At 39.8% G+C, this 69,718-nt stretch overlaps 6 protein-coding genes and 2 long non-coding RNA genes across 10 annotated transcripts; 1 reads left to right on the forward strand and 7 right to left on the reverse strand.

The window, feature by feature from the left end:
• Positions 1 to 3,953: 3,953 nt before the first annotated feature.
• On the reverse strand, positions 3,954 to 7,953 carry LOC102233796 (probable G-protein coupled receptor 21). Its single transcript, XM_023343235.1, has one exon. The coding sequence runs from the start codon at positions 7,396 to 7,398 to the stop codon at positions 6,337 to 6,339; it is 1,062 nt and encodes a 353-aa protein (XP_023199003.1). The 5' UTR covers positions 7,399 to 7,953; the 3' UTR covers positions 3,954 to 6,336.
• Positions 7,954 to 11,768: 3,815 nt separating this feature from the next.
• LOC102233539 (P2X purinoceptor 4) lies at positions 11,769 to 18,231 on the reverse strand. Its single transcript, XM_005812518.2, has 13 exons — positions 17,978 to 18,231; positions 17,124 to 17,271; positions 16,973 to 17,044; positions 16,670 to 16,742; positions 16,191 to 16,287; positions 15,535 to 15,615; positions 15,185 to 15,320; positions 14,313 to 14,449; positions 14,100 to 14,190; positions 13,457 to 13,522; positions 13,142 to 13,246; positions 12,962 to 13,069; positions 11,769 to 12,389 (listed from the first exon to the last, which is right to left on the reverse strand). Exons 1-13 carry the CDS (start codon positions 18,229 to 18,231, stop codon positions 11,889 to 11,891), a joined length of 1,869 nt encoding a protein of 622 aa, XP_005812575.2. The 3' UTR covers positions 11,769 to 11,888.
• A 1,312-nt stretch (positions 18,232 to 19,543) lies between these two features.
• Positions 19,544 to 21,514, reverse strand: LOC111610313 (glutathione S-transferase theta-1-like). The gene is made up of 2 exons (XM_023343877.1): positions 21,311 to 21,514; positions 19,544 to 19,893 (listed from the first exon to the last, which is right to left on the reverse strand). The coding sequence occupies exons 1-2, from the start codon at positions 21,497 to 21,499 to the stop codon at positions 19,690 to 19,692; spliced, it is 393 nt and encodes a 130-aa protein (XP_023199645.1). The 5' UTR covers positions 21,500 to 21,514; the 3' UTR covers positions 19,544 to 19,689.
• A 599-nt stretch (positions 21,515 to 22,113) lies between these two features.
• On the reverse strand, positions 22,114 to 26,532 carry LOC102232758 (glutathione S-transferase theta-3-like). Its single transcript, XM_005812515.3, has 5 exons — positions 26,370 to 26,532; positions 25,830 to 25,917; positions 24,265 to 24,415; positions 23,554 to 23,730; positions 22,114 to 22,463 (listed from the first exon to the last, which is right to left on the reverse strand). Exons 1-5 carry the CDS (start codon positions 26,473 to 26,475, stop codon positions 22,260 to 22,262), a joined length of 726 nt encoding a protein of 241 aa, XP_005812572.1. The 5' UTR covers positions 26,476 to 26,532; the 3' UTR covers positions 22,114 to 22,259.
• A 93-nt stretch (positions 26,533 to 26,625) lies between these two features.
• Positions 26,626 to 36,537, reverse strand: LOC102233280 (cilia- and flagella-associated protein 157-like). 3 transcript variants are annotated; one of them, XR_002753595.1, is made up of 9 exons: positions 36,243 to 36,537; positions 34,250 to 34,521; positions 33,018 to 33,171; positions 32,698 to 32,944; positions 32,018 to 32,118; positions 30,740 to 30,890; positions 29,010 to 29,167; positions 28,257 to 28,382; positions 26,626 to 26,983 (listed from the first exon to the last, which is right to left on the reverse strand). XR_002753595.1 is itself a non-coding variant. In XM_023343876.1 (9 exons), exons 1-8 carry the CDS (start codon positions 36,323 to 36,325, stop codon positions 28,340 to 28,342), a joined length of 1,209 nt encoding a protein of 402 aa, XP_023199644.1. In that variant the 5' UTR covers positions 36,326 to 36,537; the 3' UTR covers positions 27,650 to 28,221; positions 28,305 to 28,339. The 3 variants fall into 3 exon arrangements, 2 of the variants coding, with proteins under 2 accessions (XP_023199644.1, XP_023199643.1); XM_023343876.1 differs by lacking the exon at positions 26,626 to 26,983 and adding an exon at positions 27,650 to 28,221 and having other exon boundaries at positions 28,305 to 28,382; XM_023343875.1 differs by lacking the exon at positions 26,626 to 26,983 and having other exon boundaries at positions 27,650 to 28,382.
• Positions 29,134 to 30,733, forward strand: LOC111610314. Its single transcript, XR_002753596.1, has 4 exons — positions 29,134 to 29,220; positions 29,966 to 30,036; positions 30,293 to 30,461; positions 30,635 to 30,733. It is a non-coding gene; the product is annotated as an uncharacterized LOC111610314 (long non-coding RNA).
• Positions 36,538 to 37,533: 996 nt separating the features above from the next.
• On the reverse strand, positions 37,534 to 39,186 carry LOC106700066 (nuclear factor 7, brain-like). The gene has a single exon (XM_023343998.1). It carries the CDS (start codon positions 39,090 to 39,092, stop codon positions 37,668 to 37,670), a length of 1,425 nt encoding a protein of 474 aa, XP_023199766.1. The 5' UTR covers positions 39,093 to 39,186; the 3' UTR covers positions 37,534 to 37,667.
• A 1,993-nt stretch (positions 39,187 to 41,179) lies between these two features.
• Positions 41,180 to 46,230, reverse strand: LOC111610267. The gene is made up of 3 exons (XR_002753558.1): positions 46,043 to 46,230; positions 44,123 to 44,185; positions 41,180 to 41,236 (listed from the first exon to the last, which is right to left on the reverse strand). It is a non-coding gene; the product is annotated as an uncharacterized LOC111610267 (long non-coding RNA).
• Positions 46,231 to 69,718: the final 23,488 nt, after the last annotated feature.

Below are 69,718 nucleotides of genomic sequence, written 5' to 3' on the forward strand. Positions count from 1 at the left end.
GATCCACCTCTGGAAAAACTCTCAATTCTCACATTTCACTTCTAGGAATACTTTGTGATTTGATGTTTTTTCCTTTCATCGTTCCTACATGAGCTCATTCATTCATTCATTCATTCATTCATTCATTCATTCATTCATTCATTCATTCATTCATTCATTCTGCTGTCATCACAGGACAGATTAATGCAGTTTAACCCAGAATCCTCGGTTGTTCCTGGAAAGCCGCCATGTTTGATGAGAATCAGGCGTCTGATTGGAGAAGCACAACCTTCAGACTCACGTTGGGCGACGGTTTCCCTTCAAACTGCGACTCAGACAATATTTAGATGCTTTAATGTCTCCGAGACTCAAACACGTTCAGTTTCCCTAAAACAGTTTGTTGAACGTTAACTCGGTTCAGATAAAGCCTAAGCCTCAGTGTCTCCTGCAGCGGCGCCGGATAAAGTCCGGCTCCAGTCGGACCAACATCCGTCTGGTTTCTCTGTTTCTGTTGGACCGATTCACTGCAGACATCCCAACACGTTTTAGAAAGCCGTAACATCCATCACCAGCTTTTATCTTCATGCCAGCAGATATTTGGCGCCTCCAACACCGAAATGTGATAAAAACACAAAGTTTTAAGCTAAAAATAATAATAATAATAAATCTCCCCTCCCCCCCGTCTCCCTCCTGCTGCTCTCGGTTCTGGCCCAAATTTGGTGCCGTCGACCTCTGAAAAGGCATTTCCTCCTGACTGACAGCATCTTGATTTTCCCACAGGAAAATAAAAACATAAACTCTGACATAACATGTTTTTAGACGAAGGGATCAGGGCTCCCTGGGACCCTCTGGTGCTGAACCGACTGAACCGACTGAACCGACTCTGCCTGATGGGGAAACGAAAAATGAAAACATGAAATGACAAAGTGAAAACACAGATCAGTCAACAACTGACCGGACAGTTTGACGAGTGGCATCACCGAAACCACAACACAATAAATATGCTGATGTTTCATTTAAAGGAACTCAGTGTTTCTGCTGTTTTGCAGTTTTCTGGAAGTTTGTTCCAGATTTGTGGTGCATAGAAGCTGAAAGCTGCTTTTTTTGTGCTTGGTTCTGGTTCTGGAGGCAGAGCAGAACCAGAACCAGCAGATCATTCATCCATTCAGTGATTTATAAACTACCAGCAGTAGTTTAAGGTTTGTTCTCTCAGTGAAGGCCTGTAGAACTGGGTGATGTTTTCTATCTTCCTGGTTTTAGTCAGAACTCCAGCAGCAGCGTTCTGGATCACCTGCAGCTGCAGGATTGATTTTTCTAAATGTGTGGATGAGTTTCTCTTCAGTCCTTTAATCCTGGAAATGTTCTTCCGGTGACAGAAGGCCGACTCTGTGGCCAATCGGACCGGAAACGCTCCAAAAGCAGGAAGTGAACTACAGCGCAGAGCGTTTTCAGTTGAAAGAAAAAGAACAAAAACAAATCCAGAACATGACTTCTTCATTTGCTCAACTGGATGAATTTAGTGTTTTTGGGTTCTGCCTGAAGCCACAGAAACAAACCGAGCGTCGGTTTCCCTCATCACTTCCTTCGCTGGAGTTTCCTCTGATGAACAGATTCCTTTCATTCCTCAGCAGCATCATGTGAGGCGGCGGAAACGATCGCCTGGCAATGAAACTACAGTCATGTGACCCGAAGAAAACACTGTAAACACAGAGAGAATCAACACTGTAAAAACATTTGGTTTGACTTGAATCAGTAAAGTTTCATACGGTTAACTATTAATGAGCCATGTGTGTTTTTAATTAATTCATAAAAGGTCAACAAAACAAATTTAAGGAAAAACACTAAAAGCATCTTTAAAGCTGAATGTAATAATCCAGTCTGATGTGTTTCCAACGGGTTTTTTCCAACATAAAAAATTAAAACGGCTTTAAGGTTTTTATTTTTTTTATTACCTAAAATGAATCCAGAAACATCAACAAACAGAACAATCAAGTTTTAATCACACACAATATTTACAGTAAACTTCTGTTTGGTTCTCCTCATGCTGAGAACCAAACAGCTCAGAGATTGAAGCCCTTTGTCTGGATTATTAATCTGCTATAAACTGTGGATTATTGCACAAACTCCAAAAGATGGCAGGATTGTAAAAACTGTACATTTTATCTGTGTTGCTACAGCAAATGAAAATGTATCAGATACATTTAAATAATTCATTTTCACAGCAGAAGAAGGAAGATTAACGGATTCTGTCCGTTTTCTGAATATGTAGATAAATAATCTGAATAAATATTCGGCAATAAAGCAATAAAAAGAAGTTTAAATATTAAATTAATTTGTATTTTTGACAAATAGTCATACAGAAAATTCTGAGTGCAACTTTTGAAAAGTTATTGTTTGTGTTTTTGACAGTGAACAGAAATATTTCTGACTGGAAAAAATACTAAATAAATTAAACTGAATCAACAGACAGAGAAAAACAGTCATAAGAACAGAATCAATTCATTTAGGTTCAGACAAAAACCAGGAAATAACACAAAACAGAGCAAAACAGATCAGAACAGAACAGATCAGATCAGATCAGAACAGAACGGATCACATCAGAACCGATCAGATCAGATCAAAACAGAACCGATCAGAACCGATCAGTCCGACACGTCAACTGTGAGATAAACTCAGAGTTTTCATTAAACCCAGAATAAAAACCATTAATAAAATTAAATAAAACATTTAAAATGTTGCAGCGTTACTGATGAAGCTGCAACACTTTAAAAAACCTGCTGAGTTTTAATGAAACATAGAAACTAAACAATTTTAACTATTTTCTCTTTTTTCATATCTGCTTGTTTTTACTTCTGAATCAGCCGGAAATAAATGAACTGCAGACAAGAAAAAACTGATTTCTGTGGTTCTGAAGCTTTTTACACAATAATCTACAACCTGCAACATTTTTTTTTAAAGTTTCTGAATATTTACCTTTAAATCATTATATGGAAGACCCAGAGGAACAAAACTACATTTTGCTGTTTCTCTTACAAAAGAAATAATTAAATCATGCTCTTAATTTTTTTTAAATTGCACATCTATAAAATTTTCTATAAAATGTGATTTTAAAATGATTTCAGATTTTTCTAAACACTTCATGAGTTTCTGAAACGGGTTTTGTTTCCTTCGATCGACTGCAGAGTCAAATTCAATAACTGAAGTGAAATCTGTTTTCAACAAGTTTCCAATTAACTCAATCAATGAATCCAATTAACTTTAATGTTTCTGCAGCAATAAATCATGAAACGCGTCATTTCAGTTCACTTCCAACAAGGAGACGTCCTGTTACAACGGCTGCTGAAAAAACAACAAATAAATGTGATTAGTTGTTCCTTCCTGCTGCTTGAGCTCATCAAGAAAATACTGAAGCATCATTTTTCAGGAGACATTTTCCTTCATTTAAATCGTTTTTAATTTTAGTTTATTCATCAAAACTAAAAATAGTTTGAGTTTTTTCTGCTTTTCGGCATTTTTCTCATAAATGAGACGCAGTTCATGCAAACCGAAGGTTTTTACAGAGACTTTGTTGAAGGAAGACCTCAGAGAGGAAAGTTAAAGTTTAAACATTTAAAGCTCTTTAAATGCAATAAAACTGGAAGATTTTTATGGAAAATTCACAAAAACAAACAGAAGTTTCTTTAAATCAACTCTTCCTGTTAATAAAATAACACAAAATGTGTCTCAGATTAATAAAAATAGATGAAGCTTCAACTTTAAAACAGTTTGTGGTTTAAATTTCTCTCACATAAAACCCACAATAAGATGGAAAACCTTTAATAAAAACCTTTAATAAAAACCTTTAATTAAAACCTTTAATAAAAACCTTTAATTAAAACCTTTAATAAAAACCTTTAATTAAAACCTTTAATAAAACCTTTAATTAAAACCTTTAATAAAAACATTTAATAAAAACCTTTAATTAAAACCTTCACATTCACTTTTCAGTTTATTTTATTTCATTTCCCCGTTTTTTTTTTCTTCTGGTCTTTGAGCAAAAACTTCAAAATCAGAAGCAGAAACTCAGAATTTCATGTTTAATGGTTTTAAAACCAGACTTTATGATTATCTGATGATGTTTAAAATATTTTAATGATTTTCTGCTTTATTAAACCGTTTCAGGCACAAAAATGAAACGGTTTATTAAATTATGGGTCATGTTTCAGTACTAAGCTTTAATAAGTGAAGATTTTAATCTCATTTCCATTTAGAGAAATCCCAGATAAAATATTAGAATTTGATGAAAAGAATGAAAGAACGCTGCTGCCCCTCCCCCTCCTGTTGCTACAAACTGTTAGCCGCCGAGCTAAAGGAGCTAAACTGGTTTTCCTGTTTGGAAGAATCAAACTTTGCTGTTCAGTTTCATTTCTTGGTGCCACTCATGCTATTAAACTTCAAAGTACAAGAAATATTTTATTACAATATTCATACTATTTTTGACAAAAAGACAAATCAGGTTTTTACAGTGTAAATATCCTTTTTTGCCCCAGATTGAGATATGTTGACCTCCAGGAGGTCAAACAGACGCATCTTCTGTTAATGAGACGCGTTTGAGGAAAACAGGATCAATTATCACCTTTACACAATATAAATGTTACAATGTGAAACGTTTTGCTATGAGGTGATTTATGCTGTAATAAAGTGATAATATATGGTACAAATCTGAAAAACGCATTTCTAGAATAATAATGTTAGTTATAAACTAATGTTTCTCCATTTTTCTTGGCTCTTCCATTTATTTCTGGTTGTAAAAACTCAGATCTTCTGGAAAAGCAGCATCTCTTTATTTTGTTCTACATTTTAAAGTTGTAAAAAGTTACAGGAAGCTGCCAGAGTTAAAGTCTGAGCGGTAAAATGGAGCCGGATCGAGACTTCGGTCCGTTTGGAAACAGCAGGACGACAGAGAAACGTAAACGTAGCTGCTGTTCATGATGCTAAAGTTCAACTGGATCAGCTCAAAACCTCATTATTTAAATTATCTGCTGGTTTTTTACTCTAAATTTAACCTGAAAACCTGAAACTGAAGTCAAAGTTAATCCAGGAACCTCAAAATATGAGAAACTGGTTTCAGATCAGTTTTATGAGTGAATCAAATGACATTAAAGATGCAACACTTTTTGTTTTTGTAGCAAAATAACTAGTTAGATACATTATTACAGCCACAATAGTCAAAATTAGAGCAATATATAATCTAAAATTAGCCACAACAGTAATAATTCTTTCATTTTTTTTGTTTTAAAATGTTTAGTTTTAAATATTGGTTTTAATATAAAGGTACAGTTACTGTCAGACTCTCCATAATGCTGAGAGAGAAGCACATCAAACCTTTAAGAAGAGAAAATTATGAAAAAGAGAAAAAAAATCTCGGATCGTATCAGGAGGAAGTTTCTGCTTCAAACAGCAGCAAACAGAAACGCCTCAGATTCAGATTCATCTTCTGATGAAATAAATAAACCGTCTGTCTCCTTATTGGGCGTTCAGCAGGCGGCAGGTGGAAAAACGCCGCAGGTCAGAGAACTGAGCTGATTCATAAATCAACATTTTCCATGAATCCAGGCTGAACAAACACTCAGCTTCAGCCGCTGAGCTTCCTGAGATCAGATCAGATCAGAAGGAGATTTTCACACAGATCCTCCACATCTGAGCGGCCGTCGCCTCCACCTCCACACCTCCATCCCTGGAACCATCAGTCCATCCCATCACTTCATCACAGCTTTGGAAAATAGGGATTTTTTTCCACCAATGAAATCCTGGCGTCTCCAGATCTCAGGGCGGCCATCTTGTTGTGTTTTGCAGCTCCTATTTACTTGGACTTTGAATTCAGGTTAACTAACAAAATATAACAGTCAGGCTAAAAAATTATTATCTTTTACAAAAATAAAGTCGTATGACAACAAAGTTGAAAAACTGCCAAAATAAACTTTAATATCAACAGAAGACGGTTAAAATATTAGGAGAATGAAACAGTAAGTTTATCAAAAATCCAACATAAAAAATAAAAAAAATAATTATCCAAGTTTTTTTGGATGAAAATGAGGCAATAAACTGTTTCGCTTTTTGCATTTGCTGGATCTGACTGCAGGTTGAACTTTACTTTCCTTTTATGTCTTTTTACACTTTTTACGTGTTTATTCGATTCTCTGAATTCACACATTGACCTTTTTCATGCAGTTTGGGGTCAAACTTTGTTCCTCCACTGAGTTTCATTCACTTGATCTCAGAAGGACCAGCAGGCATCAGCTCGGACGCCTCTCTGCGGTCCTGCAGACGCCAAACAGACGCTCTGAAACACCTCCGCCAATCCGCGGCTGCAGAGCGTCAGACGTGGCACCGCGTGTCGGTGCGCAGGCTGCCGGGGGGCGGGGCCTTCCTGCCGTCTGCGCAGCCGAGGCAGGAAGGCAGCAGCGGCTGCAGCAGACTGCCCAGGCCTCTTCGGAAGACGCTGTTGGAGAGGCTGTAGATGAGGCAGTTGCAGAAGCTGTTGCTGATCGCCAGCCACGTGGTGAGAAACGACGCCACAGTGTGGCGGTACAGCCCGGCGCTCTCCAGCAGGAAGTAGAGGATGTAGGGCATCCAGAGCACGTAGAAGACGCTGGTGATGCGGAACAGCACCATGGCGTAGCGCTTGTCCGTGCAGCCGTCGCAGCGCTCGCCCCCGGTGGGCGTGGCCTGCGCGCCGAAGCGGGCGTGGCGCTGGCTGATCTCCCGGATGTGCTGCCGGCAGATCCGGAAGATGCTCCCGTACGTGAAGCAGACGGTGAGCGCCGCCGGCGCGTACAGCAGCGCCACGATGAAGGTGCTGAACGTCGGGTTGGTCCGCCACGACTCGGCGCACCACTGAAAGACGTCGCCATGGTAACCGGGCTTCCCCCAGCCCAGGAAGGACGGCAGGAAGACGAGGGCGGAGTAAACCCAGATGAGGACTATGCACGCCCGCAGCCGGCACGGCGTCACCAGCGTGGCGTAGGACAGCGGGCGGGTGATGGCGACGTAGCGGTCCACGCTGATGCACGCCAGCGACGCCATGGAGACGCTCTTCAGCACAGAAACGGCGTAGCCAAAGGCTTTGCAGGCGAGCTGCTGGTTGAGGCCCGGGAGGCAGCGCAGCAGGGACAGAGACGGCACCAGGCAGCTGACGCCCACCAGCAGGTCGGCGCACGCCATGGTCTGGATGAAGTGTCCGGTGCTGTGGTGGTGCAGCAGCGGCGCGCAGTGGAAGACAAAGATCACCAGCAGGTTCCCGGCGATGATGAGCACAGCGAGGAAGAGGATGATGGCCGCCTCCAGCAGGCAGGTGTCCAGGCGGTGGGAGTAACCCACCGCTCCCAGCAGGCAGAACAAAGGAGAGCCGCTCTGGTTCGGATTGGAGGAGGAGTTCATGTTGGGTCGGGTTCAGCGCCACACAGCGGTCATCCCATCTTTAAACTCCGTTCCTTTAAATCCTCAAAATGTTTGTCTGGTTTGCTGCTCAGAAAACCAAGCCGGATCATTGTCCTTCAGTCAGCGCGGCCCCCCCTCAGCCCGGCCCGGCCGCGCAGCAGCGGTTCCCCTCAGACGCAGGCATAACGCAGCCGGACTGCGCTGCTGCTGCTGCAGGCGGGGAGACAATAAGGAGGAAGAGTGATGCTGCAGAGCAACTCCTCTTCCTCTCATCACCCCGCGCTCAGATCCTAACCCTGAGCTTTGCTCGCCGCACACAGACGTCCAGACGCCGCCGCCTTCCTTCATCTGCTGCCGGGAAATGGAAACACTCCAAACACGTTGAGCTTTTCCTCAAACCAAAAGAAAGACGGCCGGGGTTCCGGCTGCAGGGTCCCGCATGGAGGATGGATGGACCCACAATGCCTCTCTCCTCTCCTCCCCCTGCTTCTTATCTTCCTCTTCATCCCTCCTCCTTCCTCCTCACAGACATTTCCCTCCTCCTCCTCTCTCCATGGTTTCCTGCTTTCTTAGAGAAATGCTTGCAGTGATTCCAGGTCTGTGTTAAAGCTAATGAACATGTTAGGATGGGTCACTGGGCTCTGAAACATCTTCATTACATTTTTCTTAGATGATGAGATTTTGGTCTCAGTTCTGTATTTTCAGCTGTTTTAGGGCGTCCTGTCACTTTAAATCCTGCTGCTGGCCCCAAACTCAACGTTTACTCTGACATGTGAAAATGGCTGCAAACAAATTCGTAATTACACAACTGTACTTCTTTGAAAAGCAGAAGTGGAGCCTCCTGCACAACCAATAAAAATGCAGCAAGTGATTTCTGGATCGTTTTCTTTTCCAGCAGCCATTGTGCAGCAGTAAAACCAGCTGACCAAACCTGCTGGAGCTCTCCTTGCATTGCTAGGCAACAGGCTGGGCTTCGCTGGGGTTGCTAGGTAACATGCAGTGCCAGCTGATGTATGATTTTATATTCTGAAGGTTTTTAAACGGCTCTTTTTCCAGACATTAGCTGAACTGTAACTTCATGGAGACGGAAGGTTTCAGACCCTCAGCCTGCAGACTGACGTCCACAGGAGGAGAAACACGAGGAGCTGCAACAAACTGAGACAAACTGAGACAAACTGTCTCCATAACAACATGTCAACAATGAAGCCGCTTCACAACAGACGTTTCTGTCCTGGTTGACGGAGATTTCAAGGGTCACCAGTCAGATGTTTGGCTGTTTTATTGTCTCAACTTTTTGTTTCTCCTTTGTTCTTCCAGGTTAAAGGTCATTGATGCCACGTCTGCTCAGCTTTCTGTGGCTCAGCAGCGTTTTGTGTTTTGTGATCAGACATCATGATGGTTTCACCTCCACCAGATCCTCCTCAGCTTGGAGGTGGACAGGAGAATCACTGTGTGACTGGACAGTGGATCATGTGACGCTCAGCCTGCTGCTGACCGAAGCTCAGAGCCGCCGGACACAAACACACAAACAAACACACATACACAAACACACACCTTAAACCAGCAGATGTTGGGAAATTGCAGCTCTACCTTCTTGCTGTGTTTTTAACCAGGTTGTTGCCAGGAACAAACTTCCCCAAACGAACAGTTTCCATGTGGAAATCAAAGGGAACGTCACCGAGTTCAGCAGCTCCTGGCTGGTAAAACTCCTGAGTCACAGCACAGCGCCTCCCTGCTGAGGGAGAAACATCCAGAATCAGCAAGATGCTCCTCATTCCTCCAGGCCACCAGGGGGAGTCTTGAGTAGTTACCTGTGTAACTATGCTGCTGTTCTATAATATTGTAAAAGACTTTAGTATAACACATTTTCTTTCTTCCTCCAGTCTTCTTCTGAACCTGCTTTCAAATCATGACATCCAGTTTGGTTTGGTTGTCGACTCCCCCTAGTGGTCTGGAGGACTTCTGCTCTGTGGATCAAGTTTGCTGCATTTCATATGTTGTTTTTGATATTTGCAGAATTTTAGTTTTGGTTCCCGTTTTATTTTATTGTTTTCTTTTCTGTTGTTTTTGTTTTGAAGTTTACATCACTCATCTGTTTTCTGAGTGATGGTTTGTCCACACAGCAAACATCCTGCAGAGTTAAGGATCAACTCTTTACTCCACATTTTAGTGAAAAACAAAAAGAAGTTGATACTGCAGCCATTTCACCATGTAGCTCTTCATGCTCTGTGCAGCAGAAAAGAATCAGACGTTGGTTTGACTTCCTCTCTGCTGCAGAGGCAGGAACAGGCTGCGTCCTCCTGCAGTGCTGAGCTTCAGCTGACGGTTTGTTCAGTCATTTATTAGTTGTGCAGACATGAACCAAATCTTAATTGACTGTGGCACCAGGAACTGCCCCCCCCCCCCAACCATGTGAACATGTGCTTAAAGTTTATTCAATTCCTCTGGGAGCTCCTTCAGGTCACACTGTTACTGTTTTTCTAAAAACAGAACAGAGGAAAACCCAGAAGAATTTATGCATGAAAGAAATAAACTGACGTTTTATAACCCAGTCAGTGATGCTCCGACTGGAAGAAACCAGATTTTACTGATTTTAGCCTCAAACTGAACCTGGAGATCTGAGTATATAATCTAAAAATATTTTAAATGAGACTCTTCTGGTGATTAACGCAGCGTTAAAGAGTCACTGGCTGTCAGATGCTCCAGTAACTGACTGTAACATTTCACTCTATCACACCACTGACGCCCTCTGGTGGCCAGTCTGGAAACTCCAGTCTCTTGTTTCCGTTCTTTTCTTTCAGCAGAATCAGCTTTTTTCAACAAATTATTTAAAATATTTATTTTAACTTAAAATATTTAAATATTTAGTCTGATCTCAGTCTCAATTTAAAGGTGGAAATAATAATATGAGCAGATCTGAATACATTTGCAGAAAAAACACTTTACAAAAAAGTGTTTTCAGTACAAAAACAGTTTAAACAAAAATAGAGACGAGATTTCTGGGAGTTTTTTTCATTCTAACAACAAAAGAATAAAATCACACAAACAGCTTCCAGGATCTTTGAGCCAAAGAGAAGGAATCCACTGAGTTAGTTAATTTAATCATGAATTAGAGGTTTTCTGATCATGAACCGGCACAAGAACTATTAAATCCACATTTCTGTTTTTAGATGAATCTCTCCAGTCGGTTAAACGTTGTTCTCAAACCTGCTTCAAATGAAAAGATCGTCATTTTATCACCAGAAAGGCAATAATTTTAGACTTTATTCAGTTCATCAGTTCATCATGGTGTTAATGAATAAATCCAGAGTGAAAATGGGAATAAGAAGGAAGCAGATCAGAAATCATCACCTGCAGCTTCAGCCTGAATTATCGCTGCAGCAGCAGAAGAGCAGAGATGTGAATAAAAAATGTGTGAATTCAGATTTTATCCTGCAAGTATAAAATAATCCTGTGCATATTAGTTCATAAACTTCCTTGTTTGTGTCACTGACAGTGAAAAACATGTTTGATCTGAGAAACCAGTGATTTATTCAGCGACAGGAGATGAAAGGTGTAAATTAGTTTTAATTTAAACTCTGAAAAGTGCAGACAAGAGAAAAAAGTGATGATTGAAGTGGGAACAAATCCTGATGACTTCAGGTGGAGCAGCAGGTTTAAGACAAACGGCAAGAAAAGACACAAAAAAAGGTTTTAATTCATCCAAATACGGTTAAACGTGTCTGAAACTTTGTGCACCATTTTCTACACTAAAGCTCAAAAATGAATGAAGGTCAGAAATATGTTTAATCTGCTATATGAGCTATAACATAAAAATTAAACATGAGTTTATGTATGTTTTCAGATACAACAGATAAAAAATGACTAAATTACTAAAATGTAATAATCATATTTAAATAAATAAAATCTCCCTTTCAGAGACTTGAGAGGTTTTCATGTTAGTTTTAAAAGCACATCTAAGTTTTTTATTTTTATTTTTTTAGTTTAGTAGAAATAAAAACTCAGTTTAAACTAAGAGATTTGAAACAGGAAAAATATTCTGGATTAGTTTTGCTTTAGTATAGTTATCAGTTTTAAATAAATAAAATCATGATAAATAAGATTTTATTTTCTTGTATGAATATCTTGAGTTTATTTTTATTGCAGGAGTATTTTATGCTGATTTATGATTAAATGTGAAAATCAGCTGGAATCAAAACCAAAGATCCAGATTAAAACTGATCAATTGTCTCATTATTTAATTTCCCTTTTTGATCAATAAAATATGTTTTAAATTGAATTAAATTGACACAAAGTGAATAAAGTCCAGAAAGCAGCTAAACTGGAAGAACCAGAACCAGAACCAGAAACCCAGGAAAAACCAGACAATATTAGAGAAAATTATTTATTTGCTTTATCAAGTTTTTCACCAAACTGAACAAACTTTACACATTTCTTCTTTTTAGTATCTCGGTAACAAAAAGCTGTTAGTAGCAGGAGGAGTCTGAGTTTCAGAGCTCCCCGTTGTTTTGGGTCGGAACAGAGACGGTTCTGATGGGCGTGAAGCCGCTGTAACGTCCGTCCGGACTCGGATATTCCTCCCTGATCCTCCGCACGCAGCAGCGGGGGATGACAGGGTGGGAGTCATCAGGGGGAAGCCCGAACCTCCAGCTGATGAACTGCCTGTAGGCGCAGTGACGCAGGGCGGCGGGCTGCGCCCCGCCAGCAGGGGGAGCCAGAGGGTCCTGGTAGAGCAGGACGGCCTGCAGCAGTGAGCGGTCCAACACCAGCCGCCTGAACGGAGGAGACGAGGCGATGCAGGCGCCGTCGCTCCGCCTGCAGCACAGCTCCTCCTGGGGGAGGGCAGAGGAAGTGCAGCAGCCGCATTTACACCAGCCTGGCTGGCGCCGTTTGGGGTCAGGGGTCAGGTTCTGGTCCTGGGGAGGCCCAGCGTCCGCGCCGACGTCCGGCTGCAGGAGACAGAGAGCGGCTCTCAGGTGTCCCGAGTTTTCCTGAGGGGACAGAAAAGCCTGCAGCTTCAGGAATAAAACTCAGATTATGAATTATGAGACATTTTAGTGTCACAGGTTTGGGTTGAACCCGGCCGGCCCAGCGAGAGTCCAACTGTTACTGGGAACACTCTCCTGAACATATCTGAGCATAAAAGGTTTACCAGTGCTGCACGGCTCAATGAGCCACAATGAACCGGAGCAAAGTTCATTCCTCTGCTCCGGTTCTACAGACGTAGAAAAACTAAAACGTTTTTTAGAAAAGCAGCTGAGAACCAGAACCAGCTGTGCTTTACTGCTGCAATGACTCTGATGGAAAAACCTTCAATACACAATAAGTACAAATGGTTCTGATGTTTTAACATAATCGTGGTTTGAGTCTATTTTGGTTTTTGGATCTTTGTATTTTATTTTCTAATCACCATCAAATTCAGCTGAAAATGATTGAAGTTAAACGTGTTAAAGGAATCACAGTGTGAACAGTGGAAAACCTAAAACTGCAGTAGCTTCATGTTGAAGTGGTTCTTGCAGGCCTGGACCGGTTCCGCTCCGGTTTCTTACTGAACCAGCTTTACCTTGCGCGGCAGAACTGAGATGGGTTTTATGTTTTGGAGACTCTTCTTGCGCGACCTCTTGACCAGCCGGAGCTTCGCTTCATCGACGTACGACACGCAGAGGATGCTCTGCAACACAGTCAGAGGAGTGATGACCTCATACCGATCGCTTCCCCAAACACCGCCGGGTCGCATCCTCACCTGCTGCGCGTCCCGGACCGACTCCACCTTCCTCTCAGAGTAGTTCTGTCCGACGTCTGCAGAATAGCAGCTGGTTTCCAGCAGCCAGTCGAGCAACACCGTGGTCTGGAGAAAATGACTGGTTTTATACCAGAACCGCTGGACATCAACTCAAAACTGATGTCTACAAAAGCATTGAGCCTATAGTGACATCTAGTGGTAGGGAAATTCATGACAAGCCTTTCTCTAGTCAGTGAACATAAACGGACTGCAGCTCCGTCCACGTCAGTCTGAAATGTTTTCACGGTGGATGTGTGACGGTGAGCCGCTCCTCACCAGAGCGTAGTACGACAGCGTCGACCCGATGTAGATGATGAGCTGAATGAAGCTGAACTTCCCCGCCTGAAACACAAACCAAACATTTAGTTTTTATCTCCAGAACATCAACCAAACATTCAGAAACACGGAGGCCAGGAGTTCCTCAGGGTGGAAATAATTCTCCAATTCTTTCATCAATAAAACACCTGAGCCTAAATGTTGCCACCAATCAGAATAGAGCAAGAAAACTTCTTGTGTCAGGTAATTGTATTGAGTGATAGAGGGGTGTCCAAACATTTTGGGTCCAAACATTTTGAGGATCAAAAATGTTACGTTGAACAACAAGGAGGAATCAGAGCCGCCATCTAGAATGAAACATTAATGAACCTCGGGTACATTAGAAACTACAAAATAAATGTCTGACAGCAGAAAGAGGAAAAGCTGATCATCATGACTGATAACCTCCACGGTACGGAGAAACGTGGGGATATTAAGAAAGTTGGACTGAAAGATGAGGGAGAGGAATCAGTTGGATCAGTGTCATAAAATTATGAATCTTTAATCTCCTCCTAAGTTTGGTTTGTTTAATTCTTCCCATTTTTGGCGTTGGCGTTGGTGTTGGAACTTTAAGTCAAAGGTCAGAAGAGAAGAGGAGACCAACCTGTCCGAACACCATGACATCGAATCTGATCCCGAAGGCTTTGTAGAGCGTTCGCTCCTCCACGCCGTTCACCACGTTGTACTTCGCAAACCTGAGACGACGAGAACAAGTTTAGGTTTTTACATCAGATCGATTCAGACCGATCCTCCTAATCATTCAAACTCTTTATTCTTATGGTTTCCATGGCGACTCTGATGACCTGATGACCTTCACCTGAAGTTGAGTCCGGGGTAAAGCGTCTTGTTGCTCTCTCTCTCATCCAGCCGTCTGAAGGAGTACCTGGGCAGGCAGCGCTGCATCAGCCGGTCCAGGTTGCAGTCCCATTTGATCTGAATGCCGATGACGCCCCCCTGTGGCCAACAGGGGAAATAACGGTTAACCACTAGGACTCCTACACATTTCTAATTTAATATTTTTAATATTTGCTGTTGGTTTTCAGGCTTTTCTGCATGAAGCAAACATATTTTACCCCCAGCCCAGACCATCACACTACCTCCACCATGCTTCACTGTTGATATGATGTTACTATTTGGAGAGATTGTCACTACTTTTACTTTGGGAGGTTAAAGCGTTTTGAGTTGATGTTGAATCTTTTTTTCTCATTTTTAGAACAAAATTCTTAATTTCAAACATGAAAATGTTTTTTTGACAAAAAAGTTAAACAATAAAAACCTTTTGTGTCAAAGCAAAACCTAATTTTTACAAACTAACGACAGTTAAATGAACACAATTAGCATAAAATGAGTTAATAAACATTCACCTCCTGCAAGTCAGTTTTTAAAAGGTCTTCAGTCCTTATTTATAGAAACAGGTGGGAGAAATGCTTCTTCTACAATAAGTTAATAAAACCCATTTTAGTAGAGAGGAAAATGAGAAAACATCATGAACCCTTAAACATTTGCTGCTATTCGCCTCACAAACTGAAGATCGCTGCTTCCTGTTTTTATTTTTATAATCAGTTTCATTTCTCTCAGGAGAAGCAAAGGTCCAAACAGAAAAATCTTCCTGCTGCCAGCCTGCGTTCAGCCGGTCGGATGAAACCCGTTCTGCAGAGCAGAGTGGAGGTTCCTGCAGGGCGTCTCTACCTCCACGGCCATGTCGGAGAACTTCTCCCCGGCCTCTCGCACCAGGTCTCCCAGTCGGAAGATGGGGCAGAGCGAGTCGTTGCCTCTGTGGCAGCTCCTCAGGTAGGCGTCGTTCATCTGAGGGAGGATGTTCCGACTGCCAAACGGATCCAGAGTCAGAGACCTCAGTCAGGAAACGCTGCAGGCGGCTGGATTTAACCAACCGTACATTTCTTTATTCCTAGTAAATGGCCTTGAGAAAACATTTGCTGTGCATAATCTGAATCTAAAATCACATTAAAAGGCTCAGAGAAACTCCTGCAGCGTCTGATGGGTCTGAAAATTGAAAAAGTTTCTGAAAAAATTCTCACCGGATGAAGTTGAAGGCTGGAAATCTGATGTTGTTCTTGATGAGGACGGTGAAGTTTTCAGCTGCTGCCAGCAGAGCAGGTCTGAAAGAAAAATGTTTATTATCACATAAAAATCTGTGTAAAGTCCTCAGTCATCTTACGCTAAATCAGTTCCTGATCAACAGTTCCTAAGAATTTCTGAAGTTTTTCAAAAAGAAATTCAGTTGATAGAAAAACCTCTTTAAAAAACTTTGTTGATAAAAAGTTTTGGATCTGGGATGAGGTGTTGTTTAGTGAAATTGGTTTATTTCACAAAACTGCAACAGAAATACTTTTTTTGCATCACATGATCAACAACCGGATGTTACTACTGGCGGAAATGAAGAAGATGATGACAGGAAGTAGTTGTAAAATGATGGCGTGAAATGATTTTTATAACTTATCATGTGAACAAACTTATTCATGTGTTATTTCAAAATCATTTCCTACCTAAAAGAAACAGTGCAATTGTGATATTATATATTTTTACATTACCGTAATTCAGTGTTTGTAAAGGAAACACAGATTGTGCAACTGAACGGAGGTTCTCAACAGAAGATAAAAATACAAGATAAACACAGAAGAATAATTTTTTATTATAAAATAACTATGAGAAACATAAATAGAAACTCAGTGACCTTGGAGGGCTTGTCTGGGTTTCAATCGGACACCAAGCAGAAACTTCACAGGTTTTCTTCATCACATCAAACTTGACGCAGGATCCCGTCTGAATCCCTGCAGGAGGAAAACGGTCCTGAGTTTGTTACAGCAGAAAGATTCCTGCAGCGGAGCTGAAACAAACCGCAGAGCTGCAGCTGCAACCGGTGCGTTAATACAGATTCTGGGTGTTTCGTGATTTAACTGAAGCAGCTGCAGCCGGCATGCAGGCGAGTGATTCACATGGAAGAGCAACACTGAGAGGCTTCTGCAGCCGGCCAGTGAAACCAGTTTAAACTTCTGCAGCCGTTCAGTGAAACCAGTTTAAACTTCTGCAGCCGTTCAGTGAAACCAGTTTAAACGTCTGCAGCCGTTCAGTGAAACCAGTTTAGACTTCTGCAGCCGTTCAGTGAAACCAGTTTAAACTTCTGCAGCCGCCCAGTGAAACCAGTGGGTTTACCGTGACTCTGCTGGTCCCAGGCTCCTTCCTCACAGTCCTGATCGGAGCGACACAGACGACCTTTAGAGGGAACCTGGGAGACAAACAGGCAGAACCTTTAGTCCAATTTTATTGTGGTGCAAAACACTTTAATCTCACAACCTGAGTGGAGTCTGGACTGAAAGTTTTAATTTTTTCTCTGTATTTTTCCACTGTAATGTGATGGTTTTTTGTTTGGAAATAGTTTTTTGTTTTCTTCATGTAAAATGTTTCCAGTCAAAAATAACAGAAAACAAAAACATTGCAAGTTAATATTTAAAGCACCTCTGCACATTTTCCCTGCTTCTGATTCTTCGTCATAATAACGTTGGTCACCACAAAGAAGGAGTTTCTGTCCTAAAAAGAGAAGAAGAAACGACTTTCAGTCTTTTTCTCAGCAATATTTATATTTTTGGACAGATGATGAATCTCCCACCTGCGGGGAGCCGCTGTAGTCGACGGCGTCCCACACCACCTGCCCGACTCCCGGCAGGCGAGTCTGAGCCACACCCTTCACCTTGGTGGTGACGGAGCTCACAACCAGATCAAACTCCTGGTACTTCCTGTTCCACAGCATCATGATGCTGAGAAAACAAAGTAAAAACACATTTTAATCAAGCTCAATATTAAAGTTTATGCCAGGAAAACCGGAATAAAATAGTTTGTTTGGAAAAAACTTCTTAAAATATGGCATCATGACTGAAGTTTGCAAAAATACATTTGAATTAAGTTGAGGAAAACAGAGATGATCATCGACCCCACCATGTCTGAAGAAACCCAAACGAACCAAAAATCTCAGACCTTTAAGCCACTTTCTGTTTATTTTTATTAACTTTTAAATTTATCAGCTGTAAAAACTGAAAACAGTCTCTATCAATAAACTCCCTAAATTCAAAACTTACTTTTAATTGTGATTTTATGTCTAAATTGTATTTAAAAATTCATTTTGCTGAATTTAATACATTTTAAATTGCATTTTTTAGCTGTTATTGCAGATTAGTTGCATTAATAATTTGCTGAGTTTCTGCATCTTTTTCCATGAATTCAGCTTCAAATGTCTGCAGAAAAACTATTAGTTCAAATTTACTGCAGGGAAAAAAGAGACGCTACAAAACGACCCGATTCTTTTTTATTAAGGTTTTTAAAAACTAAATTCAGAACAAGTGCAGCAGATCAGGAGTTAATGGGTCGGTTTCAGAACCGTTCAGCAGTGAAGTGGAATAACGGAACCAGTGAAAGTGCGGCAGCTCCCTGCAGGAAGATGCGTGGGTGTGAAATATTTCCTCTCACCAGATAAACAGCAGGATCGCCCCGTTCAGGCTCCATTTGAGCGAACCGAGCCGGACGCTCTGGATCCGGACCAGCTTGTTGGTTTGGTACTGACAGAGGCCGAGCGGGTCGCAGCAAGGCATGCCGAGAGGAGAGTCGGAGAATCGGCTGGAGTTCGGCAGGAGGAACCTCGGAGTGACTCGTCTTCCTGTGTGGACCGGGTCACATGTCCAGCTGCGGATCCTCACAGCTGCTGCGGCGCCTTTAAACCACATTCTGATCAAATCAACCCAATACAATAATTATTTATAATACTTCTGAAAAATAGTTTAACTAAAATATTAAATATGGTGAAATATTTTATTCACAGTTTGAAATAATTAATTACCAAGAAAGAGATAAACTTTTAATTATATATTTTTTAATTTAGATAATGTTTCCGGTTTTCTGTAAATTCATAATTTTGTATCTGTCATTTCAACTGTTGTTTCCTATTCTCCTCCGCACCGATTTTAATGGCCACCAGATGGCGGCATTGCACCGATTTTAATGGCCACTAGATGGCGGCATTGCACCGATTTTAATGGCCACTAGATGGCGGCATTGCACCGATTTTAATGGCCACTAGATGGCGGCATTGCACCGATTTTAATGGCCACCAGATGGCGGCATTGCACCGATTTTAATGTCCACCAGATGGCGGTATTGCACCGATTTTAATGGCCACCAGATGGCGGTATTGCCCAGATTTTTAACTAACTTCGTGCTGTTCAGCACCTGGAATCAGATGCATGTTAGAAAACGTCTAAAGACCCAAAAACAGAGTTTTTAAACGAAACACAAGATTAAAGCAGCATTTTAAATTAATTTAGTGTTTAAAAATAATGTTAAGCGTTATGTTCTAGTTAAGTACCAAGACTGCGGTTTTAAACATAAAATAAACTGAAGGATTAAGAACAAATTATTTATTTTTAATTGTAGAAACTTTCATAGCTTTCAGATTATGATCATCTAGAACTAAAGCAGATAAAGTAGGAGATGATACGAATTATGTCTTGTATGCTGATCTGGATAAAATGGACAAGTTTATTTTTTTTAAAGTCTGGCGTCTTGGATGGAGAGCAAAAAATTACGAAGATAATAAAATGTGTCTAAAATTTTGCACATTTCTTCTCATATGTCAAGGCAACGTTTTAGTTGCTTTGACATATGTTTATTGAGTTTTTTGCTGCAGGTAACAGAACCGTCTCCTTTCAGGTCCAAAGATCCGATGAAACTGATTCTGTCTTCACACATCAACATTTTGAAGTGCAAACTGAATCCCCATACAGAGGTTCTTATTTGCAGCAGAACAGGAAGAAAAAGTGACCAACAAAGACAGAAATTCATGGTTGCACACAAAGACGTCCTCTGTAGCTCCTGCAGGATTCACTGAGCTGCAAACAGACGACAGACAGAGCAGCGTCCAGAAATCCATCATTCTCAGCAAACATCTGAACATATCGCTGGTTAAGGAATAATGTGCCTAACAGTAAGTTGTACTGAACTCCTGTCGTCTGCTAAAAAATAAAACATTTTGTAAATCAGTTCATATTGTTCCTGTTTTTATTGAACAGTTCTTAGTTCCAGTTTTAATCCCTTCTCTAACTGGATGATGGTTCAGTTCTTTCAGATTAAACGTTTGGAGGCGTTCTGCTGAAACAACCAAACATCAGATTTTTATTTCCATTTTCTCAGCGGAAATACTTGAGGAACATTGGTTTGAGTTTCTGGAGCTCGGTGTTGTTGGTCTGCATCTTCTGCTGCAGGCCGCTGGAGTTCAGCAGCGCCTCGTGGGCCTGGTCGAACAGTTTCACTCCCAGCTCCTTCTTCACTCGTTCCCTCCAGGCCGTCAGCTCCGGCCGGCCCTGGAACGGATCCACTCCGACTCCCAGAGGCTGAAAACATCAGCATGACGGCTCAGAACAGGAATCATCACATTCATTCATCACTTAAACCGGAAATTAAAAATCTCTTCAATGCATTGAAACCATTTCCACAGCCGCCTCTGATCATTACTGGACATTTATCGCCTCATTTATTACTGTCATAATAAAAATGTTAAAGTTAAGGCTGACTGGTATATGAGCATCAACACCAGATGAATAAATAGTCATTTTTTAACATGTTGGTTCAGACAGATATTAATTAGTAATGTTTATTTCTTCTTGCTGTTTCTGGAGGAGAATTTTGTTAAATTCTGGTTAAATTTGTGGTAAAAGTTTTTGACGCTGAAGAGGCGACGAAGTGCAAACCGCTTCAATACAATAACTAAATGTTACACATCAGGTGCCATTTAAAAGCAGAGGAGCTTCTAATGTGATCCAAACAGAAATGTAAGTTTCTAAATAATGAAATGCTGCAGCGTCTCTTCTGCCTTTCTGACAGAACGAAGCCGCCGTCCTTCAGAACCGGAGCTTTCTTCACCAGGTTGAGTTTTTCAGACTCCTCAGAGTTCTGCTGCCCTGACGTAAAAACACAAACCAAATGACAAAGATCTCTGATTCTACAACAGTATTAGTGTCAGGCTTAGGAAAAAAGAATAAAACTTTATGACAATAAAGTCAAAATAATGCAAAAATAAAGGAGAGTGATTTTTATGAGTTCCTCCACAAAAATAATAAAAACTACATGAGGAATGTTGAACATCTTATGAAGTTATGTTACTATCAAATTTACAAAAAAGTAAAGCTGTAATCTTTTAACACATCAGCTTCAGATTATTATCAGTATTTGAAATTATTGTGCAAACAGATGTTTACATTTCCAGGAAATAAAACTACAGACTTGCTGAGTTGATCAAGTCTGAACTTTATAAACTATCAAAGCTTTTTTCTCAAAGTTTTACATTTTTCTAGTAAAATTTCACTTTTACTCTGATAATATTATGACTTTATTTGCATGATTTAAAAAATATCTATAGTTTGACTCTAATATTGATTCAAGTCAAAACACAGTTAATATTTTTAATACATGGAGCCTAAATGTATCTTCAACATGCCTGAAAAGCAACTTTCACTCTTCATATCAACTCTGACATGTTTTTACTTTATTTTCCCTCAGTGAATAAATACAGTCTGGCTGTAAAATCTGTCCATGGAGAAGTTAAAGCAGCATCAGCTCAACCCGTCGGACTGAGAGCTTCCTGCTGTAAAAACGTTGACTGATAAATCACCAGAAACTCCTTCTCACTCCAGAACACGGTCATTAACTCAAACATTTTTACTGTTTAAACTGGAACTGGGTTCCAGTTTAAAACTGTTTATAACTGGGTTCCAGTTTAAACATGACGTCACAAAGCAGCGTCCAGCTCACCTGCCAGCAGATCCACCAGCCTGAACTCGTACGGGATTTTCTCAAGGAAGCGGCCGCGGCACGGCGGGGACAGCAGGTCCAGACAGAGCTGCATGGTGCTTCACTGCTGCACCTGTTATCCAAACCAGCCAAAGCCCCGCCCCCCCGGGGATCACCACGCTGACCTTTAACCTCGCCGTGGTCCAACATTTTGTAAACACAGATGAAAATCTGGTTTTCAGCAGTAATGAGGAGTTACTGCCTGGACCAAGAGGTCAGACTGAACCTTCAGAGCCACATAAAGACAGTTACAAACTCAGCCTTCTAAAATCTGAAGAACTTTTCCAGGATTAAAGGAAAAAGTCCCAGAAAGATCTAGAGAAACTCATCCGTCTTCACAGGTTTGCCTAAAAATAATCAGCTGTCTGACTGAATTTTTATTTCATTTTTATTCTTATCACATGCATCATCTTCAGTTGCATCTTGAATTTTGTTGTGCTGCTTGACAATAAAAAAATAAATTTCATTATGAAGAGAAAAGCTTCTAAATTTGGGCCTTTATTATTTTAGGTGTAGAAAACCTGAAGGGTGTAAATGGAGGTGATGCTGAACTGATCCGCTGCTCCTGACCTCCATCACACTGGCTGCTGTGGTTGAAAATAAAAACTGAGGATAAACATTTTATTAATGTTCATAAAACTAATAATTCAGCTGCTAGTTTGATACAGTGTTGCTGCTTTGAAGCTACTGTAGGGGAAAGTGTTTGTAGCTGTAGCTGCCAGTCCTGTGAATTTTGCTGCATGGAAATAAAAGCAGTTCATCAGTTCATATTGTTCCTGTTTTTATTGAACAGTTCTTAGTTCCAGTTTTAATCCCTTCTCTAACTGGATGATGGTTCAGTTCTTTCAGATTAAACGTTTGGAGGCGTTCTGCTGAAACAACCAAACATCAGATTTTTATTTCCATTTTCTCAGCGGAAATACTTGAGGAACATTGGTTTGAGTTTCTGGAGCTCGGTGTTGTTGGTCTGCATCTTCTGCTGCAGGCCGCTGGAGTTCAGCAGCGCCTCGTGGGCCTGGTCGAACAGTTTCACTCCCAGCTCCTTCTTCACTCGTTCCCTCCAGGCCGTCAGCTTGGGCCGGCCGTCCAGGCCGTCCACGCCGGCTCCCAGAGGCTGCAGACATCAGGAAGAGGCGTCACAAGCAGGAAACGCTGTCATAGCATTAATTCAGCAGTTTAATTAGAAATAAAAAAGAAATAAAAACACCTTTTGCATTAATCTAAAGTATGTAATCTTTAGTTTCCCTCCAGTAAATTGCTACATTTAAATAATTTAACTGGATTTTAATGATCTAATAATTATTTGTTTAATCAAAGCATCAATGACTGATATAGAAAACTTATAAGATTTTATTAAATGTATCTGAGAAAATACATTTCTGAGTAAAAAGTTTAAGAAATCACAAATCTTTTTTCTTCCAGTTCAAAATCATGTGTAACTTTATTTATTAATAATAAAATACATTAAAGCTGCTAAATAAATACAGTTATTTATAAATTATTAATAAATATTCCATGAAATAAATTAATAAATGTCCCGATAAAATAAAACAATTTTTTTAAACCTTTTTTATTTATTTCAATATTTATTTATTTATTTCAAAATGTAATTACTATTTAATAATTTATTGATAACAGTATTTGTTTATTTGAATGGAAACTCCATGGATAAATATTGTTTGCTAAAAAATAAATAAATAATGAAAACAGTTTTTATGTGAGTTTTACTTTTTAACTGACTTTTTCTAAAATGTTTTTCTTGTTCTTGTTTCTGTTTTCTTGTTGCAAACCTGAAGTTTGAAGCAACAGTAAAAAAAAAAGGTTTGAATTTATTTTAGGTTTTTAGCATCATTTAGTTCTTTTGAAAAGATCTTTGTAATTATAAGTTGTGGAAGTTTAACACTAACTGTAAGAGTTTATTACAGTCAGAATCCTTTAAGAAAACATTTTCTTTGGAAAAGAGGCAATTAAATTTGTTTATATGTTGTTGTTTTTCTAAAAGTATATCAATAATAATGCATTTTTAAACAGAGGAAATCAGCTCTGATATGAAAAAACACATGAAAGGCTGGAGGAAGCAGCAGTTTGATGTGAGCCAGGTGGAGCAGCTGCAGCTCCAGGTGGAGCAGCTGCAGCTGCTGGTGGAGCAGCTCCAGAAGTGACAGCAGCAGCAGCAGCAGGTAACCAGGTGTTTGTATCATTACCTGCATGACCTCCACCACGGCCGCCACATCCGCCACAGAGATCTTGTTCCCGACGATGAACGGCTTGTCCTGGAGGAATTTCTCCTCCAGCAGGTCGAGGGATTGCTTCATGTCCTCCAGAGAGACGTCCAGCTTCTCCTTCGGGGCCTCAGAGCCCATGATGAACGGGTACAGAGTCTGACCACAGAAATCATTAGTGAGGCCCTGCTGAAAGCTGCAGCAGGTAAAACATGAACTACTAAAATAAAAACCATTAATCTGAAAGTTTATCTTACAGTTGTAATACCTGCAGCACTGATGCTGTTACTGATGCTGTGGTTATAAGATTTACTGTGTTTTTAAACATAAAGTCTTTTTCTTTGCCATCAGCTGAATTACTTTTCCCATCCACAAGTCGATAACTGACTGAGCGATATTTATATATTACTACCAACTTGGTAGTAGTTGGTAGTTACCAACTTTGCTAATTAATGCCTCTTGTGATTTTCATTAGTTTTCAATGATGCAAAACATCCAATTTGCAGTTTTTGACATTTAGCATCATTTTATCTTTACTGAGTAACAACTGTTTTTTAAACAAATATGCACAAGTAGCTGCAGTCAGACATGTTCCTATGACTTTAGCACAACATAAAGGAACAAAGTAAACATGAAGTTATTAACAGTGTAATGATCAGCGGCTGCAGCGTGGGGCTGATCTGGGACACGAACCCTGAACAGGAAAACCTTTGAGCAGTGAGACCGGAGGTTCAGGTGCTGCCAGGACAAGTATTCATTAACACGAGCTCGCTGCTGCAGCTCCGCTGGAAACCAGTGATCAGCCAGCAAACATTTCTGCACCAGGTACTGCAGGATCGCAATGCTGCAACACACACACACACACACACACACACACACACACACACACACACACACACACACACACACACACACACACACACACACACACAGTCAGTGCATCAGGCATGTTCATTAAGACCTAAAGACATGAAAAACATCTGACACATAATCTGTCTGAACAAAGAAGGTTTGTCTGTTTCCTCCACTATTAATTATACTGAAGTATTAATACATTCAATATTTCAAGTTAATTTAACTCGCATGCAGGTAAAAAGCAGTCAAGTCCTTAATAACTGATTCTCATGTCTGATTTATTTATTATCTATAAAAATGATCCAATTGTGAATTAAAATTCTAAATAAGTCAAAAGAAACAAGCCTAATTTTTAAAGCTGAAGTTTTGTGAACCAGTCTGTCGGATGAAACATCTGTGCAGGATTAATGAACTTGTGCTTCAAACTTTAAATTAATTTCATTAGCTTTGTTTTATTATTTATTATGAATATTTAGCAGCATGGATTCACTGTCTACTGCAGATATACTGAACAAAAAGGATTTTTCACAATCAAGTGAAAGTTAAGCCACCAGATTTGGATCTGAAGAGCAGATAAACAAAAAAATGACATTAAATAAATAATCTGTACAACGACTTGCAAAAATATTCCTGCAACATTTATTCAGCTGCCAATCTGTGCAAAAGTTCAAAACAGGAAACAAAGAAAAGTTGCAAAATAACTAAAACCTGTCAGTAAATCTTCATTAGAAACAGTTTCTGAGTGTTTGTTTTATTCTTGTTTGATGTTTTAGGGGCATAAGTGGCCATTGTGCAGTATTTAAAACAGGAAATGGGCAGAAAGTGAGGAGGGGAAGTTCCCAGCGCCGGGTTTGGACCTCAGAGTCTGATTGTGAGGCGCCGCTGCTGCACCACAAACCGCTTTGTTTGTTTTATTAGAGTAAAATGCAAAAAGCCTCAAAGTAAATATCTGAACTTACTGACCGGAGAATCTAAACAGTTCAGGACGGAGATAAGAGTTTAGATTCAAAGACAAATAAAATGGTTTATTACTGGATAATTACAAAACCTCAGGCAGATTTATGGAATGTGAATAAAAATATTGGTATTTATAAGATCCTTGATTCACTCCACATGTTTTATTTTATTTGAGTTTTATTTTATTTTTCTGTTTTAAAGCTCTGCTGGACGACTGAGAATAAGACACCAGTCTGAGTTCTCCAGGGAAGTTCTGCTTCCTGTTCTGGATCTGAACATTAAATATGAAACAGATGCTTTAGTTTAACTCTGTGTGTCTTTACATTCCTCAGCTGGAATGCAAAGACACACACTGTTCTTAGAAAGTGAAATACTTTCTGAGAACAGAAATCTGAGGGGAAATGTAACTGGATGAGTTTCAGTTCAGACCGAACTGCTGCGTCTACCTCTCTGTCAGAACGAAGCTGCCGTCCTTCAGAACCGGAACCTTCCTCACCACACTGAGTTTTCCAAACTCCTCAGTGTACTGCTGCCCTGAAACAAAAACACAAACCAAATCACATCCGACTGCAGCCAAAATACACCCAACAGATGCTTAAAACGCAGAAAAGTGACCAGAATCCAAACATCAAACTAACTTTTACTCCTCTGATATGATTTTTAACTTTATTTTCCATTTGGAAAAAAGTTTGTCATGATTAGAGAAGCAGAGCTGGACCGTCTGGCCATGGAGGAGTTAAAGTAACTTCAGCTCGCTGCGTGGGAGCTGAGAGTTCTGGGTGAAACGTAAAAACACTAACGGCTCACCAGAGGCTCCTTTTCCTTAGACCAGAACCGAGTCGTCAACTCAAAGATATTCAGCACAAAGTTCAACTGACTGATAATTTCCAGACAAAGAAATCCTTTGCAGTTTAGCGGAGCTGCAGCTCAGTTGTATCTGGCCGCTCCGTGTTTGTGTCTTCAGCTGACCTCATCCTGTAACTCACCTGCCGAAAGCTCCACCAGCTTGAAGGCGTAAGGGATCTTGAGCGCCTCGGCGAACAGGTAGACGGCGCGGCACGGCGGGGAAACCAGGTCCAGATAGATCTCCATGGTGCTGAGCGGCTGCTGATGCTTCCTCTGCTCCGGCCGCGCCTGTTATCCCGGCTGCCGGGAGCCCCGCCCCTCCTCGCTGGGCGACGCGCTGATTTCTAAACGGCGCCGACAGTTCAAAGTATACAAGCCGTCTGGGTTGACCAGTCTGACCTTTGACCTTGGCTTAGTCCCACATTTTGTAAACACTGCGGAGATAATCACGTTTTTATCTGCTGTGACGGGCCTCTGTGTGCGGACTGCGCTGCCTTTCATGACCAGTTTACAGAAGTAATTAGAGGTTTTTGTTGGAGACATTATGAAGGGGAAGATCATGTTGTTGCAGCCTGGAGCGCCCAGAGAGGGGCTTAAGGTTAATGACGGAGAATGTTTCCCACCTGATTAACAGACGCTCTCATTAGTTCGTTCATGGTCAGAACCCTGAAGACGATCTGTGGGACTGGGCTGCTGCAGCTGGTGGTACTGGCTGTACTGGGTCAGACTGTCTCTGCAGGACTTCCAGTGATTTCTATTATAAACAGATTTTATTTATCATTATCCTGCAAACTGAGTTTCATTATTTATTCTCCAGTATGTTGTTTTATTTCATTTCTTGTCTGAATAATCAAGCAAACAAAGCAATACTACCAAAGAACATGAAATTCTGTTTTTTAATTAAAATATTTAAAGTAATAAAAGAAGTGTAAAGTTATGCGGTCAGGTTGTAGCAGTTTTTATCTCATTTTAGTTTTCCTCTAACCAATCATTTTGTTTTTAGTCAAACTCTAAATAAATGTCACATTAAAGATGAAAGAAGTTTTAAAATGTCAGAAAAATCTGATCATTTAACAACAGCATGAAGGCATTCATTCATTCATTCATTCATTCATTCATTCATTCATTCATTCATTCATTCATTCATTCAGGGCATGAACGTCTTACTAATGTTTGGCTTTTAATGATTTACTGAAGCAATTTCTTGTTGATGAGCCAATTAAACTAAACCCAGTAACTAAAAGACAGTTAAGCCTAAAACATTAAACGTGCTACAAATAGCATAAGCTAATGCTACATCGCTAAATACAAACAGGCTGATACAACCTGGAACTGCAGTCTTCACCCACTTCAAAATAAGAGCCTGAATATAAACGTCAAACTAATTAAGTAATTTTTCAGTCAATAATCAAAACTTCAACACATGTTGAACTTTATTGAACTGAAACTTTACAAACCAGCCGAGTAAATTAGCAAAATTGCTAAACAAAATGTTAGCTTAGCGATTAGCAAGCGGATGTGTGGCCACTACTGATGACACAACAAACATCTTTATGTTTTATAAAAACAAAATCAACTTTCAAGCTTGAATTAATAGTTGATTTTCTCTAAACCACAAAGAGTTTAAATCATTCAGGCTGAAATATTTATATCAATATTAAAATCTTTCTCAGCGAGTTGCAGAGAAAAGATTTTAGGGGTGAAACGGACCCGGCTGTCCGGGGCCAATCCATAGGATGGAGACCGGGGCCATTCCAGAAGCTTAATGTAATCCTCTTTCATCCGACATAAAGCTGTTTTAATGTGTGTTTGGGATTATTGTCCCTTCAGAATATGGCTGGGAAAACGTGACATGTGCTCCAATCAGCTGCTATATAACAACCTGTTTATTTTTACATAATTTTCTCATTTAAGTCGCATTTAGATTCTCGTCCTAATAAATGAAGCGATGAGGAACTGAAGGTGGAGCAGATTCTGTCTACAGATTCAAACCTGCAGAAACAAAATGGATGGAACATTTATTGGACCTGCGACTCGTTAAACCGTTCCTGCTTACGGCCCGGCGGAGCCGGTACCAGTCTGTGACTGCAGAGGAGTCGGGTCAGTCGGGTCAGACGGAGCCAGACGGGTCGGAACCAGACGGGTTCATATTTCTGATGGACACAGAAAACAACTGCATCAACAACAAATTCAAGGTGACATTTTGAATAAAACTGCAGAGTAAAACCTTTTTGCCCCGGGGGAAAAAACTGGCAAATTTTAACTGCCACAAACTTCATTAAATAAAAAGTGCAAAAATTATTTTACTGTGATTTTTTTTGTTTAAGTTTTACCTGGTCAACAATAAGCAAAACTTTCACGAAATCTGTATTTTACTAAATATCCAAAACATAAAATCTTTGGACTGTTGCCGTTGCACAAGAAAAACTGACAATTTCCCAAGTTTTTGGAAAATCAATTATTTTCTTTCAACTTTTCTTAACTTCAGGTCAGGGGCCGAACACAATCACTTCAAAGGCCACAAATGGCCCCCGCGCCACACTTTGAACACCCATGGCATAAAACATCTGGTTTGTTTAAACAACCTGAGCTGTGACTGCTACTGTCTGTTAGCATGGGAGCTAACGGCGGTTTGGACCGGAGCGGTAAGCTCAGCAATCCCCAAACATTTATCAAGTAATCAGCATATTTTGAGCTTTTTCTCCGACTCTGACCCACATTCTCTGCATCATTCGGTGCTGAAACTACCTGCTGCAGGTGAAGACAGAGGATTCTGGTACCTGGAACTGAATGGGTAACAGGAGTGCCGTTTCCGGACTCCTCTGGGGTTATTACGGAAGCTGCTGGCGGTCGGCTCGGGGTTCTGCGGCGCTGCTCGGTCCAGGATCTCCACCAGCCTCTGGATCTTCCACTGAGCCACAGACATGTCATCCTTACCCTGCAGAGGACAAACACCCAGAGGTGGAAACAGCTGGCAGCGCCTTTTAACATGTAAAACACAAATATACTTCAGAATCCGCCAGCTAGCTGCCTCAGGGTCTGACCTTTGACCTCTTATGAAACAAACGTCCATGAGCAGCGTGTTTGTTAGTGATGCTCCGCCTGATAAAGCTGTTTACTCAGGGAGAAACACAAAACTCTGCAGAATTTCAGCAAATCATTCAACTATGAATTAAAGTGCAAATCCATGTGAACAAACGTGGAAAATAAGTGAAATAATATAAAAGTAGAACTTTTTAAAAATTATTAAGAATTACTACATCTTGCTGAAATGTGACTTGTAAGTTAGATTTGTCAAATTTTAAGTGTATTTATATATTTGCACTAAAATGCAGACCAAAAATACTTGGTGAGATTTAGTGTTTTTGCAATGCTGAAGGAGGACGAGTTGAAGGATCTGGGGTCAAAGGTCAAAAATGGAGGACAGGAGAAGGGAGAGCAGGAAGGACGGAGGGATGATCTGTGACAGAAGGAGAGCTGATGGAGATGGCAGCACCATCAGATGTTTATTTATGAGGAGGAACAAAACAGGAGACAGCTGTGGCGCCCCCTACAGGGAGCTGCTGAAAGGATAAAAGTTTTATTTCTCAAACGTTAATCCAGACAGACAAGCCTGCGTGTTTTATTGGAAATGAGTTTTAGAGGCAGGATTTCAAAACTGAATCTTTATTTATGCGACACAACAACCTCTGGCTCTAACTGCTCTGGATCCTCAGCCTGTTATTTTACTCTGCAGCAGAAAAAGCAGCGTTGGAGCGAAGAGTTAAGATGTTTCATTAAGACTGGGGCTGGAAAACGCATCACACTGTAAGCGTTTCATATCGATCAATATTGATTAGGTTTGTCTTAAATATCTGAAATGTGACCTTCCTGTTTTATCCACAGTTTTCACAAAACGTTGCTTGTTGTTTATTTTTAAGCAGGTAAAGTTTTTTCTCTGCCTACATCCCCCAGAATGCTGTGCGGTTCTGGATCGGAGTTCAGAGAAATTACTGAAAATTCTGTCAGACTCATTTTCTATTGATAATGATGATGCGTTGATTGTTACTGATTTACTGTCCAGCCTGATTTCGCTGCAGCCGGCCCAGGAAACCGGACCAGGAAACCGGACCAGGAAACCGGACCAGGAAACCGGACCAGGAAACCGGACCAGGAAACCGGACCAGGAAACCGGACCAGTGATTTTATTTTCAGCAGTGAAAGGAAATAAATGAGGTCCAGCACTTTTCACTGTAATGTTTTCTTTTTCCTCAGTTTTAATCTAAAACAGATTCATCATTAATAAGATCAATGATCACTGAAACCATAATGATCAGCTGTTAACATGTTTTTGTTTTATCTGTATTATTATTATTTTGCTACAAAGTGAAACAAAAACATGAATATTTTTCCTCCGGCTGTAAAGTGGCGCCCCCTTCAGGTTCCTGTTCTCCTCCTCTGGTTCTGGACCGAAGGTTCTGGACGTTCGGGTCTCTGCAGGGCAGAATGAAGCAGCTTCTCGTGTTTTTACCTCCAGGATGTGCTTCAGGATGACCTTTGCTTCGTCCTTCACTCCCTCCAGCTGCCTCCTCCTGATCGTCTCCTTCTCTAGCTCCTTCTCCAGCCGCTGCATGTCGCCCACTCTCTGCTGGAAGTCCTGATGCACTTTGTTGACCTGCTGGCTGAAACAGAACCAGAACAGATTTTTTTAAAGTTTGGTTATGAAACATTTAGGCCTGCAAACCCTGAAATCAGCTCAACACCAGGCTTACATCTGAGAGCCTGCAGGCTTCATGGATCACTAACGGAGCATTTAGACGTTAAAAAACGATATGATCAGGAGGGGAAATAAACATCCCTGAGGTATCCCACCCGTCAGACAAGCTAATAAAACATCATGCATTAGTTGGGTAAGATAATCACAACCGTTTTGTGAGACATTAAAGGAAAAATATCACCAACATTTGCTGCTGAATGAAGTTTTTGGTATTGCAGGAGTTCTTATCAGCCAAGTTTAGTATAAGAATTATTAAGGCTTCAACTTTATTTAAGATTGCCAAATAAATATTATACTGCAGGTTTTTTCTTAATGTTAGCATTAACTCTCATCAACATCATGCAAAACAACTATTAATACATTTTCCTTTTCTTTTAAACCTTAAATGCCAGTTTTGGTGTTTTTAAATTCCTCTTCAATAAAAATGTTGTACATAAATGACAAAAATGCTAATTTTTATTGGTTTCTTAAAAATATACATCTATAATTCAAATGTCTTTAGAGAACAACGTGGAACCAAAATCTTGGTCAAAAAAAGCAAATTTATTTCTTTTCGTTTTTGTTTCTGTCTCAAAAATCAACAGAATAATTATTTCTAATGCATTTCTAATTTGCTATCCCATGTTTGCATTTCTGTCCGTTGGTCAGGAAATCTCTAATTTAAAGATTGCCACAGAAATAGAACATGCTTAGATATTTATTTTCCACGTTTTATGAATTCAAATATTGAGTACAGGCCTCACAATGCAAAACAAATAGTCGTGAATTTTCTGATTTTCATGATCGTCTTCTGATGTGATTTTAATGAAGGTTTTTTATCCGGTTACAGATCAGGGTCCAGTTGAGATACGTGTCAAAAACTGTCTGCAAAAGTGATTCTGATCAGTTTGTGTCATTAAAAAGTCTCATAAAATGCAAGTAGATTGTTCAGAAAAAACATCCAGCTGCTATTAAAAACATTTTGAAAGGATTTAACATCCAGAGAATTAAAAAATAAAATCGTCATATCTGAGCTGTGAAAACAGATCCAACCTGAGAGCTTCAGTCTCAGTCAGACTGGCTTCCTGGTTCTTGATGCTTTCTTCTTTTTCCTGATGGAGCTCCAGGAACGTCTTCTTAAGAAGCTTCACATCCTGCAGAGAAGCACGACAGACGATGCCACAAACCAGAGATTCTGTTTCCATAATGAATAAAAAATGTTTTTAATGCAGCATTTCCTTCAGGCTGAAAACAGCAGGCGATGCCAGCTTGTCTCATTTCATCCAAAAACAAAAAAAAACACACTTCTGCTAAAAAACTCAGAAATTTTTAGATTCATTTCAGAAATGTTCTAAAAAAAACAAGAAAACTTCTGAAATTGAAACATTGAAAATTTGCTTGAAAAATTAAAAATGTAAGATTATTTTCATAAATTTTCTAGAAAAAACTTGGAAGTTTTTGAGTTTGAAAGGTTGAAAAATTGCAACAAAAAAAAAAACTCAGGAATTTTGATATTAGGCTCATAAATTTTCTAGAAAAAAACAAGAAAATCTCTGAGTTTGAAAAATCAAACATTTGCTAGAAAAAACTAACATTTTAGGAATAAGCTCAAAGATTTTCTTGAAAAAACACGGACCTTTATGGATTTGAAAAGTCAAACAATTTGCTAGAAAAAGCCCAGAAATGTCCTCCTTTCTTCCTCCCTACCTAACCCGCCGTCGTTCATGTCTGACCTGCTCGTTGAAGTTTCTCAGGTGGCTCAGATAGGTGAGTTTCCTGCACAGCCCCCGGCCGGTGCAGGAAATGTTTTTCTGTTTCTTCTTCACGGCAGCGATCTCCTCCTTCAGAATCCCCTGCTCGCTCACCAGGAAGGTGGCGAGCTCGGTCTGCTCCAGGTGCAGCGCTCGGGCCGTCGCCAGCAGCTTGTTGGCTTCACAGTTCTCCGTGTGCTCCTTGTAGTCCTGGAAGTGCTGGATCAGCCTGCGGTCAGACAACAGCGACTCAGAGCCAGGAAGAGAAGAGCGTTAAATACTCCGTTTGCTGCGTTCTTTACGTTTCACACGCCAGCTCTGAGTTCCTCTTCAGCTGGGTAATAAAAGCGTCGTGCTCAGCTTTCTTCTTCAGAAGCTCCTCCTCTACTGATTCTATGTTAGGCACATGAGGCCTCAGCTCCATGATGCGCTCCTCGTTCTCCTCCAGAGTCACAGCTGGAGGAAAAACACAGCAGGGTGAACAGACAGACAGCTGAGGAGACGTGAAGAAAACAGTTCACTTCACTCCAACAGGAGAGGAAGATGTTAGTCTATGGCTTTCTAAGCAAATATGTTACTGTCACTTAAAACCTTTAAGCTGAAGGATTTCCTTTCATTTATTTAAATATTTAATGACAAAGAGAGTTGAATCTGTTCAAATCAGCTCACAGTGGAGTGAAAAAGAAAAGGCAAAATGCTTGTTTCAAATAATAACTTCGTTAATTAAGGGAGAGAAGCATGGTGGAGGTAGTGTGATGATCTGGAGCAATCTGTTTGTAAACTTAACCTTAAACACTCTTGGGTTATACAGAGCAACATTGCAAGTCCACCTCTATATCACACAAAAATGGCCAAAATTAAGGTTTTAGAGTGGTCTAGTCAAAGTTCAAACTTGACTTCAGTTGAGATGCTGGAAAATACTGCAACAAAGGTGAATTAAAAACATTTTCCAAAGAACCAAAGTGGAGTTTTTTAACCAAGAAACAAGATGCTAAACACAAAATCTCCACTGTGAAGCATGGTGATGGCAGCATCATGCTGTGGGAATGCTTCTTAACGGGAGACTAGAACAATTAGTTTCCGTCTGGAGGAGAACAGGGCGGACCACCCAAAGCATCTAAAGTTACACAAAAACTCATAAGTAAGTTTTCAGCAAGAAAAATCAGCTGGTAAAGTCAATAATTCATTAATTTTGATTAAAATGAAATAATCTTATTTCATTTACAACATGGGAAAATGTCTTACTATGAGTGAAATAATCTGCCAACAGAACCAGAACTTTTTCACCAATATTAAGGAATTACTGACTAAAAACAAGTTTCTGTGTCTTGCTGAAATCTTAGTTAGTTTTGTCTTATTTCAAGTCCACTAAGATATTCGCACTGGAAACTAGACCAAAACTACTTGGTAAGATTTTGTGTTTTTGCAGTGATTATTTTGTAAAAACAATAGAAATGCTAAAACATGCTGGGTGTGAATATTATTTAGATTTTCCTCAGTGCTGCTCTCTGTGTCAACGCGGTGTCAGTCTCACTCTGCAGCTCTATCTCTGCCTGAACCTCGTCTATCTGCTCCTGCAGCTGCTGCTTCGTGATGCTGTGCTCCTGCTTCAGCGTCTCTCGGCTGCGTTTCCCCAGCAGGAGCCGCGTCTGCAGCTCCTCGCTCAGCTCATCCATGCGCTTCTCTTTCGCCGCCACAAAGCGTTTCAAACGCTCGGTCTTGTCCCTCTTGTCCTTCTCCAGCTGGTTGTAATTTGAGATCAGCTCTTGGTTCTGCTTGTCCAGCTCTTCGCTTGCCAGCTTAAATCTGCAGGACGAAGAGACGCGGGAAGCTGTTTCAGTTGGATGAGTTTTAGGAGAAACGACTCGTAAAACTGACTGACGCATGTTAATGAAGGTGAAATGTTGTGATGAGGAATGTTGTGAAACTGATGCAAAACGTTTGGGCTGATGACCAAACCTGCCTTTCCAGAAGCCTGATTGGTTCAAAACCTCATTTACAACCAGACATCCAGCCAATCAGAACGCAGTTTTGAGATAAATTCTTTAAACATACAACTCTGTGACTACAGGGGGCGCTGTTGGCACCTCATTGATTATTCCCTCAAACTGCTATGATCTTTCATCATGATCAATTTTGCTGGATGATAAATTATCCCAGAAGTTATGGTGATAAACAGTAATATTGTTGTTTTGAGACTATTTTCAGGTAATATCATTTTAACAGCAAAATAATGGAAGAACACATTGTCAAAGATTAATAAACCTTAGATTCTGATGAATATTTAACACTGGAACTGGAAGACATTTTAAATATCCAAAATAAATAAACAAAAGAAACAACAAATAAAGTGAATTATCAAGTCTCTGTAAACAAACCTGACCTTCAAAAAAGGAACTAGTTGACACCAAAGCGCCAGACTGAAGACTTTTATCATCCAGTTTTTGGTAGAATTACATATTTATAGAATAAAATATAATTTAATTATATAATGGAGGATAAAGAAAGTCACATGAAAATATTTTAACCACATTTAAATTACTTTGCTTTGTTTGAAAGCCCAGTCAGATTTTCTGAAAACAGCTACCAGAATGCTGCGCTGTCTGTGTTACAGTCAGATGTGTTAACATGATAAACATTTGGAGTTAATATTTCATGGCCCCAAATAAAAGAACAGTGTCTGTTTCAATGACCTGATGCCAGGTTTCTGTTTATTACTATAAAAAACAGTTTACATTAAATTGTTAAATCAAAAGGTTTACAGTATACTGCTAAATATTAGGAAAACCCATTACAAGAAAATAATGTCAATAATAATTGTATGCCGATTAAAAATAAAAACTTTAATAATAATAAAAATGTCTATCTTTATTGAACTTGGAGTTGGAGGCCATAAAATAATCAGTTCAAGCCAAGGCTATTTCCCCTGCACTGCACTTTGGACATCCTTACAAATACATTAAAGATCTGTTGTCTTTGAACCAAACTTCCAGCAGTATTTAGTTTTTTAACTCCAGAAAACTGAAAAACTGCTGAAACATTGCCTTTCTTTAAGTCAAAACTGTAAAAAGAATTTAATAATAGTTGGAACACCATTTATTTTAGTCTGTGGTCCAACTTATAACTTTCCTTCATTATACCAGCGCAATGTACTGTTTTTATGTCTTCATCATGTGAAAACACTGAATTGTCATTTTGCTAAAGTATTTCATAAACTTGCTTCTTTTACGCTTAAAATTGCCCACCAAATATTGCAATGAAATATCAAACAGTCCTCTGGCAATGAGACATTAGTGATTTATCTGTGTATTTAGTTAATGGCAGTGGACTTTTAAATGTTTTTATCCTCAACTAGCATAATCTGTTCAGTTGTCATAGCAACAACAACGCACTTCGAAGTGGCTGTTTATTGTGTTAGCATCATAAATTAGCTGAAGCCCATTTCTTAGAGTTACTAAATCACTTAGGCTTTTATTTAAAGCAGAATAAAACCCTCTGGAACATTTTTAGATAAAAAACAGTCTCACCTCTCAAGCTCCTCCTCCAAATACCGAATTTGAACCAAAAATAACGACCTCTCTTGCTCCTCAGCGCTGATCATTTCCGCCATGTTCTCCTCTTGTTCTTTAAACTCTCTTTATCGCTTTTATACACGGTGTTTGTGGTAAATTACTGCTGGAAACGGTACTTTGAACCCGGTTTAAACAGACAAACTGGGAAAAAAACCGTTGGTGTTCCCGATGGTGCTTTCAGGGAATGCTCTGAAATCTCGTTTCTCCAACAGTGAAGCTTTGAGGCTACAACACATCATTTATGTTTTCAATACATCTGATTAATTTCTGCTGTGTGCATTTGTCTCCAGCAGGTGGTGCTGTGAGGACATCATGGCTAAAGTTTTTCTTCTCTTGTTCATCACAAAATCTTTCAAAGGGAATAATTTCTCCAAAACGTTGTTAGCATAATAACAAGTTCAAATAATTTATACATAGCAAATACCTGAAGACTGAAGGTTATCCATTCTGCAGCAGGAAACAGTTCAGTTCAATTCAGTGTCTGTTTATCATCAGACATGTTCTCACTGAAATAACAAGCAGAGAGCAGGAAGCTGCATATTGAGGGTTTTGTCTCAGTATTTATATTTTTATATCTGTGTGAAAGATGAACCAGGTTTTTGATGTTATTCTCTGAATCCTGTCTGTGTAATATAATGAGAAAAACGTTGTTAGCAACTGCTTCACACATTTAGATGGTGGATCTGTTCAGCAGAAAGTTTCTAGTGGCTCAGAAACAGCAGAACTTCTGTTAGGAAAAGTTCTGCATTTATCCAACATCTGGAATAAAATAAACAGATTCTGATAAATGTTTAGGAAATAAAACCTTTTGACATTCTAAGATTTTGATCAGCATAAATATCTGGACTAATATATCTGCCTCCTGAGTTCATAATGTAATTTGAAACTCAGTGAAACACAGTTTTATTCAACAGCCAAATAAAAAGAAACAATAACAGTTTTTACAAAACACAGAAACAAACTAAAAATAATCATCTTTGTTGGAATTAAATAGAATATGAAGAAATATTAAATGGTTGAGAGAATTTTGGATAAAGATTGATTAAATATTGGATCTAGTCTGAACATTATTCTAACATTTGTATATTTTTTCACATGCAACTGAAAAGAAAAACTGAAGACAAAAATATTCATAAAATTTACTATTTTGTACAAATTTCAGTCAACAGGAAAATTGAAAATCAAGATATTTTAATGATTTATTTCTGTTGTTAATTTCAAATAAAATTTTGAAAACCTTAAAATGATCAAAGATATTTATTAAAGATTTAAAAGGAAAGTTTGTTTGAAGGAAAGTTTATATTTGAATCAAAGTTTCAAATAGAAACTTTGATTTAAAAATGCAAAATGATTCAGAGAATTAAAACACAACTTTGAACTTTAAACAGAAAAATCAGGTTCACAGATTTTGATCTCAGATGTTTTAGCATTTCCTGCTGGACAAACATAGAAATAAGCAAAGAGTTTCTCAGTGAAAGTTTCTCTGTGAGTGTAGATGAGACTCTTGTCTTCAGAGTCGTAGAAGGAAACCTCCCCTCTGTCATAGTCCAGCTGGACTCTGATCCTCTGGAGACTTTTATTCACTGTGACAGTTTTACCAGCACCATTATTGTATTTTCCATCACCATGCCATAAACACCAGAATCCATATTTTGGTGAAGCAAATGTCTCTCCCTTCCTGTCAACAGACTCTTTAGTCACACCAACCTCCCAGTCAGGATGATCTCCCACCTTTACCTCCCAGCTGTGTTTCCCTGAGCTGAAGCCCTCAGAACTAAAAACATTGAGGTACTTCATGTTTCTCTCTGGATTATCAGGAAGCTGCTGCCATTTGCCTCCATGTCTCACCCTGGTCAGATCATCAGACAGATGGATCCATGGACTTGCAGTGTTTGGGTCCAGAATGACGGGACTGAACTTCACCTGGCCCTTCATCTTCTCCCAGACTCTGAAGGACAGGTTGCCCAGGTGTTTGGCCACATCTATCAGAGCTCCTGAGAACAGCTGTGGATCTGGCAGTGACCTCTGACCTCTGGCTCTTCTCTGAGTGGCTTTATAACTGCTGAGGAACGACAGGTTGTCTTTCTGCAGCTCTTCTTCAACAGCAGAGATACTGTCTGACAGAGAGGAGATCTGCTCCTCAATCCTCTTCATCTCTCTGCTGATAGTCTTCCCCTTCTGCTCCTCTTCCTCCCTCAGAGCTGCCAGTCTGGACTCCTCTTCCTCTCTCAGGAACTGGTGGAGCTTGTTGAACTCTGCTCTGATCTGTCTCTCTGTGGACAGCAGCTGCTTCTTGGAGTGTTGAATCACATCATCGTATGTTTTCTCCACTTCTTTGTGTTTGTTCCTTTTGTCCTGCAGAGACTTTAAGTCAGATTTCAGCTGCTCCTTCAGATCTCTGACTGCTTGTTCAAGAGGAACCACTTTGTGACTCTGGTGGAGAGAAAAGTCACAGACAGGACACACAGCTCTCTGCTCGTCTTCACAGAACAGTTTAGGGTCTTCTTGGTGTTTACTGCAGACCACCATCAGCTGCTTTTCTCCTGTTTCTGTCTCTGATGATCCAGATTTCTGTCTTTCAGTAAAAGAATCAGCCAGTTCCTTCAGAGTGAAATTTACTGCCAGATCATCCTTAGAAGATCTTCTTTTACAGATGGGACAGTTCTTGTTTCCAGTTTGTTCCCAGAATTTCTCCAGGCAGCTTGAACAGAAGCTGTGGTTGCAGCTCAGAGACACAGGATTTCTGAAAGTCTCTGAACAAACATGGCAGCTCAGGTAACGTTCAATCAGAGCTCTCTCTGCCATTTTCTACAGAAATCTGCCAGAACTCACCTGGTCAAAGTTTCTGCAGCTTTTTCTTTAAATTCCAGTAAACCTTCGTGTTTCAGCTCAGATCTCCTCCCTGTAATGGCGTCTCATCTCTGTTCAACTCAGTTAAAATACTTTTATTTTCCTCTCAGTGACGTTTCCAGTCAAACAGGTTTTTGTTTAACTCTTCCAGGTTGAACTCTGTGCTTTTGTTTTACTGCAGTATAATTTCCTTGTCCTGTTGGTAAAAAGCTGCCTTACATTTAATAATTACAATGTTTTATAACTCAATAAGGAGCACAAATCATTTGCTGAATCACTAGAAACAATAACCATAGAGTTGTGCTGTTCAATGAATATTCATCATAAAATATTTGAACACTTTTTATCTTCAGCTGTAAGTGAAAAATTTCATTTCAGTAATCAAAGTCAACAAGTTTTTATAATCAATTTCAACAAAACTGTAAGTAATGTAAAACTCATTTGTTGCTGATTTCATTCATATCTGAGAAAGCCGGTAGTTTGTCTAATTATCTCTTTTATCAAATCAATGTGATTCTCGCCTCCTGCTTTCTACATTCAGTCAGTTTAGTTAAATATGTGGGCAGTGAACAAAGTTACATTCATGTTTTATTGTTAATATTTAATACTGAATACTAACTTTTATTATCTACCAAAAAGTAAAGAAACAAAGTGAAGTTTTAAAGAATGTTATTCCAGTTTCGTATTTTATCTGATGATTTTCTGCCAATCAGAGAAAATCTTTAATCCTTTTAGTTCTTATAATTTTATTATTGTTGGTAAAACTCCATAAAGTTTTTCTGATTGTCATCAAGAGATCTCACTGACTGACTTCAGTTTTGTTCATTGCAGTGAATGTTTGTCTCAGCCAGGTGGCGCTGTGAGGACATTGTTGATTCTCTCCTTTATTCCAATATCTTTGTGTTCAGGGAAATAAATAACTTCTCTGAGACTTAATGGATTTTATTACATTAATATTAAACATTCATATGAAGAAAGAATCTAAATAATTTTTCTCCCTAAACATGTCTGCTGACACTGAACTGAATGTTTAAAGGATATCAGTTATCACAAATAGATAAATAAAAGAAGTAACCGTCTTTCTACTGTGAACCATAACAGAAATCTTAAAATGTTTTTTAAAATGACATTTCAAAATCTTTTCTTTCTAAAACATTTAATGTTGCAGTGAGAAACAAGTGGCAACAAATATATGACAACCTGGATGTAGGTACTTAAATAATTAGCTGACATTTGACATAATAGAGCAGAACTTTATTATGTCCTTATTAGACGCTGTTGGTCTAATGAGGACATGTTTTCTGTATCTATATTTGCAGCTCTATATTAGTCATGAAAGTAACAGCTGATAAATTTGATCTAAAATAAGCAGAACTTTCTCATCTTCCATCTGACATCATGCTTTATAAAGATCTTTAATATTTTGTTGATATGAAATGCATTTTGTGGAAACATTTGCACATAATTGTGTTGAAACTTTTCCACAAGATTGAATTTAATTCAAATAAAAATGTAACTTTTACAGTAACCTCCTGATGAATTAATGTTTCTGAGAACAACATGTACTGATCTGATTCACTTTTTGAAGAGTAAACTCAATAATTTACTCTAAATAATAAGTTACATAATCATTCAGTAAATTAAATTATTTATTTTAGTTTAATGAAACATATTGCATAGATTAATTAAACACAGATGGATGTTTGCAAGCCCTCAATAAAAGTTATAAAACAGGACATTTAAAATTACAATATTACATCAAATTAATAAAAAAACGTATTAAAAATAGAAATATGGGCTTAATTAAAAGCATATTAAGTTCTTTTTAAAAGGTTGTTTTTTTTTTCAAAAGGAACTTTTGATCTGACAAACGAGACTCATCAGGACTTTTTCTTTTCTTTCTTCCTCTTTTTTAAATCTTAAAACCACTGAATGTTTCTTCCCATTTTCTCTTCTGTCTCTTCCTTTCTTCTCCTAACTCCTCGTCCTCCTTCCAGTTTTTCCTTCCCGTTCGTCCTCTGCGGCCCCAGAGGCTCAGAGGAGCGTCATCGTGGAGCGTCTCCAGGCTCAGGGCTCCAGACACAACAAACCTGGAGCCTCTGCAGACGGAGAGCGATGAGCAACGTTAGCAACAACAATACGGACACAAGTCATTAACGACCTCATGAGCCATTCTGGAAACATCATCATGTTAAAGTTTTTTTTCTTCAGAACTTTAATGTTTTTCAAATAGTTTGGTAAAAACACCTTGGAAACAGAAAAACTGCTCATCTTTCAGCCATAATGTCCAATTATTTTCATATTAGCTGCTTTTGAAGCATAAAATGGTTAAATTAGCTCAGCTGTTCTATTTTGAGCTTAATAGAAAAATAAAATTACTGCTGTTTCATAGATAATAAAAGAAATTACTGTAAATCAACAAAGTCAAGTTTATTTGTAAAACACATTTCAGCAACAAGGAAGTTCAAACTTCTTCACATCATAAAAATTTCTGCCAGTCAATTATGAAACAAGGAATAGAAATTATATTTTGTCAAATATTATCAAAATCATCCAGCAAATAAACATAAAATGTTCTGATCAGTGCTGCACATATTACTAATCACAGGAAACTAACCAGCTGGGTTTTAGTCTGGATTTAAAGGAACTCAGTGTTTCGACTGTTCTGCAGTTTTCTGGAAGTTTGTTTCAGATTTGTGGTTCATAGAAGCTGAATGCTGCTTCTCCATGTTTGGTTCTGGTTCTGGATGCAGAGCAGACCCAGAGCCAGAAGACCTGAGAGGTCTGGAAGGAGTTTAGCCTGTTGTTTCAAGGATGCAACAAAAAGTTTATGGTTAAATGTCGGTTCTGATCCATTTCAGACACAGTTAGCCTGAATCCCATCTCATCACTCAGACTGAAGGTACGTAGCGATGCTCTATGATTAGAAAGTCAGGCTCTCAAACTGTCTTTTATGTTTTTCACATTTGAAACAAATTTCTGATGCACTACACTAAATAAAGTTTCTTCTATCTAAAAATATTTATAAGAGCCAAAATTAAGGTCGATCCTGGCTGAACCAGAGACACTCAGAACAATTTACAGAAAATCCAACAGTCATGTTTTGGACAGTGGGAGGAAGCTGGAGTACCCAGAGAGAACGTAATGCAGAAAGACCCCAGGCTGGGATTTGAACCCAGGACCTTCTTGGTGCAAGGCATCAGTGCTACCAACTGTGGCACAGAGACAAAATATGTTCATGGAAATGAAGGAAAAACCTTGGATCCACATTGGAAATGTCTCTCAGAGATTTCCAACTTATGGAAATATTTCTTAAGAATTTATTGTCAGCAGAAAACTGAAGTTTAACTGAACTAAAGTTAAACTTTAATTTAACTTTAGGACGAGTTGATGCAGCACGATTTAAAATATAAAGTTTAAGTTGGTCAGAGTAGGAAGTTAGACAAAATAGATGTTTTACAGGTTTATTCAGAGTATCAATAGAGTTTATAGTGACTTTAAAACAATCAGGTTCTCTACAGATATATTATGTTTCCACAGTCCTGGTGTCGACCTTCAGATCACTGATCACTTCACAGCAACAGGAACATGAACTCCATCAGTCAGACTGTTTTAATCTCCACTCAGAGGCTCAGTGACTCCACCATGACACCAGGATGACATGCAAACTGTGCAGGAAGTCCAGTCATGAAACTTCATCACCATTCAACATCCAGTATCAGCTGTTAATTTAGTACGAAAACGAAATTTATCCTTTAGTCCCTCAGAGTTAGACCATAAAAAACACAAACATCCTACAGAGGCTTTAATCTCAGTCAAGTTGCTTCAGTTATTTACAGGTTTCAATGTGCATCTTAACGGCAAACTGACGTTTCAACAGATATAAACCACAACGAATGGAGTCAACAGGGAGAGGCAGGCGTTTAAATCTTCAAGATGTACTGATTTAATCAGGTTTAAAATAACTGTCAGATTCACCAGACGGTTCCAGCTTCTGGTTATTAACAGATATACATCAACAGAACCAGACGGCTGGACCAAACCGTCAGGAAATAATCAATAAAGACTAAAAGTATCGACTGAAACTCATGGGAGAGTAATAATCTTGCAATCTGAGAGTTGTGGGTTTGATTCCAGCTTCCTCCTGAAGGTCCTAACCTGCATTTTGGTGTATGAACGTGTTTATGATCACAATTATGTGAATGTGGTTTCAGTGAAAATTGTTTGGATGACTAGAAATACAACAGAAATTTAGTCTATTTGTGTTTTCAGTGAATCTCAGACACATTAGAGAAAAAAGAATCAGATCTGATGAACTATGGAGGATCTTCATTTATCAGATGAAGGGAAAGGAAACAATGCAAACAAAGATGGACAAACTGAACAATGAAAGAATGAAATTTAAGATACAAACTGAGGCAAAGCCACTGAAATCTACTGAGAACCACAAAGATTCATAGACCAAGAAATAAGGAGTCTGTCTGGGGCTTTTGTTCCAAATCTATCCAAAGACATAAAGATCAGGAGGATCGTCCCCTTTTTATGTCTTTTATATCTTTTAATGTCTATAAAGATCTCTGCTGCAAATAAAATAAATAAATAAAAGGGCAGCAGTGAAATAAAAGCTGGAAGCTGGTTTAAAACCTTTGAAATGAGTCAGTTCTCTGATCAGCTCCATGTTACCTGAAAATCCTCCTTCAGCAGCAGAACAGCAGATAAAAAGCTTCTGGGACGGAAACTCAGCCTGGATTAAATGGAAGCTGTGTATTAAATGAACTAAAATGATTTTTGTTTCCCAGTAATGGGAAGATAAAGTAAAAAAATCTTCATGTTTTGGTTCATAATTTATCTACATAGAACCAAAAGAAGAGCTCAGATTCTGCAGCTGCTCTGCTGGAAGCTGAAACTCCTGAAGACGACAGATGATGTTTCTCAGATGAAGCTCAGATTCTGCATGTTGTTCAACCAACAGACTTCTTCCTAACCTCGTCGCCCTCCATCGGCACGCCGTCTGCTTCCTGCCATCAGCCCTCTGACGGGTCACGGTTCTGCAGAACAAACCCAAACCTGCTCAGGTTTCTGGTGGTTCGTAACAGGCTGATTTTATTCATGCACAGAGAAAATCATCAGGATTTTCATTTAAAATGCAACTGGCTCTTTGTTCAGTGTTGTTTTCTGAATATTTTAAATCATTACTATGTAATTTAGTCATCAGCATTTTGTTTCTTCTCCTGGATGCCAGAGATTAAATGATTTTTCTCTTAATGAAGCTTAATTGTCTAAAAGTTGAAGAAAGCCTCATTTACAGCAAACAGCGAGGATCATTTTAGAAAACTTGCAATTTTTTTAAAGGTTGTAGCATTAAAAACGACTTTTGTGTCAAATGTTGAAGGCGAGGAAGTTAATTTATCTGTAAATTCATCAAAACAACATTTGTGAAGACAAAGCAGAAAAAGAACCAGGTTTTTACTGTCCTACATTCATTTCAAAGCAAATTGTTTTCAAAATGAGACTTTTTGGACTTTGTTCCATTTGTTTATATCATTCTTACTATAAAACAGTTCTAGCTTATTTTGCATCCAGTCTCTTTAAGCCCAAACCACAGAAACTGACCCAAAACCAAACGGATCCATTTCCCTTTTGATCAGTTCTTCTCTCGTTTCTCTGGAAATCGTTCCTGCAGCCAACCTGATGATCCTACATTCTGTTTTCTGCAGATCTTTCCATGAGAAAACTTGGTGTCTTACAAAGTTAAAAAGCGTGAATGTGACCACATCAGTCTTAGCCGTGTTTGTGGGAACTGTTCTTTTCTTCAGGTTGCTCTGACTTTTCTTGTGGTTCCTTCTGGAACCAGAGCTGAGAGTTTTCTGGGGTAAAAAGTTCACATCAGAAATTCAGTCTGTTTGGCAGAGCAGATCTGCTGTGATGCTTCATGACATTTGTCTCTGCCAGACTCTGCTGCCTTGTTGCCTTATTTATATCATGTAAGAAATGCATAAAATCACCAAAACAACAAAGATTACAGGACATAATCCAACTTCCATCAGGCTGTCAGGTGGAAACTTCCAGAATCTGTCATGATTTAAGATTTAAACTAAAATGTTGTTTAAAAAAGGAAAACATGATAAACTAAAACTCTAAACCCTGTTTTGTTTCTCTGCTGAGTGTTTGAGCATTTCTCATTGTTGAAATGAGAGTAAATGAGGGAATGTCTAGTTGCTGAAAACATTTTCTGTCTCGTCCTCAGAGGAGCTTCAGGAAACCTGAAATCTCCAAAAAGTCCAGATGAAACAGGAAGTTTAAACTGTGAAGACGGATACAGTCTTAAAGATGGAAATGAGGAAAATGAACCGTTTGTTAGTTAATGGTAAAAATGTAAGATAAACAGAACTAGAACTGTTAAACCAGCAGTGAGACTCGACTGAACTTCATTTCTGAGTCTGTAATTTTCCAACTAATCATATTTTAATTAAGAACTACATACAAAATAATCAACATTTTCAATTCAAAACCATTTTTGCTGCTAAGTTATTGAATAAATAGACAGATGAGCTCCAGTCTTTTTGCCACAGGAAGTCCTGTCCAGGAAGAAAAATCAGTGTTTTACAGCCTGACAGTTCCTGCCGTACGCTGGATGTACTTGTGGGCGTCAGGCTGCAGAGAGTCGTGTGTGTTTCTGAATTCAGAGTGGAGCTTGAGCATCATGAAAGCTTTGACTGAAAGTTTCCTGTTCCAACCTTCTCACCTCAGGAAAGTGCCAAAAACTTTTCAACAGAAATTCAGAAATGAGCATAAAACATAAAGAATCATAAAAAGCTTGATTACACTGATGGGTTTGATTAGGATATAAAACATGAGAAAAGAATTTGGAAAGATGTTCAAATTTTACTAAATATAGAACTGACCAGTTTTTTGGATCCTCTTTTGTTCTCCTGTCTTTACTTTCCATCTCTGTGATTTAACACTTTGTGACGAGTCCAGAACCGGGTCATATGGGAGCGTTGTGGACTTTGTGCTGGTTTTAAATGACTCTCCAGCAGATCACGTCTCTTCCAGGATCCAGCAGCATCACCTGCAGCAACACGCCCTGACAGACACGACAAGCTGTCATCGTGTGCAGCAGCGAGATCATGAGGATGTCTGGTGTTAGGAATAAAATACGTCTGTCAGGTTTTATTTTTTTACTTGGATGGCAAATATAGATCGGTGAAAATTTGAAATGTACTTTTGCTTTTGAATGCTTGTAAGACGGAGCAGCAGGCTCAGCGGCGGCCTTCAACGCTGACTGATTTTATTCTGCTGGTTCGACCCGAAGCCACAGAAACACATGGAAACACAGGATGACATGAAACATTTTAAAGCTTCAACCTGAACATCAAACTCCGTCCAGAAATAAGAGCAGATTGGATGTTTTTTTAAAAAACCTAGAGATGAAATCTTAAACAGGTGAATTTGTTGAAACTCCTTGTAATGATATGAAGGTACAGAAAACCTCAACATAAATTATCTACAGTATAATTTCACATCTTTACATTTAGAAAAAGCCTAAATTTAATTTCAATTTATTTCTAAAGCAGATGAAAACAAAACAGGTCAAGAAAATGTTACCTGGTGACACGGATGGCAGATATTTATGAAATATTTTAGATCATTTTTAGGTTGATTGGAGGTTCTAGAAACTCAACATCTGTAATCTGTGACTTTCTGTTTTCCCAGGATGCAACACTGGCAGCCATTTCTCTGGCCACAGCCACGTCTCCATGACAACCATTAAACAAAAGTCTGCTAGAAAAACAGATGTATGTCGAAACAAACCAAAATATTTGAAAGACGATTAAAATCATTACAAAATAATCTATAAATGTTAACAGTTGTTTTAAAAGCTGAAATTCTCAGATTATTGATGCATCTTAATTTATTAAACTGAATAATAAACAGTTTATTCCAATATTCAGTGATAACTCGCCCTTTCCTCCATGTTGCACTGCAGGGTCTGGTGGAGGATCTGTGATGCTGTGGGCCTGCAAACATGAATTAGTTTTAATACCAGAACATTTTAAATGCAGACGTTGATGGTTTGAAGATGGATTGTGATTGGCTCTTTAAGAAGATTAATATTAAATGCTAAAGGAGAAACAACCAGATAATTTCCACAAATGATCATAAAAATGGTCCAGCAGACACAAAGCCAGTTCTGAGCATAAACCCAGACGGTCCTCAGTGTTTGGGAAAATCTGCTGAAATTACAGGAAGGGTTTAATTTTTCATGACATCATTATAATACATTTAGGAATAAATATGATTCAAGTGTTTTTCTCCATCTTTAGCAGGGCGGTGGAACAAACACCAGACTTCTGTCCGTAACATGTTTCCACATGATGAAGCCGTTTGGACTCCAGCCGGAACCAAATGTTTGCAGCCTGAGTTTTCCAGCAGATGGTGGCTGAGATCTGCCTGTTAACAGACTTTCTCTGCTAAACAGACGCTCGGGCAAACAAAGCTTCAGCTGAAGCTTCATGTCGTATTTTCATGTTGTCCAGTTTTTATGTTTGAGGTGTTGAAGGATTTTATGAAGCACAAAAACTTCACTGCAGCAACTGAAGGATGAAATGAAACGCGGCTCAATTCTCACTCAGCTGAATGTGAATCTCACCAGTTCTCCCAGTTAGTCAGATTTCACTGTCTACCCAACAAACACAGCAAACAGCCATTGTTAGTGTGAAAGCTGCAGTTGGAAGTTTTATTTTTAAAGAATTTTTCTTTTTACTTATTTGTTGAAACTCTCACCATGTTTACTATGAGACAGATAATCTGTGAAGAGGTTGATCTCCTCTCTGAGCTTCTGCTGTAGAAATGCACCAAAAACAACCAATCAGAGCCAGGAGGCGGGTCTTACCGCTGACAATCACATTCATGTACTCGCTGCTAATTGTGCTAATGGCAGAGAAACAATTCATTGACAGGACATTTATCCGACATCCTCGGTGGCTGTGCTAACTAGCTATAGCATTCACAACAGGCTATGGTAGCTTCAGCGTAGCAAAGAGCAACGGGGTGAGCAGCGCCATGGGGAGGTTGATTGACAGCACTAGGCCCCTCCTCCTGGCTCTGACTGGTTGCTTCTAGTTAGAACTGAGAGCAGGAAGAGGAACAAACATTTTCACAGATGATCTGTCTCATTCCAAACTAAACCAACATGGAGACAGTTTCAACAATTTATTCATATTTCTTCTAAAAGTTGCAGCTGCAGCTTTAAGAAGTTAAATTAAACAGAACTTAATAATAAAATCGCTGAATGATCATCTTTAAATGATAAACTGACTTTTATTTTCTCCATGAAGTTTCAATACATTTCACAAAACTATCTGCAGTAAAAGAGAGGCGGAGTCAATCCTGGACACACACACACGCACACACACACACGCACACACACACACACACACACACACACACACACACACACACCCACACACACACACACACACACACACAGACAATTTAAAGTAGCTGTTACAGTAGAGTTGTTGCTTTTTATTCATATTTGTATTTTGATCATTTAGTTCAGTTTTGTTTTAATTGTCTTGCCGTACTCTTTGTGTTCATTATAGTCAGTAATGTGTTGCCGTATTCCTTTGTTTAGTTTCTTAGTTTCTTCTTTGTTTTGTTCTTTGTGCATTTGGAGTCATTTTATTGTTCAAAAAATTAAACATTTTAAAATCACAGTAAAGTAAATAAAACTCTTGGTTTCTTCCAGACTCCTTCCTCTGATAGGAATATTTTGTTTCCATAACTTTCCAGGCCCAGAAGCCCTCAGGCTGTGGATTCAGACCCACAACCTTTAAGGTTTCACAAATTCACCTTTTTAAATATTAAAACCTTTAGTGTGTTTCCTCAAACGCCTCCATGCAGGACAGAAAACTTTCTTATACTGACCTTATTTCTGGCTAAGATTTAGATTGTAATCTTCTTCTGGCTGCTCCTTTCACATGATCATTTTCCCATCATGCATCTGTGAAACTTCTCTGTGCTCTTCCTCTTTCTGTGGTCATGTCTCTATCTTGTGTGTGTGTGTGTGTGTGTGTGTGTGTGTGTGTGTGTGTGTGTGTGTGTGTGTGTGTGTGTGTGTGTGTGTGTGTGTGTGTGTGTGTGTGTGTGTGTGTGTGTGTGTGTGTGTGTGTGTGTGTGTGTGTGTGTTTTATAGTTAAATAGTGGTGATAAAACAATAAAGTTGATCAAAGTGCTTCAAAAAATAATTAGATAAAAAAAGTTAAAATAAAATCAGTGAAATAAAGTAAATGAATGATCTGCAGAAACATCATCGCCTCAGACGGTTTCTCGGCGCCGTCGTCTCTCTGCACGCTGGCGGTGGAGCGATGGAGCATCTTGTATTGCTGCAGAAAACAAGCTGCTGAAAATATCGATCAGATCCCAGTGATCATAATCTGATCCTCTGCATGTCCAGCTCTGTTTCCTTCAGAAATCATAATTTCACAATAAAGTTTGTTTAGTTTTGGTTTCTGTTGCTGACAAAAATCTATTCCTGATATTTTTTATGCTGTTTCTAAAAATCTCATTTAATGCATTGATGACACTAATTACAACAATAAGACATGAACCTTTAACATAACATAATTCACATTTTAACACCATTTTATTGTGATAAATAGAAATTAACCTTCTGTTAGAGAGCTTGGAAAAAATCCTTTAAAATACTAATAAGCAGGTTTAACAACTTTTTTCCTGTTTCTATAAAAACACATCTAGTCTATAATACTATTATTATAGACCAGATTATTAATTATTATAAAGTGTTTATTTCAGTCAGTTGTTAAACTTCCAGCCTCTTCATGGCTCACATGTCGTTTCTCTTCCTACTGAGACGATTAAAAGTAACTATTTTTTAAGAAGTTACTCCAGTAAATGTATTTAGTTAGTTGTTAGTTAGTTGTTAGTTAGTTGTTAGTTAGTTGCTCGTTTCGCCTGTAAACGCTCACAGACACTGGATGGACCTTCGTCCAGTTTTCACTCCTACACTGTAAATAAAAAAAGTGTTTTTTTTATTTTCTTTTTTTCCTGTGTAAATATCTTAGTACACTTGAAATCATTTTTAAAAAATAACTTATAACTAACTTTTCAGCAAGATATATAGAAACATTGATCGTTGAATAAAAAGTATTTCTGTACTGGCTGATTATTTCACTTATAACGGGACATTTTTCCTTTGTTGTCAGTAAAATAATCTGCCAGTGGGACATTTTCATAAATATTAATAAATTATTGACTTGAAGCAAACTCTCATATCTGATTGAAAAGTTGCTTATGAGTTAGTTTTGTCTTATTTCAAATGTTCTGACATGTTAGCAGAAAATAGACTAAAACTACTCGGTAAGATTTTTTTAGTTTATTTTCAGTTTTCATTATTTGCCTGCTTACTGCTACAAATCCCACAATCACATCCATATTTCCCTTCAATACCAGATGAAAACTGGGACATAATTTTGGCGCAGCCCTCAAGTTTTACTCTGTAATGTCTGCAGGTTTTCCTGCTGCTTGCTCCTCTCCAGGCGGGTCGGCGCAGAATCAGGGAGCAAAGCTTTGTTCTGGTAGGAGCTGCTTCCTGTCTTGCATTATTAATCCTGGATGTTCACAGTTGACCTGCTGCTCACACACTTCCCTCACAGGACGATGAATGGAAGAGTGTTTTGTTTGTGTTGCAGTGTAAGGGAGCAGAGCTGCAGACGTTGCAGGACTGATTTCTGCTCATAAAGTTCCTTCTTTTGGCTGCAAATTGTTCATAAATGGTTTAATCCTCATCAGCGACCCGCAGCGTGTGGAGGTGCAACGCCGCTAATGGCTGTCGGTTCTGTGTGACAAGCTTTGGAAATTGTTCCCAATAATCTGCCTTAGTTCAGCTAGACTTGGCGGCTCATTACGTCTCTAAATGGGACCAGTTTTATCCGAACACTCAGCCACTGGAAAAAAGAGAAAAGCTAATCTAATACGGGTAATTTGCCCAGAAAAGGAGCAGCCGGAGCGGAGGGAGCGAGTCGTCACCAGGCCCTGTGAGAAAACTTCTCTGACAACCATATAATGAGCCTCTGAGAGGATCCCACCATTTTATAGCGTCTTTATCTTCTTTCTGTAAACTGGGGGAGTGAGAAGAGCAGGAGGAAATAAAGGGCTGCAGGTTGGGAGCAAATTACCCAACGCTTATTTATTCAGAGCTGTCGCTCACGGAGCAGCAGACGCCCAGCCTATCACAGGCCAGAGGAGAGAAGAGAGAAGAAGAGACGCAGAAAGGAAAAGGTTGCGTCTTCCAATAAGCTTTAAAAAAGGAAGCAAAGTGTAAATCTGACAGACAGCAATGAGACGGAGCGAGAAACACGAAGGTGAAGAACGAAATTCACTCAAATAGAAGATGTCAGGGAAATAAATTTCAGGAGAAAGTGATAAGAACAAAAGATCAGAGAGTTATTCCACTGGATCCCAGAGGAGGCAGCGAATCGGAGCGGGAGGAGGGTGATGAAACAAACAGGGAGTTACCAGGGAGGGTGGAGGTTCGGCGGAGTGTCTCCCCGGGGCCTGAGGTGGAGGAGAGGAGGCAGCCCCCCCGCTGAGCAGCTCTGCAGGGGGTCAGCTTTCTGTTTGAGAGGGAAAAAAGAAAACTGCTCAGCACCCTCGACAGTAACACGGTGTTAATAACGGAGACGCTCCAGGTTTCAGCTGCTGCAGGAGCTTTGTTAGAGAGCTGAGCGGCTCCCGCTAATTCAGACGTCTCCCACCCCCATCACCGCTTTCTGCACGTCTGAATGTCGAACACAGAGCAGCCCTGAGTTACACCAACCGGTCCAGCTCTACGGACCGCTGGGGATCAGAACATTCAATACGGAACGAAGCTGAGAAAATGTCAGCAGAGGAAATGCCAGATATAAGTTTGGAAACTGAATAATTCAAAATATTAAGTTTTATTCATCATATGAGAGACAAGAATTGTTTTTGAGTCATTAGATTCACCAAATGGAAAAGATCTCACTGCATCTGGGGTTGATGATGGAGCCGGTAGATTCAAACCGACCAAACCCTTTGAGCAACCTGAACCAGAAGACCCGACTGGTTCTGACTGGTTCTGACTGGTTCTGACTGGTTCTGGGATCTTTAATGCTTTGTGGTTCTAAGCCGTTCAGTGATGTATAAACTACCAGCAGTATTTTAAAGTCTGTTCTCCCACAGGAGGACTGTAGAACTGGGTGATGTAGAACTGGGTGATGTTTTCTATCTTCCTGGTTTTAGTCAGAACTCCAACAGCAGCGTTCTGGATCAGATGCAGCTGGAGGATTGATGCTTTATTCAGATCTGTGAAGACGCTGTTGCAGTAATTAATGTGACTAAATGTCTGGATGAGTTTAGTTCTCCAACCCTGGACATGTTGTGTAGCTGATAGAAGGCCGACTTTGTAACCATCTTTATGTGGCTCTGGAGGTTCAGGTCAAAGTTCAGCCTGATGTCTGGTTTCCAGTTGTTAGAACTGAAGCTGTTCACTGACTCCAGATCGTTCCTCTTTAGGTCCAAAGATAATAACTGATCTGAGCATCTGTCCAGTGATTGGATGGTTCAGAGTCACCTGGTGACATCGTAATGTAGAGCTGTGTATCATCGCTGTAGTTATGGTAACCAATATCATTGCTTGTTATGACCTGAACCAGCGGGACGGACGATAGGAGGGCCCCAGGACTGAACCCTGGGGTTCCTCACATGGGATTTCTGTCCGCTTGAAGCAAAGAAGTTCCTGTTCTTTAGGGATTCGAACCAGTCAACCTGTCTGTCTGCAACATGATGCTGGATTGGACAAGACCTTTAGTAAAGTCTGTCGCTTAAAAAACTTAATTAGGATAAAGAAATCATACGGAGAAGAGATGTCTTTTATAAAGAATGTGCCAAGGAGTAGAATAAATGACAGAACTGCAGGAGGCCCAAAACAGAACCTTGCGGTACACCAGATGGGACGGCACAATGAGTAGATCTGAACTTTGGAGAATCCACAGAAAATGAATGAAGTGAGTGGAAGAGGTCAGGAATGTAGCCAACAAGTCAAAGACTTTCACATTTCCTCTGCGAAGGCCGGCGGAGAGCTTCAGTTCAGAGCCATGAAGAGTTTCACTGGTTACTGAGTTTCATTATTTTACAAACTTACAATATGCTGAAACACATAAACACACATATATAAGCTTCTTGCCTTGAGGAGCCTGGAGGAGGCTTAGCAGAAACTTTCCCCCTGGAAGAACTTCATTTGTTCTTGTTCCAGCCAGCGTTGGAGGAAAAGAAACCTGAAATATAAAAGTTTGGATTCATGACCAAAAACAGCAGAGAAGTTATAAAGAATTCAATAAGTCTCTGGAAGACTCACTATAAAAATTATAAAATAAAACCCGCATTATTCTGTTACCCAGGAGCTTTGAGCTCAGAGATGTTGTCTGTTATTTTATGAGACAGCTGCAGATGATGCAAGCATGCATTGAATATTTTATTGATAGAAAAACTGTAATCAGGGCAACATTTGTTAATGCCTAAGCAGTGTGTATGGCGACAGGCTGAATATTGAATATCTGAAATGAGGTCGTCTGCATCCACGTATGAAACAGAGGCAGCCGCTGCAGCCTGCAGGCCCGGGGGGCGGTGGGGGTAAAACCAGTTACTCTACCCACATGTTTACCACAACATGCTGAAATTAAAGCTGAGAGTCGGCGCGTTAACCTCCTTTCACTGTTTGGCTCCAACAACAACCGTTGGGAACCCAAACCTGAAATTATGGAGCATAAACACTTGAAAACAACAAAAAAAGCCGACCTCTGCTGGACCTCCTGCGGAGCAGTTTACTGTGGATCCAGAGCAGATTAGCTGGCTGACGCTGAGCGCTGAGATAACTGTGATGGGCTCCAAGCGGGCCGAGCGGCCAGCGGGGCGGGCCGAGCCGGTGGAGCGGGCCGAGCGGGCGGCTCCTCTGGGCCGTCGCCTTGTTTGTGTCTCTGCTCATTTATTCAGCTTCAGGTTTCGATTTGAAGCTAAACTTGATGAAGGAGGCGGAAAAATTGATCCAAGATTTTGTGTCTGTGAAGTTATTCTTTATTTAATTCATTTTTTTAAGGTTTTTTATTTATTTAATATTATTTATTATTAATATTGTTAGGTTATTGTTCAATAATTTGTCTTGTATTTATTTTTTAAACATTTTCTGCTGTTTTTTTTATTTAATAATTGATCGTAATAAGTTTTATTCCCTGTTGTTAATCAAGAGATTTTATTAAATGAAACCATTAAGGATATTTTATTAATTTTAACCTTAAATTGCTTTGAAGTGTTACAGAAAAACTACAAAATGAGAGAAAAATGATATTAATTAATGCTGATATTTGGGTTGTTTTGTTGTGCCAGTCCTCTGAGACTCAACAGCAAATTGGCTGCAAGGAAGGAGAAGTTAGAACCCGAAACCAAGCAGGAGTAAATGTGAGGAAGAGGAGGAGGAAGAGGAAGAAGAGGAAGAGGAAGAGGAGGACGCTTTGCTCCATCATGAGTCCTTGAAGGTGATCGCATGAAAAGCACAGACCTGACGAGAAAGAGAGAGAGGGTGGGGGCAATAAGGAAGGAGAGGGGGTGTTTCCCTGCAGGCGGGAGAGATGTGTGTGTGTGAACTAATCTCCCTCACACACACACACACACACACACACACCCTCGGTTTCTCCCAGTCACTCAGTCAGTTGCACTCACACGCTCGCTGAGGTCGGCAGCACAAAGCAGCGCTGCTCTCCTGTCACCAGCTCACACTCACACACACCTCGCCTCACCAAGAGGAGCTCAGACAACACACACACCTTCACTGGAGGAACGGAAGACAACACACACACATACCTTCACTGGAGGAGGAACTGAAGCAGGAAGAAAAAGAAGAGAAGAAAAAAACCTCTGGAGTCGATCCAGAGACGTTTAAACCCGGATCAGGTAAGACCGGTTCATCTTTACGTTTTCTGATTCCACTGAGCTTAACGAGAACAGTGAAGGAATGAATCTGTGTGGTTTATGTTAGAGTGCTGCTGCATGAAACTCATAAAAATACTTCACAAATGGAGCACAAGAAGTTTAACTTTTGTAAAATTAGCTTTGGCAGGTCCATAAAGTCACAGTTGAATGTTTGCTGTAATAATTGTCCAGTGAGGCTGGCAGCCATTACACTCCAAGTTTCTGGGCTTGTAACGCGACGTGTGGTTTCTCTGGGAGGAACTTCAGCTCTGCAGACACCGGATGTCTGCTTTGTGCTCAGGTTGCGGAGAGTTTGATGAAAATTAGAGGCAAATTTTCAAAGAAGTGAAAGAAGCTTTGCCAAGAAAGCAGCTGCTGTGGTCATGTGCATGAGAACAAGTCTCTGGTTTGGGTTGCGGTGCTTGAAAAGAATCAACACAAAGCTGCTGCTAGAAGTTATCGTTCCACCGTGAGAAGAAAAGCTTGTTGCATGTTTTAACTGATGTTGCTGATTTGCTGAAGCTGTTTTACTCCATTCTCACGTGAAGCGCAGCACATGTGTCAGAGAACATGTGCTCTGGAGCTCTTTAAACTCAAGGAAAGTAAAAATACATTTGATCAGAGCTGATCAACTGATTCTGGATCAAAGAACTGAAGCTCCAGAGGTTCTAATGGTTGGAAACTTTGGACTTTTTTCCCCAAGACTGAGTTGTTAATTTGTCAGTTACTGTCAACAGCTGCTTCTGTTAATTAGCACCATTATTCAGTGAAGTGAACCAACCGGACTAATCCATAAAACACATCCCACTGACAACAAGAGAAACACAATTTATCCACGTTTACAGTTTCTACCAGATTTAGTTTCTCAGCTTCCAGGAAAAAAGGTCAGAGTTGAAAGAGACTCAGATTTGCAGAAATGTTTCCGACCGGCGCTGAGCTGATGAACTTCTCCTGCGTTTGTAGTCCGATAACAAGAACAGAGGAGAGACAGAAGTCGGAGGGAGCAGAGGAGTGAATGGACTCATTGTGTGGTCAGTGTGTGTGCAGGTTGAAGGGTGTGTCTGAAAACAAACTGTGAACAATCAGCGACATTTGAGAGGTTAATGTTTCACCAAAATGTGTTCGGACTCGTAAACAAAGTACCGACATGTAACATAACTCAACGGTAATTATGATGAGTGGATGATTTTGGGGACCATAAGCTGCAACTTTAAGTCCGTTTTGATCAGAAACACACAAACCCGAAACTCACACAGGAAACCCGACAGATGATGCATCCAAAACCAAACATCAGCGATCTACGAGTGCTTTGAATTCATGTATGGAAACAAACTTGACCTTTGACTTTACTTTAAAAAATAATTAAACCCAACCAGAAACACAAGCTACTAGTTAGTGAATGAAATGGTGTTTAACAGATGAACATCCTGGTCACATCAAGTTTAATTGAACAGCAAGTTTCAGCAACAAAGCAGTTCAAAGTGATTCACATGATAAAAACTCAACACAATAACCAGCTATGTGAAGAACAGAAAATAAAAAAACATCATCAGAATGATCAGATATAAACCAAATGGTCTGCAGCTGATGGAAGACCGACTTTGTAATCGTCTTTCTGTGTCTCTGAAGGTTCAGACCTGAGTTCATCACTGCAACCAGATTTCCAGAAGGAAAGTTGAGAACAGAATCTCATGTGAAGTAATCACAAATTATTTAGCAACAGTTTTTAAAGAAAAAAGCAAATATTATGAGACAATATAAAATTTTACACCATAAATTAAAAAATAATCACATATTTGTGTAGCTAAACCTAACAAGCAGTCTTCTTCTGAGTGAATATTTTTCTAGTTTAGGATTTACAGTAAATTACAGAAACCTGGAAATGAAAACCTCCTGCAGTCGACCCACAGACGGCTGACGGGTTTCTGGTGGTTTAGCTGCAGAGCTGCAGAGCCGGCGGTGGGCCGGCGGTGGGCCGGCGGTGGGCCGGAGGTGGGCCGGAGGTGGGCCGGCGTTAAAACTCACACCAGATGTCAGCCTCATGAACGCTGTAACCAAGTCAAGCAGTAACAGCATGTTCTGCATTTTGCCCAGATTAAATTCAATCATTTGATTTAGAGAAATAAAGGTTTTCTGTTGGTGCCGGAGCTCAGGATGTCGATCCAGTCAGGAGTTTTTTTAGCTGGTGTCTGCAGAAACCAAACCACCACAGAGCTGCATGTTTCATCCTGTCGGATGAATAGAACCAGCAGAACCAGCTTCATGTCCAGTCTGGTCCAGTTCTGTTTGCAGCTTCGAGAAATTCTCTGTTTCAATTCCAGAAAGAGAGAAACTCTTGAATTTGTCACCATGGTAACAGACGGTTGAAACAGCCTCCTTACTGAAGGGTTTTCTTTAGTTACCATCTGAATTTCTGCTGATCGACACTTTAAAGTGAACTGTTCAAAATGAGCTGTGGGATTTATTTCCATAACATGTTTTTAATGTTAAAGTTTTAATAAAAGTTATTTTATTCAAGCCGTTTCCATCCAAATGGATCCCAAATGTTAATGTTGCCTGATTGAAATAGTTTATGTAAACTATGAATTTTATTCTTAAGTTTTATTTTTATACATTGAACTTTTGTTCAGTGTTTCCCCCTTCCTGTCCATTGACCCCGGTTGCCATGGTGATCCCAGCTCTGGTGATTCACAGTCTGACTGAAGGTTAAGATACTGGAGTTTATTAATCTGGTTTCCTCATTCTGGAATGTTAAACTCAGATTATTCCCACGCAAAGTGAGTCACATTAATGTCTAACAGAGACACAACTTTTGTTCAGCTTCATTCTGACACACTTAATGTGACTTTTAAGAAAACTCATTATCAAATGCATTTCATACATTTTGTCTTATAGCAACAAAATATGAACAACTGGGAAGCAGCAGGACTTTATGCAGATGCATCAGGAATCTAATCGAATCTAATTCAAGTTTCTCAGACATTTAAAATGGGAACAAAGTCAGAACAGCAGCTAAGTTTCTCCTGACGGAAAAACAAATTAGATCCCACACAACCGTTGGGTCTCATTAGACAAAAAGTTCTAAACCTGAGTTATTTTACACTTCAGAAAAGTTAACATGTTTCACAGAGAGACGAACAAAACAGGATCACAAACCACCAAAGCAATTAAATCCAGCGACGGTAAACAGGCAGATCAATTAAAAAGTGATTAGGACATAAAGCAGAGTCGATAAAGTGCAGACAAGCAAAGCAGGAGCAATAAACACTCCGCCTTTAACTGATTTTATGTTCTTTTAGCTCTTTTTTCCTTATTTCTCCAAAGACTTTCTGTTTACCTCTGTAAAAAATCTGTTTCATTTCCTCTGAAAAAGCCGATGAGATTTCGACGTTTAAAGGCTTAACTACAAAAATCTTCACCCTGCGAAACTTGAACTCAGTGAAGCAAAGAGGAGGAAAAGTATCTCACTCACCTTCACACTAAATGTACAATAAAAGAGATGAAGAGAGAGAGATAGGGACAGAGCTCACAAGTTTAAAAGTTTGGTTGAATTATGAGTTTGGATGGAAAGTGAACTGGATGTTTTGGGGCTGATCTTTGTGACGGTGTTTGGTCTGAGGGTGGAGGGCTGCTGGGCTCAGACGCCGTCCTGCTGGACACATTATGTCTGTTTGGGAACATTACTGAGCTTTAGCTCAGGAGCAGCTTGAATAATGCATGGGCTTCATTTATGAGCAGAGAGGAACCGTCGCCTGCAGAGCTCCAACCAGGATTCAGACCAAATAAATCACATCAACATCTTCAAAAGTCAAATTTCACCTTTAACCTGATCTCATTCTGTCTGGAAATGACCCCTAAAGCCTGACCTTTGACCCCAGTTATTCCAGTTTCATCCCTGAATGAGACCTTCTGACTTTTCCATCAACATAATTTCAGTTTAAGCAGAAAATATGTAAAAACATTCACATCTTTTCAGCGTTTTAAATTCTGACAACGTGCAAATTTTAAAAAAGGAGCAGCTTTTGTGCGAGTGTGATCTAATTTCTCCCCGCCATCATAAAAAACGTGTTAACAGACGGCAGCGAACCCTGCTCGGTTCTGCCGGCGCCGCCAACGAGCTCGTTAACGTCCTGCACGCTCCCAGACACGCTCAGGATCAACACTTTTTACGTGTCTGTTTTATTATTGCCTCATCTGCCAGCTTTATGGCAGCGTGCTGAAGTTTGCTGCCTCCTCTGCTACATACTAATGTCTTTCCGGAGTGAGACGTTGTTTGGGCTCAGAAAACGACTGCAGACGCTGAAAGGAGGCGACTGAGATCTGAGTGGGTTTGAAGACTGGGTGAAACTTCAGGACTGTAATTATATTTAATCAACTTCATTTTATATTCGTGTGATAAAAACATTTATTTGAAGCTTTTCAAAGATTTTATAATTTTTTTCTCATCTGTTTGGCTTGAAAACCTTTGATTGTTTTCACATAATCTTCCCAGATAATCTCACTTAGAGCAAAGAAAGATTATTAATCTGAACACATGCAGAGGATTTCATAATCCATCTCATCAATAATTAATCACTGTCATCAATAATGGGTAACCAATCAGGCCCAAATCATGATGCTGCTTGGTGGATTATTATGTTGATCATTTATGCTACAATAATTTTGAACTTCAGGATTTAGTTCTCTTTTCTTTTTTTAATTTTCTGATTTATTTTTGTTTTATTTCTTGATTTTAGCACAATTCCACCAAAAGTCCCACAAATTTTCAATTTCAAAGATCAAAACTTTAATTCATTCCATCCATCCATCCATCTATCCATCCATCCATCCATCCATCCATCCATCCATCCATCCATCCATCCATCCATCTCAATGTAACATTACTAGGAAAAAGTCACTGATTTTGTGTTTTGTCAACTTGTATAACAATTTGCTTAAATCTAATCTTAAATATTTTGTGTTTTAAACCTTCAGACCTGACCTGTTATGTTTGCTCTAAATAAAGCCAAAGCAGCTGAAGCGTTGCTCAGTTGCTCCGTTGCTCAGTTGCTCCGTTGCTCCGTTGCTCCGTTGCTGTGGTGTGTTTAGCGTCGGTCCTGTTCAGGATGAGGTTCTGGGTTTGAAAAGTCGAGCTGCAGGTCAGTGTTAACAGTATTTGCTCAACCTTGTGGTGGGAGTTTATCCGGCTGGCAGTCGCCCACTCTGTCGGAGCAAAGCTTTCTCTCACACACACACACACACACGCCGGTGTGCACACGCACGCACACACACACCACAAACATGTAGAGTGGAGAGGCCGTCACACTTCATTTCCTCTGAGGTGACAAGAACTCCTGGTGGCAGGCAGATGGAGGAAGGCAGCAAGTCTCCACACACACACACACACACACGCACACACACACACACACACACACACACACACACACACACACCCTGACATGCACTCACACACATGTCGATTTATGACTTCATCTGTTTTCTGGCCAGGATGTCACACAGTTAACCTAAAAATATAAGCCTCCCAATTCATTTTCTCACATCAATCCTGGTTTTTGTGAATGATGCAGCCTTACGTCTCATCATATCAACGTTTCTCCAATTTATAAATGATAAAGAAATAAAGAAATGGCTCAAGAAAACCAAGCAGATACAAGAAGTTAGCTGTGAAATGTGCAAAAATGAAATGTTATGGTTATATAAAGTTGTAAATGCAGAACAAGGAGTTTTTTGCTCCATCCAGAATCTTGCTGCTGTTTGATCCAAAGCTTCTGGAATGTGAATAAAATTAAAAACATTCAAATATTATTGCAGATTGTAGGTAATAAATGACCCAGTTTTAAAGTTGGATCACAGTTTTAATTTTACCCGTCGTCCTTCACGATAAACGCAGAGGTCATTTCAACGCCGGTGGCGCGGAGCTGCCGGGTTCCAGCGTCTTGCTCCAGGGCACATCAGCAGGACGGCGCTGAGCCTGAGCCAGACTGCAGGCTGACGGCTGCTGCTCCTCACTGCGAACATCGTCCCTTCAGCAGGCAGGAAGGGATGAGAGGCGACAAGCTGAGTAACAGAGAGAAACTCAGGAAGTTACAAACATTTTCAGTTTTTCTCTCAGTCAAAAGGTTTGATTTTAATCCAGTGTTTCATTCTGCAGGCCAGATAAAAGTCACATATTTACATCACAAGTTCACTTGTTTTGGCTGCAAAAAGTTTCAGTTTCAAATTCAATGAGAAATAACAGACAAAATATGTTTTTAGTTTGATTAGGGCCATGACTTTAATGCATTAAATTCAATTCATTAAACTTTAGACAGAATCAATCACTTTTGTTTTTTATTTGCTTGTTTCTTATAAGTCAGTAAATCTGATGAATAAACAACAGCGACGGACGAAACGTGGCTTCTGTTGATCCGCTGGACGTTCATTCATAATAACCAGACTGCTGTGTGAACGACTTCCTGTCTCAAAGCGAACTGCATGCAGACGTCCCGCAGCATGACTCTCTCTATGGTTCAATTTAAAGTTATTCAGAACCAACAGCATCATCAGAAGATCAGAACAAGATTAAAGTTACACTAAAAGTTGCGTTAAAAGTCCATTAAAAGTGTCATTATTTACTGAATGACACTCCAGGACAGCAGTCATAAACATTCATGAAGACTCCTTCATGGTCATAACAGGTGTTATAACATGTTTATGACTCAAATGAAGTGTTACCAGTTGGATTTTTAAGGGTGAACAGACGGGAACTGGGCCGTTCAGCCTGCTGTGGAAAAGTTGGATATGAGTCACAGTTGAACCAAAAACATTGTGTTGCATTTGAGACGTTGTGGTAAATAATTATTTACCGACTTTTGGAGGTTTTCCAGACACGTTCGGCTTCAGCCAGTTAAAAACCTGAAGCAGCTCGTCTTCCTGTTTCCAAATCTCAAAGGAAAATGTGTGTTTCAGTATTCCTGTAATTCATGACACAAATAAAAACGAAACCTCTCATATTCTCATTATGAAAATGTGAAAACCAGCCTCTTCTCGCTCTCTGATGTTCTGTCAAATTAAATAAGTCCCGTTAATATTCCATGTATTGATCAGGAATCTTCACCTGTTTCCAGCAGAGTGAGGAGGAATGAAAAACTCACTGCTGCAGATCTGAGGGTGACCTTGATGAAATCCAGGCCGTTTAAATCTGAATGGCAAAAATATGTGTGTGGTTAGTGATGGCTCTCATTAATTTGCAGAGAGCCCCTCAGGATGAGTGAGTGTGCTGCGGTTTGAAGAGCAGGAAGGAGGTGGGGGTTGGGGTTAAGTAGGATGGAGATAAAACCATTTAGGAGTCATGGTCAATCAGAAGCAGCTCCTGCTTCGCTCCTCATGGCCGCCTGCTGTGTGTGAGCGCGGCAACGTGTCGGTGTGTGTCTGGGGGAATGAGTTTGTGCATCCATGTGTGTCAACATGCATTAATGAATACTGTGTGGGTGTGTGCAGGCGTGTGTGTGTGTGTGTGTGTGTGTGTGTGTGTGTGTGTGTGTGTGTGTGTGTGTGTGTGTGTGTGTGTGCGTGTGTGTGTGCGTGTGTGTGTGCGTGTGTGTGTGTGTGTGTGTGTGTGTGTGCGTGTGTGTGCGTGTGTGTGTGTGAGGGGCTTAGCGAGCTGGTCTGGAGAGACAAAGAAATGTCGTCCTCAAAGTGAGACCAACAGTCAGGCAGGAAGATTTTTTGTTATTTTAACATTGATTTTCTCATGAATATGAATTATGACGTCAGTTTTACACCCTAAGAAACTTTCACATAAACACAGTTTAAAAACTAACTGCCACCAACCACAGAACACATGTGCACAAAACTTTAGAGAAATAAAAAACAAACACAATTTTGTGATTGTAACGTTTCTTATTTAATGGAAACGTCAATAAAAAAACATGAATAAGTTTGTTCAAGTGATAAATCATTCAAAAACATCGTCCTCCAACCACTTCCTGTCGTCTTCCTCGTCATTTCCGCCAGTAGTAACGTTTGGTTGCTGATCACATGATGCAAAAAATGTTTCCATTGCAGTTTTGCGGAACACATGAATTTTGATGCAGCTGGAAAGAAAAACCGCCTGCCTGTAGCACAAACATCTTTCACCAAAGGTTTTGAGGTTTTTTGAAATTTATTTTAGCAAATTTAATTTTGTAATTCCAACTTGCACATTTTTACAGTGAATGGAAATGCAGGTAGTGAAAGAAAAACTCAGATTATTAGTGAAGAATGTGTCAACTTTTCCCCTCAACATTTTATTTCTCCTACTAATACAGTTAAACATTTCAGTTTGGTAGCTTGTTAATTAATATAGAGCCTGAACCAAATATAAAGTCACTTATGAACGAAATATAAACTCCACATTTTTAAAAAACTTCTTCCTACAAAGTAAACGATGGTGCATGTAACTTTACACTGAAGAAAGAAACAACCAGACGATGTTCTGTGAACACGGAGCAGGTGCAGCGACCGGCGTGTGACTCATTTGGAGACATCTCAGCGTTTTTGTTGGAAACACATGTGCATACATTTACACCCACAGTTTTAACCCTGCAAACTGAACTCTTGCTTAATTTGTCACCAAAAGTTTTCAGCTGTGAACTTCCTCCAGAAATATTTAAAGTAAGACTTTCCTCCTTTGTTCAGTAGATTCATTGTCATATTAGAGAGAAACAAAGAAATAAAAAACAAATTAAACTTGTGTGTGTTCCAGAATCATCTTGGGTTATTCTTTGCCTCTGCAGCTGCATTAACTTCATTCACATGCAGCAGACACAAAGCAGCATTCGGCAAAAGCGAAGCGTCAGGATCTAATAAGCTGAAAATCAGCCGAGTCCAACCTGCTGAACATACGAATCGGATCCTCATTAAATTCTTCCATCGGTTGCTTCCTGCTGCGCAGGTTTGGAACATTATGTTTGTTAGTTTGCAGAAGCTCATTAGACTGAACAGCACAACAACAAGTTAAAAATATAAATATATAAAAGGTTAATCTTGCTGTTTTTTTCTGTCATCACTTAGAAAATGTAGTTTATAACTCAGTCACTTTATGTGATCAAAGAAACAAACTACAGAAGGAAAGAAGTGGAGACACTGGTGGAACATTTGGAGTGTAAACTCAGTTTTGGGACAAAATAATAATTTTACAGAGAATGATATTTATTATTTAATATTTATTGTAACTTTATGGCTGCAGGCAATTATGGGACTTCAGTTTGCCTGTGCAGAAAAAAGTTTCTGTAAATCAATTCTGTATCCACTGAAATCCATAAAAGTTATTAGAATCAGGAGCTTTGAGTTCAGATATAAAACAGCCGATTAATTAACGAAATGCTGCTGCAGAGACGCTGAAATGTTCGGCTTCACGGTTTATTTCAGAAAACTAGAGACGCTAACAGTCTGACAGCAAATCACCGTCTGTGATTATCGTCCTGAAAATGAAGCTTGGAAAACAGAAAAACTGGGAGTTTTGCTGCTTTATGTTTATTATGTTATTATGGTATTTTAACAAACTCCAATACTGAGAAACATTCCTATTTGTAAAACTTCTTTAGGAAACCAGTCACATAAAAAAGTTTGATTTGTTCACTAAAACACTCACAATAACTACATTTAATCAAATTTTCAAATTTATTGACAATTTTAATGAAAAAACAGTGAATAAAATAATAAAACTAACAATCCCGACAACATGGTCAGGTTTTTAAATATGACTAATTTGAACTTATTGTGATGAAAATAAATCTAAATCTTCCTGTGATAATAAATTTATCATGAGAAACGATAAACGATGTGATCAATAGGTGGGTGTGTCTCCAGTTTGTTCCTGACTTTGTGGGCGTGGCCAACGCTGCAGTGATGTCATTTGTTTGCCTCTGTGCAGCCAGTTTCTCTGAAATCTCTGTATGTTTGTTTGTTGCATGTTGGCAGGTGATGCAGTAATTAACTGAAAGGTTTGGACCTCCGGGTTTGACAGTTTGCAGCTCGTCATACTGAGATCTTGTCAGATTGAAAATGTTGGTTAAGATGTTTTTTTTATTTGAGGAATTTTGAAGAACCGCCTTCGTTCATCCACTGATTTAACCCAACGAGTGAATCAGTGAATTCAGTCTGCAGACATGGATGTGAGCGTCTGCTGTGGTGCTAAGATGTTTTCACTCTGCATATTAATAGTTAAGTGTTTGATTCTCAGGGATTTGCAGATGAGTAAATAATTAAAAATGACAACATGCTTTACATTTGAATGAATTAAATTTACATTTATGTTGAATTTTTTGAGAAAAAAAATTTCTGACTGAAATTATTTTCAGTTTGAAAATATATTTAACATTTTAACTCAAAAATGTCAAATTCATCATAAAAATCCCTAAATGAGGATAAACTCAGGACGGATGTAAAGTGAAGTGTGGTCGGATCCGCCTGCCTGAGTCCGTTTAGTCTGACAGGCGAGTTCTGAGACTCTGATCAGATTAATTATCCGATCAGAACCGAATCAACCTGATTTGTTTCTGACTGTCACTGCAGGCGCTGCAACACAGCACCGCCTGTAACCCCATCATCCTCCCCCATCCTCACATCCACCCGACGCTCCGTTCCTCTCTCCCTCCATCCATCAGTCTCTGGGGTCAACAGCTCAGGTGATCTAAACAATCGTTGCCATGGCAAACTTCCAGCAGGAACCAAAACACAGCTAATGATGCTGGTAGTTAACGACTTTCATCATCAAACCTAATCTTTCATAAAAAAACAAATCACCGTGTTTTTCTTTATTTTCCGTTTCGTTGTCCTTCTGCTGTCTGTGACTCCAAACCAGAAACCCGGTTCAGGACCCGGTTAATATCTCAGAAACCCGGTTCAGGACCCGGTTAATATCTCAGCTCACTGGCCCGTGATGAAGTTGACCAGACACAACTTGCTCACCTCCATCTGTCGGCTCGTCCTCGTTCCAGAGAGCCGCGACGCGTGACGCTCACATGTTCTGCTAAAAACAAACACCCAGAGAAACAAACCCCCCGCTGACCCGTTTCCCTCAGAGGCAGTTGGGTTAAATCCACCCTGACAGGCCAGCGCTCCTCACCGCCAGGCCAGGCTGTCGCTGCCAGAAAAAACACATATGTTACATGTCTATAAATGCGCTGGAACATGCGTGTTGGCAGCCAGGCGTGATGTGTTGGCTGTCGATATATTTACAGAGCATCGCTTCAAAATCTCAACCAACATTTAGCCATGGAGGAATCATTTGAGGCGCCGAAGTTTCTGAGGTTTGAAGTCTTTGCTTGTTTTTTATTAATTGAGGCGACTATGAGAAAGTTGGTGTTTGATTTAAATCTGTTTTTAAAACATTTGAAGTGATGGTGTTGCTGTCGACTAATCATCAATTAAAGGGACGGTATCATAAAAACTGACTTGATTTTAGCTTCATTCATGTTTTAATGTTATTCCCTCATCAAAAACAAACCTGGAGATTTGCCCTGATTCTTTCATGCACGTTTGAGAAATCCTTTAATCTCCATGGCAACCATTCAGCTGTGCAAAACGCCTGAGTGGACCTAGCCCTGCCCTCGAGGCACAGCTCCTCCCCCAACCAGCCAGCAGGAACTGAATCAAAGTGGGATGAATATTGTCACAGTTTCCAGTATGTAGTCGCGTCACGCTGCGGATCCTAACCTTCAGAAACACTTTAAAAAATTAAAAACATTTAATCGCCTTCCTAAAATAACGGTTTGTTATTTTTTTGTTAAAAAAAAAAATTGTCAAAACTTCCTTATTTTAGGAAGGTGACATTATGAAATATTTGATGCTCTTAAATCTGAATTAAACTGCGTTTGAAAAACTGTTTTGGACGCCATGAAAGCATAAATATTGTTTGTGATTTAGCCAGTTTCCACATCTGGGTCATCAAGTGAAAAGTGTGTTTACAGGTTTGTGACTAAAACCAGGTCCACCCAGTGTGACTCAGCCTGGCGTCCAGATTATCGCGTCAAACAGAGAGTAAACACGCACAGCTGTCATGAACAGGGAACTCACAGCAAACAGAAAAACCTTCTTCATTATTTTTCTGGCACAAAGACACTTCAAACACTTTCAGGTTTCAAACAGTATTAACTGTTTTAAAGTTTTTATTTACCAGACAGGAAACAGGGTGTGTCCAAATTCAGGGCAGCGTCTTTCCAGGCACGATTACATCACAGCTTTCAGTTAACGCTGTCCAAATTCAAGGACTCCCTCAGATGCATCGTCCTTTTCCCCCGATTTGAAGGACGGGTCTGCTGCGTCCTCTGCAGCCCTGGAGAGGATTACAGTTTTCATATATCAATAAAAAATAAAATCTAAAACCTTAAAGTGGTTGAGTTGTTAAGCCGTTCAAATTTGGGTGAACATGTTTTTGATATAATTTTGTTAAAAAAGTATTAATTTAATGAATTGCAAATGATTACAAAAGAAGTAATAAAAAAGCTCAGCAAGGTTTCAAGCTCCATTTTTTTTACGGTTGCTAGGCGACCGGACGAACGCCAATATAAGGGCTGGAATAAGAAAAGTTACATCTGTGCATGTTTAGCCGCAGGATTCGGGTTCAAAACGTGTTTTAGCTGTAAGGTTTGAATTGCAGTACGAGTCGTTTTCATTTTTTGTCCCGCAGTTTGGGACTCTGACAGAAAAAACTTCAGATAAAACTTTTTATTAAACTTTAACAGAAAACGATTTGAATTTATTTAAAATGCAACAGAAACAGAGATAGAAAAGAACATTTATAAAGTAAAGAAGATAAGATAAGTCAACACCTTAGACGTCTGCTGCTACCAGCAGAAACAAAACCAAACCGTTTTACCATAAAGTTGTTTTTAGTTTATTCTTATTAAATCTAAATTTACTCCAATAAAAATCCCACTGAGATCAAAATCTGTTTTACAGGAGTTTATGGCTGGAGCTGAATTGAGAGCAGCAGATTGAACACAAGGAGCTTCAGCACTGAGCAGTGATGTGTGTCTACCAACATAAACCAGCAGCAGATTTACTCTGAGACACAATTTACTGTTTCACTCAGATTTCTCTTCACCAGAGGGAAGAGAGCCTGAAACAAAAGACGACAGAGTTCATTATTTCTGCTTCTGGATTTTGGCTTCTGTTGGTAGTTTATGTAATTGCAGCCAAACGTATTTCCCCGCTGGCAGTGAACCTGTTTTCAACCCAGGAAACATGTGCAGGTGTGTAAATATTAAAGATGAGAGAAATTGTATCTCCTGGTGTTCCTGACCATTCCTGACCATTCTACTGGCTTTCTGTCCCAACTCTTTAAATCCAAAAGGCTCACGCTGAAACCGGGCCAGCTGGCTGCAAACACAAAAACAACATGCATGCAGACAGCAGAGCTCAGGCCAGCCGAGGCGCCGCCACACGCAGCCCACAACACCGACTAATTACACCCAAATTTACACACCAGGGTCGGGTTTCCATATGCACAAACACACGGCTGTAAAAATGTCTCGCTGCTCTACGTACGGACACACTGCCACCCGGATCGCTTTGATAAAGTGATTTCATAATTACAAATTCCCTCCCTGCAGCAGAGACGCACAAAGTTCACCACACACATAAAGGAGAAAAGAGGCGGCACAATTTGGCATTTGATATGGTTGACCCAGATCTGGGAGCGTGCGTGGCTGAAGAGTTGAGGAGGAGGAGGAGGAGGAGGAGATGAGAGGAGGAGGAAGAGGAGAGGAGAGGAGAGGAGAGGAGAGGAGAGGAGAGGAGAGGAGAGGAGAGGAGAGGAGAGGAGAGGAGAGGAGAGGAGAGGAGAGGAGAGGAGAGGAGAGGAGAGGAGAGGAGAGGAGAGGAGAGGAGAGGAGAGGAGAGGAGAGGAGAGGAGAGGAGAGGAGAGGAGAGGAGAGGAGAGGAGAGGAGAGGTTATCTGGGTGTTTTGTGTGAGTGAATCAGATGATGAAGGAGCTGAAGGCTGGCTGGTGTCGCTCCTGGAAGGGCTCTTTTTCCAAAAGAGTGTAATTTAAAACGCAGCATGAGGTTGATGAGCTGAAATGGACGGATACGACAGAAGGTCACAGCGACTGAGACTTTGACCAAGAGCAGAAAAAATGAATCAAAAAGAACGATTTGGTGTTGGAGCCTCTGTTTAAATATGATTTCTGTTTTTTCTTGATTATTTACTCGCTTGGCAATAGAAAGAAGTCGACTGAATTATTGAAATCGCCTCAGCTTGATGCTAATCATCAATAATTTGCTTCAAATCTTGAAAGCCAGTTGAAAAATCAAAAATTGGCCACCATGAGTTACTGGAGCAGAGCTGGAGAGGAATCACATGAAAACAACAACAGCAGAAATTTAAATCCATGAACTGACATTTAAAATGTTTGGTCCAGAAAAGAAACGGTCAGCAGCCACGAGTTCATCGGCCTCCTGCGTCGGCAACGGGAGGAGAAGAAGAAAACCGCCATCATCATCAAAATGGTCACAAAGAAGCTGCTGCTATGGAAACCAGTTTTAAAGGCTTGTAAGTAACATTACAGTAAGAGATACAGTAGGAGTCCAAGCAACTGTCTCCT

The sequence above is a fragment of the Xiphophorus maculatus genome, chromosome 12 (genome assembly GCF_002775205.1).
Source record: "Xiphophorus maculatus strain JP 163 A chromosome 12, X_maculatus-5.0-male, whole genome shotgun sequence".
NCBI classification, from domain to species: Eukaryota; Metazoa; Chordata; class Actinopteri; order Cyprinodontiformes; family Poeciliidae; genus Xiphophorus; species Xiphophorus maculatus.

Bases quoted from the DNA above. Each gene is read 5' to 3' on its own strand.
- LOC102233796 (XM_023343235.1), bottom strand. From the start codon at position 7,398: ATGAACTCCTCCTCCAATCCGAACCAGAGCGGCTCTCCTTTGTTCTGC.
- LOC102233539 (XM_005812518.2), bottom strand. From the start codon at position 18,231: ATGTGGTTTAAAGGCGCCGCAGCAGCTGTGAGGATCCGCAGCTGGACA. The intron at 16,288-16,669 runs GTAAACCCACTG...TTCCTCCTGCAG, and splicing joins CTGGGACCAGCAGAGTCACG to GGATTCAGACGGGATCCTGC. The intron at 14,191-14,312 runs GTGAAGGTCATC...TCGTCGTCTCAG, and splicing joins TACCCCGGACTCAACTTCAG to GTTTGCGAAGTACAACGTGG.
- LOC111610313 (XM_023343877.1), bottom strand. From the start codon at position 21,499: ATGTTGGACCACGGCGAGGTTAAAGGTCAGCGTGGTGATCCCCGGGGG. The intron at 19,894-21,310 runs GTGAGCTGGACG...TGATGTTTTCAG, and splicing joins GCTGGTGGATCTGCTGGCAG to CCTCTGGGAGTCGGAGTGGA.
- LOC102232758 (XM_005812515.3), bottom strand. From the start codon at position 26,475: ATGGAGATCTATCTGGACCTGGTTTCCCCGCCGTGCCGCGCCGTCTAC. The intron at 25,918-26,369 runs GTGAGTTACAGG...TTTTTGTTTCAG, and splicing joins GCTGGTGGAGCTTTCGGCAG to GGCAGCAGTACACTGAGGAG. The intron at 24,416-25,829 runs GTAGACGCAGCA...TGTGTGTTGCAG, and splicing joins AGCTTCGTTCTGACAGAGAG to CATTGCGATCCTGCAGTACC.
- LOC102233280 (XM_023343876.1), bottom strand. From the start codon at position 36,325: ATGGCGGAAATGATCAGCGCTGAGGAGCAAGAGAGGTCGTTATTTTTG. The intron at 33,172-34,249 runs GTGAGACTGACA...TTTTTCCTCCAG, and splicing joins GGCAGAGATAGAGCTGCAGA to CTGTGACTCTGGAGGAGAAC. The intron at 32,119-32,697 runs GTCAGACATGAA...GCTTCTCTGCAG, and splicing joins TGAGAAACTTCAACGAGCAG to GATGTGAAGCTTCTTAAGAA.
- LOC106700066 (XM_023343998.1), bottom strand. From the start codon at position 39,092: ATGGCAGAGAGAGCTCTGATTGAACGTTACCTGAGCTGCCATGTTTGT.